The 72089-nt window shown below is 37.9% G+C and overlaps 1 protein-coding gene across 1 annotated transcript; it reads left to right on the top strand.

The window, feature by feature from the left end:
* Window positions 1–5155: 5155 nt before the first annotated feature.
* On the top strand, window positions 5156–29883 carry LOC116753598. Its single transcript, XM_032631497.1, has 7 exons — window positions 5156–5181; window positions 12796–12940; window positions 16428–16521; window positions 21866–21981; window positions 24432–24574; window positions 27775–27972; window positions 29838–29883. The coding sequence occupies exons 1-7, from the start codon at window positions 5156–5158 to the stop codon at window positions 29881–29883; spliced, it is 768 nt and encodes a 255-aa protein (XP_032487388.1).
* Window positions 29884–72089: the final 42206 nt, after the last annotated feature.

Raw genomic sequence — 72089 nt, forward strand, 5'->3', positions numbered from 1 at the left:
TTTGCATATTTATAAAAGACTCAAAATTGAAACTACTATTTTACAATATGACTCTGTAGTATTAGATACTTTTAAGTAAATTAAATTTTTGATTAAAAATTTATATTGTATATAAACATACATATGCAAATATATATATGCTTGTATAACTGTGAAAGAAGTTTCCTCATGAAGCAAGGATATTTAAAAAGATCTAAAATGACAGAAACCTGACCTATCTCATGCTTTCTCTTAATCATTATTGCCTAATAACAATTTCTCTCAGTTTAAGTTTAGAACTCTCTTAGTCTGCTTTTTATTTTTTATTTATTTATTTTTAAACATATTTATTGGGGTATAATTGCTTTACAATGGTGTGTTAGTTTCTGCTTTATCTTAGTCTGCTTTTTAATGGGTGCTGCTGAAGTCCTTGTTCTGCCTATTTCTCTTTGGAGGTAAGATCTTGTTCTCAGCTAATTAGAAAAGTACTCTCTCAAAGAACTCCCAATTCCCTGGTTTCACCTCACCCGTGAGTACCTATTATGTGCCAGACCCTGGCCAGGTCCTCAAAATTTTGTTACACTAAGCACATAACTGTTCACACCACAGGAAAAAGAAAGGGCAAAACCTTAATTTGTCTCCAATTTAACCTTACAGGAAGGAAGTGAAGGCTTTTTCCATGATTATTTTCTCCCCAAAGAATAGAATGTGAGACAGGATCCATACATCTGTGTTAGAAATGCCATGGAATTTTTCTCAGTTTTTCTCTTGCTTTCCGATCAGTTATTCTTCACATTCCTATAGGAAAATATGCACTTCCTACACAGTTTTTGTGTAGATATATTTTCGCTTCTTTTTGTTTTGTGTCATTTTTGGAGGACATATTAGGGATGTGGTAACTAGCCTGCTGCCACTGTCTTAAGCTACACACAAATTTTATCTTTTGCTTTGATTTCACAATACTGAGAAAATACTCCATCAGACAGAGAAGTACTTGTAAACAGTAGCCTTTTTTAAGTAGCTCACAGTCCAAATTTGAGATACTTCTTTTAACTGGTCCTGAAGCTTAAGAGAAGGGTAGAAGGATTTTTTAAAAGTTAGTTGTCTAACATCATGTACCAACTGTTTAACTGTCCTTAACTGATATTAGTCAACTTGGAAGTTATCAAAGGATTTTACTCAGTTTTGAAGACATTTCAAAAGTACTTTTAATTTTGAGATATTACTTTTTAAAAAGCATCAGAAACATCAGTGCCTTGTAGTTCCTTGTAAGGATGCTGATCCTTTCTTTGTAAGACAGCTAACCACTGAAGCGTTTGATCAGAAGAATGACTGCATACTAACAGTATCACGCTGGGTGCTGTGTTTGAGGAGAGAATGTGGGTAGTATGGTCTGAAGCAGGAGACCGGTGAAGTGTCTGTTGTAATAATACTATTAAGAAATATGGGATCTCACACCAGTGTTTATAACAGCACTATTTACAATAGCCAAGACATGAAAGTAACCTAAGTGCCAGTGAATGGATAAAGAATATGTGGTGTGTATACACACACACACACACACACACACACACACACACACACACACACACACTGGAATATTACTCAGCCATAAAAAATGGAACATTGCCATTTGCAGCAACCTTCTCAATGGATGGACCTAGAGATGATCATACTAAGTGAAGAAAGAGAAAGACAAATATTATATGGTATCATTTATACGTGAAAACTAAAAACATGATACAAATGAAGTTATTTACAAAACAGAAACAGACTCACAGACTTCAGAAACAAACTTATGGTTATCAAGGGGGAAAGTGGGGGAGGGATAAGTTAGGAGTATGCGATTAACAGATACACAACACTATATATAAAACAGATAACAACAAGGATTCACTGTATACCACAGGGAACTATATTCAATATCTTGTAATAACCTATAATGGAAAAGAATCTGAATATATATATGTGTAAATAAAACTGAATCACTTTGCTGTACACCTGAAACTAACACAATATTATAAATCAACTATAGTTCAATAAATAAATAAATAAATAAATAAGATATATGGGGTCTCATAGTAGCCATGGAGGGCATGAGAGGTGGTCAGATTCTAACTATATTTTGAAGGTAGAGCTTACAGGATTTCATCCGGGATTGGGTGTGGTATTTGAAAGAAAGAGAGTAGTTAAGGATGATTCCATGATTTGGGGTTTGAATAGATGGAGGGTATGAAAGGGGCTGATCCGGATAGGAGATTTAGAAGTTTATTTTGGGAATATTAAGATTGAGGTGACTATAAAACATCCAGAGGAATTTCAAGTAGGCAAGTAAATATATAGGTCTGGGGGCTTCCCAAGTGGCGCAGTGGTTGAGAGTCTGCCTGCCGATGCGGGGGGCACAGGTTCGTGCCCCTGGTCCGGGAGGACCCCGCATGCTGCGGAGCAGCTGGGCCCGTGGGCCGTGGCCGCTGAGCCTGCGCGTCCGGAGCCTGTGCTCCGTGGCGGGAGGGGCCACAGCAGTGAGAGGCCCGCGTACCGGAAAAAAAAAAAAAAAAAAAATATATATATATATATATATATATATACATATATATATATATATACAGGTCTGGGATTCAAGAGACAGAGAAGGGTCTCGGATGGAGTTATAAGTACTGGAATCATTAGCATATACATTGTTTTTAAAGCTATGAGACTGGATAAGTCACTACTAGAGTGAGTTAAGAGAGAAAGAAATCTAAAGACTGAGCTCTGGGCACACCAGTATTAAGAGATTGGTAGGATGAGTAGGAAATAGCAAAAGAGATTACAAAGTAGAAAGAAAACCAGTGGAGTGTGGGGTCCCAGAAGCCCAATGAAGAGAGTGCTTTAGGGAAGACAGAGTAACTCGACATTTCAAATGCAGTGGATAGATCAAAGAAATGAGAACTAGTGAATTCAGTGGCTTGAAGGTCATTAGTGGCCTTGCTAAATGTAGGTTCAGTGGAGTAGTGGAGTGAAAACAATACTTGAGTGAGTTAAGACAAATGGAAAGAGAATTGGATGCAGCAAGCATAGACAATACTTGCAAAGCTTTTCCCCCATGTTGTAATGGATGTAAAGCAACGGGATAAAGCTGGATGGAGAAGTGGACCAAAGGGCATTTTCGTTTTGTTTCTGCTTTAAATGGGAAAAATTACAGCATGTTTATATATTTGTGGGAATGAGGCAGCAGAGCAGAGAAATTGATGATGCAGAAGAATTTCTGGATCAATTGTCTTGAGTAGAGATGAAGTGATAAGATCTAGTCCACAAATGAAGATAGAAGCATTGATGGCATACCTGTTAATGAGAAGAAAGCAGAGTAAATGGGCAGGTAGATGAGAGTAGGTGGATAAATGGATGATGGGACCCTCTGGAAATTCTTTTCTGATTGCTAAGTGAAAGTAAGGATGGAAGCAGAGATCTTGGAAGTTAGGAGAGAGAGAAGAAGGTGAGGATCAACTGGGAGACTGGGGTAGACACTGGATCTGAGGATTCTGGAAAAGTCAGAATCGAAACACTGGAGTATGAATAGGTTTTGCCCAAGGCAGTGGAGGTAGTTGTTTGGAGCTAGAAAGCTAAAAAGATAAACTAAGACCAGTTTTTGATTTATTTATCTTACCTAATTCATTTTGGGATAACATTAGCCTACAATTTTTGGACTTGGGGAAGTTCTGAGGTTGCTTAGAAAAGACAAGGATAAAAAAATGTCTGACATTTGGCATCTCTACCCCTATCATGGGAAAAATATCCAGAAAATTTGAGATGTAATGTTTTAGATATTTGATAGTTTTTAAAAAAAATTATACTAACTTGAATAGAAACAAATAAATTTGTAGATCATTATCAAATATGTTAAATTATATTTTTTAGCATAGAAAGTTTTTAGGCTAAGTTTCAGCCTAAAGCATTTTGTATGTAAAATTAAAGTTCTAACAGTAACATAATGTGGAGGAGAATGTGTTTTCACTCTTTTGATACGAAGCACATCTCTAAGGTTACTGAACAGTGCTAGTCTATGGATGGATTACCACTGCATGGAAAAAGGAATGAAAAGGAAACATAATGTTTTTTCTGACATGCCAAATATCTTGTTTTCAAATGAAGCTTTGAATAAAATGGTTTCCTAAATGTCTTGTTCTCTGAAGCAGTAAAGACTGTGAAAGTGTTTACTGTGCTTCTGGCAAACAACAAATTCCCAGTACCCAAAAGCAGAGCTAACATTTTTCTATTTGGGGGAAAGGAGGCATGCAAGTAACAGGTTTAGAGAACTTTTGTTTTATCAGCTCCTGAAGTTAAAAATTCACAGCGCTATCTATACACATAGCAGGCACTCTGAGCAGACTTCTTGGACCAGTAAACAAGACAGACAGACAAAATAAGACAGACAAAAGGAAATATCTATTAGTTAATATCCATGAATTATTAGTTAATATTAGTTTGTATCTATACACATAGCAGGCACTCTGAGCAGACTTCTTGGACCAGTAAACAAATATACAATATAATATAATATTCTCTCCCTTTTCTGTGACAGGTTGTAAAAATTTGCTTTGAAACGAAAATCTGCTATTTCTTTCCTTGTGCCGAACAAGGCAGAACTCCGTACCTTCAATTCAAAGGTGTTTTATTTAAGCAAGGTTCAAGCTGGAATTAGATAGCTTCCCTTTTGCCTCTTCTGCTTGTTCTGAAACTACAGGAGAGAAGCACGAAACCAAATACTGAGGGATACATTGCACTAGTACCACTTCAACTAAACTCAAGCCAGATGCAAACAATTCAAGAAACAATGGTGCTGAAGACAGCATACTTTTCAGGGATGCTAGGGCCATTTGTTCCCTCTGCTATAATTTATGTTCCTATAGTCAAGGTTCAGTTCTACCACAGTTTAGGCAACTCACTGGAAAAAATGATCACCGTTAGCTGCTCCAGGAGCACAGGAATTCCTTAGATGAGCACTGAGAGATTGGTAACAATACCTCCTAAAGGGCCAGGTTGCTAGGTAACAGGTTGTTTCCTTGGTCACAGTGAATACATGGAAGACCCCCAAAGGAGGCTGCAGATTCTTGGTGGACGGCTCTCATAGCCCCTCCTGGGAGGAGGATGAAAAATGTCTTCAGAAAAATAGCCTTCTGAAGGCCAGAGGAACTTTATGCACCAGCAAGACATGTCTGAAAGGTAAGCAAATGAAATGCTAAAAAGTAGCCTCAGTCATTCCTTAAGAGAAAACAAAAAAACAAACATAGGTAGTATTCCTGGATTAAATTTCATTTAAAAATGTAAAATCATGCAACCTGTGTTACTGATGATGGCTGCTTGGAGAAAGAAGCCACCGTCTCCTCTATAGCAGGCAACAGGCTACAAATGCAATTCAGGTGATCAATACTGTAACAGAGAGAGCTGGACCTCTGTCTAGTAGTGGTACATTTATAGCTACACAGGGCTCTTTAAGAGAACGAGTGTGAATTTCAGGGGGAAAAACAGATAAGACAGACAAAAGGAAATATCTATTAGTTAACATCCATGAATTATTAGTTAATATTAGTTTGTACCTATTAATTATATTTAAATGAAATTACTAGCACAAAACAGGACTTTTACTAGATCAATAAAGCCACAAATGAGATTAAATAAGAGGGCCAAAACCCAATCCTTTTTTCCTCACTCCTAAACGTTAGAGCTGTTACATAAATATTTCTCAAAGCATGCTGATAATTAGACAATATACAATTAGGGGGGTTGCAAATTTCTTGAATTTTTTTGTCCTTCTATTAGTGTTGAAGTTGGCTCTCATCTTTAATAAAAGTGAGATTTGCACCTTCAATTTTCAGGATGAAATACACTGTGGTTTCATGAGTGTATGAAACGTATTTATAGCTCCCTAAATTTACTGTTTATAGTTAAGATAGGAATGATGCTTAGGAAGAGGTTCAGAAGCTGAAGCAGTTCTATTACAGAAGTTTTGTTTTTGTTAGCAAACTGTGTACATCTCAAGCAGTGTCCAGATGTTATGTTGATTTTAATGTTAAAAACTGTGTCAAAATTAGAATTGGGCATGTGAAACAATAGTTTTTAAATGGGCAGAAGTTCTGTGAACAATTATAAACTTTATTTTTCCTACTTGCTAACACCCTTGAATACACTATACCAAGAGAAAGTTTACTTGTGAGCTCTGTGAAAAAGTGATCTTTATGATCAGTATTATTATTTTTAAACTAGTAAGTTTTATAAAATTATTTTAGAGACAGTGTAAAAAGTAATGCCCAGGCTACAACTTAAACTTTAACCTTCAACTTTTGAAGGAGGAAGGAAGGAAGGAAGGAAGGAAGGAAGGAAGGAAGAAAGGAAGGAAGAAAGGAAGGAAAGAAGGAAAGGAAGGGAAAGGAAAGGAAAGGAAAGGAAAGGGGGAGGGAGGGAGGGAAGGAAGGAAGGAGGGAGGTAGGAAAGAAAAAGGAAAAAAAAAAGAAAAGAAGTTTTCTTAGTGCCAGTATTTGTTCAATCACATTTCTGCACATGATGAAATGAATCTTAGTCATACTACTTTCCTAACATACTGTCACTTTCATTTGGAATTTTATTATAGTTTTTGTCTCCGTTCACAAGATCTACCTAATCACATGTTGTCCTTTAGTGTCTATATTCTTCTCCTTTGTAGTGTTGTATGTGGTTGAATTTTCAAAATTATAACAACATAGGGAGTAGTAAAACATTCTTTTTTTTAATGTTTGAATTTTATTTTATTGTTTTTTTATACAGCAGTTATTATCAGTCATCCATTTTATACACATCAGTGTATACATGTCAATCCCAATCTCCCAGTTCATCACACCACCACCACTATCCCCCTGCAGCTTTCCCCCCTTGGTGTCCGTATGTTTGTTCTCTACATCTGTGTCTCAATTTCTGCCCTGCAAACTGGTTCATCTGTACCATTTTTCTAGGCTCCACATATATGCACTAACATACGGTATTTGTTTTTCTCTTTCTGACTTGCTTCACTCTGACAGTCTCTAGATCCATCCACGTCTCTACAAATGACCCAATTTCGTTCCTTTTTATGGCTGAGTAATAGTCCATTGTATATATGTACCACATCTTCTTTATCCATTCGTCTGTCGATGGGCATTTAGGTTGCTTCCATGACCTGGCTATTGTAAATAGTGCTGCAATGAACATTGGGGTGCATGTGTCTTTTTGAATTATGGTTTTCTCTGGGTATATGCCCAGTAGTGGGATTGCTGGGTCATATGGTAATTCAGTTTTTAGTTTTTTAAGGAAACTCCATACTGTTCTCCATAGTGGCTGTATCAATTTACATTCCCACCAACAGTGCAAGAGGGATCCCTTTGCTCCACACCCTCTCCAGCATTTGCTGTTTGCAGATTTTCTGATGATGCCCATTCTAACTGGTGTGAGGTGATACCTCATTGTAGTTTTGATTTGCATTTCTCTAATAATTAGTGATGTTGAGCAGCTTTTCATGTGCCTCTTGGCCATCTGTATGTCTTCTTTGGAGAAATGTCTATTTTTGGATTGGGCTGTTTGTTTTTTTTAATATTGAGCTGCATGAGCTGTTTATATATTTTGGAGATTAATCCTTTGTCCATTGATTCGTTTGCAAATATTTTCTCCTATTTTGAGGGTTGTCTTTTCATCTTGTTTACGGTTTCCTTTGCTGTGCAAAAGCTTTGAAGTTTCATTAGGTCCCATTTGCTTATTTTTGTTTTTATTTCCATTACTCTAGGAGGTGGATCAAAAAAGATCTTGCTGTGATATCTGTCAAAGAGTGTTCTTCCTATGTTTTCCTCTAAGAGTTTTATAGTGTCTGGTCTTACATTTAGGTCTCTAATCCGTTTTGAGTTTATTTTTGTGTTTGGCGTTAGGGAGTGTTCTAATTTCATTCTTTTACATGTAGCTGTCCAGTTTTCCCAGCAACAATTATTGAAGAGACTGTCTTTTCTCCATTGTATATCTTTGCCTCCTTTGTCATAGATTAGTTGACCATAGGTGCGTGGGTTTATCTCTGGGTTTTCTATCTTGTTCCATTTATCTATGTTTCTATAGTAAAACATTCTTAAGTATTGGGAATCTTCTAAATAACAGCTATATATGTGGTTACAATAAAGTTCTAAAAATTTCTAAATATAATTTTGTTAATGGAACATAGAGGTATCTCAGTCTATCTTCATTGTCTTTGGTATTTTAATATAACTTCTTATTTCTATAAATATCAGTGAACCCACTAATAGGTACTGAAGTTTACAAGCTTTCCCTCTAGAGAAGTTTGATATATGTTTGTTCTTTTACTTTTGTTGTACCTTAATGTGGGGACCTATTTGTGTTTATAAGAATGCACATAGGGTTGGAACAACAGGGAAAAGCAAAATTCATAAGAATACAAGGTCGCATAAGATTAAAACCTGACCCACTCAGATAGAAATAGAGAAATGACAATTTTAGTTGTATATTTTTCAAAATTACAGGTAGTTGTGCTATGTTTTTAGAATCAACAATCTAAATAATTTCAGATATATCTGTTACAATCCTGGGCCTTGGATACTAAAATTTGAGGGATGTCTGTAAAACACACAGTTTTTTAGAACAGTTCATTGCTATATGATTATTTACTCAATTTATGGGTTTAGTTCTGGGAAATTAATTTAGAGCCATCCCAAATTTGAACATAATAACTTGGTATACCAAATTTGCCATTCCAGAAACTAACACATTATGATACCAAATTACTTCTTGATTTCATGAAACTTCCTTTCCCAGTACTTTATATTATCTCATCACCATCTCTAGCATGCAGATAGTAAAATCATTACCCGTTTTACAAATGAATACATTTAAATATAGACATAGAGAGGACAGGGATTCTGGATTTTAAAAGATAAGAAGAATGGTGAAAGAAATCAAAGAGGCTGGATTGATATCTCCTTTCACCCAAATTTAATGCTCTAGAGTCCACGGTAATTTTCCTCTAGCCAGTAACCTAAGAAGTGCCTGAGTTTAGCAAGATTCCACTAGATTTGAGAACCTAGCTCAATATTTTGGGAGGAGAAAGAGCATTTGAGGATTTGGGGAGTGTCCTTTGCTAACTGAAAAATACGATTGAGCTTTTTCTTCCTTTCGAAATACAAAGCTCTCATGATGCAGCACTGAATGTAAATGGAACATTTAGAAATGGAATCACAAGCAATGCAACTTAGACAATGCTGGGTGTCTGTAAGGTGCCCTCTGGCCTTCTGGTTGGTGTGTGTCCAATATAGCCTCCGTCACCTCAAGAGCTCGGCTTCACCTCAGAAACTAGGCCATCTCATCTGCCACTTTCTCCTTCACTCTCCTTACAAAGCTACATAATCACCAACTTGACATGTGAATTAAACAGATAGCACCCTGTTGCAGCCGACAATTTATGAGGCTTATAAATTCCTGATTGTAAAGGACATTGCAATCTTCCAATGAAAGGGGCTCATGAATTAATACATTATATTATTATTGTTTTTCATCCTGCAGTATCAGCTCACCCGATTCCTTCTTGTTGGCCATTCTACACTTTTTAAAACCAAGAATAGACGGCCAATTCAGATAATACCACCTAATTTAAAGACACTATAAGTTACTCCTGACAAATGTACAGTTTTAGCCATGGCACCTCCTCTGTGGCAGCTTTATACTACAGCATTAATAAAATTAATTTCTCTTTCATAAGGATTTAGAGTTGTAATTTATGATAACTGTTTGTTCACTGCAGGCAGAAAGATTAAAAATGAGTAAACCAATATACCAACTAAACTGCAAGTCTAGCTTTATTTTCTTTTGGGGAGGGGCAATAGGAGAGGTTTTTAAAAACAGCTTGATGTTATCTGGAATGGTGTTCTCAGAGGTTCTACTACTAAAGGCTTACCTCAGGAAACAGTCAGTGCTAAGATTTACATGTTCTATTAACTAGTAAATTATTTATCTGTAGTTAAGTGGAGCAATCAGAATAAGAAAGATCAATATTAATGATTTTCCTTACTAACAACTGCACTCTAATAAATGATACAGATTTACAGTTATTTAAAGAATTACAGTAGCTTATCTGAATCTTATTTGAACCCTAGTAATTAAGAACACTTGGTCATTTACTTGTGTGACTTGGGCAAGTTATGCCACCTCTCTGGGCCTCAATCTCCTCATCTCTAAAATCAAAATAATAATGTTACCCACTTTGTTTGGTGACTGTAATGATTAAATGAGTTAATCTATGTAAAGTTCTTAGTACAATGCCTAGCACACAGCAAGTGCTCAAGAAATGTTAACTGTAAAATTATTATATTAGTAATAGTCGTCATCATGGCAATAATGTTGCAAAACAAAACAGAAAACCTTTTCACTCAGGCAGAGTCCACATCGTCTTCTGAATATTAAAGGTAAGGAACCACCAGAGGTGCTAAGTGACCTGAGGTCACAGCAGTAGCTGTTTGTAGATTCCTAAGACTCACAGGTCTTGCAGTTTTGACATCAGTGATGTGTGCATTAAAGCAGATGGAGTAGAAGTTTGAGGGTGATCTACCTTTTCTCTTTTTTAAACTAAAGGATCAGAAATTATATTTCTTTGCTGATATTTCTCCCCAAAAAGCAGACCAAAGAGAACTTCCGTATGGAATTTAAGATAGAAGTAACGGAACAAAGAAGATTTTCAGAATGTCCCAAAGGTTTTACTGCAAGATTCCAGAATACTGCCCTTCACCACTGCCCTCTGGTGTGGCGCCCAGGAAGCGTATATGAATGTGAGAGAAGGAATCCAGCCTTTGGGACCCACAAAAAGATATCACACTGAAAGAGAGTCAGACTAGTCATCTACTGGTTAGAATCTTCTCAGATCATCTGTCCTTAGCTGAAACTCTACACCAATTCAATTCATTCCATTCTGGCAGGAAAAAAAAAAAGAGAGAAGAAGAAATAGTGGGGATGTTATTTGCATATGTACTTGTGTTACTGAAGTTTTAATTACCTTCTATTATTCATAAATGTCTAGTAGTAGTCAGGGTAATGGCGCAAGTACTAAGTTAAACTCTCAAATCTACTAATGTAAACTAAGATGATGAGATAATTTTCAGTTACCTGTAAACGTGATTTTACCTTGAAGCTGTTGGGCTTGGTCTTGTACCACTACACAAGAAAAGTGTACTGAAAACCCAATCAGCCGGATCTCTCTCATCAGATATTTTGGTTATGTGAACTTATTTTTCCCCCTGTTCTCTGCTTTAAGCAAAATAAGACCATTTCTCACACTTACAAGTCAGCCTCTCATCACTGTGTAACCACCACTGAAGTTTAGAATCACAGAACACCAGTCACTGAAGAAAGATTCAGTCACGTTCATTACCCTTATTTTCCTGATTTCATTTTGGCAGAAAATGGCTAGCATAGTTTCATAAAGACAAGCGAACCCAAAAAAGTCAGTTCAACTTTTATCCTCTGTTCATCCCCCTGAAATACTGTTCCATTTTGCCCCATTTTTTTCTCCCTGATTGTTGGTCAAAACTCTGGTCATAGATAGTAGGATTTACCTGCCTCAGGAATAATAAATTTTGCACAATGTAATGTTGTTCTTCTAATGTTTGTTAATTTGTTGCTATGGTAAGACATTCCTTGGTAATGTCAAGAAACAGTATCCAAATTATTAAAGAATTGCTCAAGTGTAAAAGAACTGAAAGGCATATATTTTCTGACTTTTTCACATAATTGAGACCAAGTCTTTGATTTGTTATTTAGTAGCAGATGGAGGAATAATTTTCTCCTTGATAATAGGACACAGTTTTATTTTCTTAATGGCACAGTAGTGCTATTTTTTGAAATGATGTAATGGCTATGCTCTTCTACTATAGCACATCAGTTAATGAATGAAAAATGAAAAACATTTTTACATTGTACTTCATGAAGGCAACTTCAATATACAAGAAGTGTCAGTTTCTTGTAAGTAAAATTGCTGTAGAGCTACATAATAACTGTGTCATAAATATAGAATGCTGTCTCTTAAGATTCTTGGAGTCTGAAAAATGATCCCCAAAGAGTAAAAAGAGGTCAGAAATAGATACAATTTTTAGTTTTACTTAACATGAAAAAGCATATTTAGATATTTTTTAATTGGCTTAAAATACTAGATAGCACCAATGACAGAAAGAGAAACATATAACCATTGCTAAGGAGAAAGGGAAAAATGCAAGAATAACAGTGAATAATAAATATAGGAGAGCGAAAAAGACATTTTATATCCCAGTGGCATAACAACGGGAATACAGAGAGAACTGGACTGTTGTTAAGTGAAATGTTTGAGTATTATTTCAAAGTGAGTAAAATTGATTAAAGAACTTGAATTTTTAATATGTTTGCCACCAATTTCAGGGAAATTTCAGGGAAAATGGAAGGTCCAGATCAATGGAAAAACCAGTATGGAGTTTAAGGCTTGTTTGTGCCAAATCTGCAATGATAGCTCTACTAGGAATGATATTCCAAAATTGGGGCTGACTTTCTCGTTCATATCCCATAAGCATGTATTCACGTGTACCATTAGATTTACTTTTTCTAAGATCTGCAATCTATGTAGAAACCCTTACCTTGGGAGAGAATTTGTCTTAAATGACTGTTAGCCATAAAAAAATGTGTGTAGGACTATGACAGAATTCCTAGGGTATTATTTATCTCTCCTCTAATTGGAAAAGTTGGTGTTTATAATTTGTTATTGTTGTTTTATACAAAGATATTCACATTTAAAGACTTTAAGCATTTTCTTTCATTCAGCTCTTCAGGTCAAAACACAAGCAGTCAGGAGATTCATCCATCTAATTCATCCTACACCTCCGATCTGAGTGAGTCATACAATGGCTCGGCTCTCTTGAGGAACAGAACTTTTTATTCACGTTCGGATTCTGGAATATCATCCCTGGTAAATATTTTTGATTAGCCCTTTACCTAATGATAAGTTTAAAAATGTGTTTTACCTTGGATTTCACACTTTTTAATAAGTGTATAATTATAATACACTTTTAATAAGTGTATAAACTTTATACACTTATTAGATAAGTATTTTAATAAGTGTATAAACTTTTAATAAGTGTATTACACCTATCCTTGTAATTGGGGGGAAAATAAAAGATTGGTACTCTCAGTCCCAACTCAAAGAGGCAAGGGAAATAATCTGAGGTAGAGGAAGGAAGACAAAAGAGACCAAGATGAGTAGAAAAGATAAATGACCAGAGAAACAAAAATGGCGTCCCTTCCTTTCCCCCACTGAGTTTAAATTCTGTCCCTAGTCTAAGATTTATCTCCTTTCTTTCTGGAATGTCCTTTGGCCAAATTTTCTCCTCGTAAACTCACCACTTCTAAGACTTCTCTCTAACACATCTAAGTGGAATCAACTAGGCCTTTTCTCTTTTCCTTCTTTCAAAATTGTTCCACTCATCCCACTGGATCAAAATGAGTTATTTATATGTCTGCCTCCCAAATTACAGAAAATGAGTTTTTCAAGCACAAATGCCATAGTTTATTTAACTTCGTATCCTCAGTGTCTGACAGAGTGCCTGACACATAGCAAGGGTACAATATATATTTGTGAATAAATGAATGGATTGAAATTCAAAATATTCAAAAATATTTATTGAACAAATGGATTAATCAATTGGTCCATCAGAATTAAAAAAGAAAAAAGAACAGGGTAAGACACAAATATTCACTATTCCTTTAAGAAGAAACAACGGTCACAGAACTGCAACACACTGACAGCCTTACATAGATATAAACAAAGAAATGCAAAGGCTCATTTTTCTACAATGTCAGAAATCCCAAAATCAACCTCATAACTCCTTTCAAAAACAGACAGGGACTGGTGGTGCAGTGGTTAAGAATCCGCCTGCCAATGCAGGGGACACGGGTTCGAGCTCTGGTCCGGGAAGATCCCACATGCCTTGGAGCAACTAAGCCCGTGCACCACAACTACTGAGCCTGCATGCCACAACTACTGAAGCCCGTGTGCCTAGAGCCCGTGCTCCACAACAAGAGAAGCCACCACAATGAGAAGCCCACGCACTGCAACGAAGAGTAGCCCCGGCTTGCCGCAACTAGAGAAAAGCCCGAGCACAGCAATGAAGACCCAATGCAGCCAAAAATAAATAAATAAAATAAATAAATTTTAAAAATGGAGGAGGCAGTATTTGCAATGAATAGTAAAGGATGGATGCAATTTTAAAAATAAGATGAAAGAGTTTAAAAAAAAGACACGTTTTTGTATAAAATTAGATGTCAATTGAAAAATGGAAACTTTATTCTTAAATACAGCTTTAGCTTAGATTCTTTCTCAGCAAGAGTCTCATGAAATAGCACCGAAAGGTAAATAGGGTGTGGCAACTACAGGAAATTTAACTTCTAAGAAATTTTTATTCTATGATAGGAGCAAGCAAAAAATTCCAAAAGCACATAACAGGTTGGGAAAGAAGCTTCCATAAACATGTAAACTGAACAACCAAGAATGGGCCAGAGACTACATTTTTCAATAATCTGAAATGTATTTGTGCTTCTTGTTTTTTTATTTTATTTATTATTATTATTATTTTTTTTTATGTGGTACGCGGGCCTCTCACTGTTGTGGCCTCTCCCGTTGCGGAGCACAGGCTCTGCACGCGCAGGCTCAGCAGCCATGGCTCACCGGCCCAGCCGCTCTGCGGCACTTGGGATCTTCCCGGACCGGGGCACGAACCCGTGTCCCCTGCATCGGCAGGCGGACTCTCAATCACTGCACCACCAGGGAAGCCCTAATTAACTTTTTTTTTTTTTTTTTTTTTTTTTTTTTTTTGGTATGTGGGCCTCTCACTGTTGTGGCCTCTCCCGTTGTGGAGCACAGGCTCCAGACGCGCAGGCTCAACAGCCATGGCTCACGGGCCCAGCCGCTCCGCGGCACGTGGGATCCTCCCGGACCGGGGCACGAACCCCCATCCCCTTCAGCGGCAGGCGGACTCTCAACCACTGCGCCACCAGGGAAGCCCCCTTAATTAACTTTTTAATGTTGCTCTTAATGAGGGAGAGAGCTTTTGTTATTTTTAAAATGAAGATATTGAAATATTTATGGAACAACTGAGGTCATTCAGTGATGAAGTAAAAGATCAAAGCTAATTGATTATTAAAAAGCCACCTCTTCCCAATTTATTTTGAGGCAGCTTTTCCCAAATTCTGCTTTACAGGATGCACTAGTCCCATGTGCTGCTCTCAGAATAAAAGGTTCTATGGTTTAAAAGTCCAGGGAAACACTTTGTAGTACAGACTCACAATATATGCTAAGATACTAAAGGCTCAGAGAAGTCCTGTGGTAAGAGAAATGCTTAGTTCGGTGTAATCCAGAGCCTCATAAGCTTATTTAATGGTGGAAATGTTTTTCATGTTAGTATCAGTCAAACAAATGTGCAGCTCAAGCAAAGCATAAACTATGCAAAATGCTGCTCTGTGAAACGAATGCAGTTGTTCCGAATATTGTAATGACATTTCTTCAAATCAAATATTCCGGTTTCATTTATATATGTGCATAACACTGGCTAACAGAAGAATGAATCTATGGCGTATGTATTTAACATAATATTCCGTTCTGAGTAATATGCCTTTTTGTTTGTGTTAACCTTGAAACTATCATAAGCTATGTAAAATACAGGAATTTTGATTGATTACAACCTCAGTAATAGTAAACAACATAAAATTGCCCTAGATGTGATCTTGGCACATATTCTGGTCAGTAATATACTGTCCAGAAAAGGAAGATGACCAGACCTGAAATATTTCATTCAATACTGGCTACACATTTCAAGAGCAATGTCAATAAAATGGAACTCTTCCCAAGGAGAACCATGTTTTCCCTGGATATTTAATAATTTGTAAACCATGATCTGTGAGTAATAACTAAATGACAAAGAAGATGACAACTATTACCAAACACTTAAAATAGTAGTCACATGTGGAGGGATTCTTCTGTGTAGCCTCAAAAGGCAGAACTTGTACAACTGGACTAACTTAGAGGGATTACTTGGGGTCCATATAATGAAGAGCCATTAACAATTACAACTCTTCTAAAATGGAATGAGATTCTTTATGAGCTATTCAATAAATATTAAAGGACAGTTTATCAGAGGTGGTGTAAAATGGGTTCATGAATGGGTAATATATTTATTTCTGCTGTCATTTGTCATCAAACATAAATCAGTTGCAGGTGTTGGAGATGCAAAGTTGAATAATACATAATTTAGATTGGACTAAGATAACGTTTATGAGCACACCGTTAGGTAATTGGAGTTAATGTGGCTGAATGTTTGGGATGGGTTCGCATTACTTGCACCCATAAAAGTAAGTGAACTATATATCGCCAGATGATATTTCTCTTCTCTCTTATTTTAAAGCTTCCATCAGATTCTTTTAAGTACCTTACTTGGCACAAGGTAGAACAAAATGACATCCAAGGAAGTCAACTGCGTTGCCCAAGAGTAAGAGAAGGTAAAGGAACAGAAGTGTGTGGTCTTTGCGTACATGCTCCTAGTGGATGTTTTTTGAGGATCACAAGACATTACTTGGGGATTAAAAACCTGCATTACTTGCAGGTAGAAAAATTTCCCATTTCAAGACCATAGAGTTGTTAATATAGTGAAGCCACCTTTAAAAGTATATTCTTATAGCTGATTATATAAATAATAAATGTTCAGTATTAAATATTGGAAAATAGAGAAAGAAGAACCTGTAATTCAATCATCCAGAAATAGTCACTGTGACTTTTATTTCCAGTTAGTCTTTTTTTGTATTTCTTTATTTTACATAAATACTTTATGTAAAGTATTTCTTTACAAAATTATGTGAACAATTGTGTTTCTTGAGTTTCTTCACTTTATACTGTGAGCCTTTCTTTCCGCCATGTTATTAAACATTACCCCAAACAAGTTTTTTAAAAGTTGCAGATCTTTCCATCATAAGGATATTATTAACTTTACTTAACCAATGATCTTTGTTGGAATTTTATGGTCATGAATAACACTGTCACTTCAGTGGACGCCTTTAAGCTGATTAATCCTACATCGGTTTTTTAAAAAGCGTAAAAAATAATCTAAATAAACCAGGTAGTCTCATTAGTATGTTCACTAAGCATTTTAAATTTGGTAAAATAACCAATGTTTTACTATTCCTTTTTCATCCTATCAGATTTTACAAGTGTACTGGTGTGACAGTATGAAGAATTTTTTGTCTGCAGCCCCAATATACATAACGTTTGATTTCTATAAGTAGCTTCAATAGATAAGTTGTGTAAGGGCAGAGAGTGTGCATTTCTCTTGTCTCTTTTGCATCCCCCATAAGCTGATGAAATAATATTAGACATAATTCCTGCTGCAGTGAGTATTTATGCTTTACAAAACATCAAGAATCTTGGCTACCTTATATCTGTATTTGCAAACTTGCAGATACATTGTCTATCGTACAATTGTAATATTGATTTAAGAAAAGTTGCTTTAGATATACTCATCTGCCCATTTCCCCACTCCATTGCATTACTTTACCCACCAATGTCTTTCTTCTTTCACTCAAACTCAATTGACAAAGAGTGATTAAAATAATATCATTTTCTTTCTTATGTTTTAACTCTGCCATATCTATTTGCAGCTAAGCACTGGCTTATATAAGAAAACATTATTTTATATTATAATGATTTATATTATATTAATTTATTTTATAATAATAAAATATTATTAGATAGTACTATTAGAGGTAAATTAGAACCTCCGTTTGGAGAACTTAGAATATTTTTCAAAGAGCAAGAAATTATGGGGAATTAGTGACATGTACACACTTCTATTTTTAAAATAGATAACAAGGGCCTACTGTAAAATATTTTTTTAAATGAATAAATAAATAAGTAATAAAAAAGAAATTATGGGGAATTAGGAAGGAAGGAGACCAGAGGCCGTGGAGGCCATGTGTGTCACAGGCATAGAGTTCATCAGCAAAAGAAAGAGAAAGGGTTACATCAGAGGCTAACGAAGGCAGGGTTTAATTGGCTCTTAAACTTCAGTGTACGGACAAATTACCTGGAAGTGTGTGGTAAACACAGATTCCCAGGCAGCATGCCCAAATAATCTGATATAGTTAGTCTGGAGCGGGGCCCTGGAATCTGCATTTGTTAAAATTATCACAGGCAATTCTGTTGCAGATGATCTGAGGGCCATGCTATGGGAAACACTGGTTTAGGGGGCTTGGGGAGAGTCAGGAAAGGAAGAAATTTGAATAGGAAGTGAAAACTTGAGAAAGTAAGGGTGTTGGCATTTATGTGCGCGCGCATGCACGTGCATGTGTGTGTGTGTGTGTGTGTGTGTGTGTGTGTGTGAGGGGAGTGGTTGATAATTGTGCAAGCACGACGAGGCTTTGGAGCACAGGTGAAGAGCTGAGGTTTAGAGAGAACTGTAGAACTGAAGAAACTGGAAGAGATGACAGAAGAATAAAATCTAGGTGTAAACTGAAAATGAGCACGTGTAAAGAGTCCTGTGGTCTCCCTCCTTCCCTGATTTAAGCAGCCAAGTCATGCCCTGAGGTCGTCACTCAGCAAACCGAGCCTTCGTGATGACCATGCTGGCCATTTATGCAGAGGCTATCATTGCTCTGCAGAGATAAGGCACATTTTCCTTCTACAAATCATTAACAACACCCATTCTCTCGCAAGTGGTAAAAAGAATGGAGCATGATCTAGGGGATGGGAAACAGTGGAAAATCCCATCACCTCAAACCGTGAAGAAAATAGATGTCCTTTGTTTGTTGCCCTAAATTTTGTTGAAGTGTTTGGTTTTTTTGCTTTGTTTTTTGGGGTTTTTTTTGTGAGATGGAGAACAAGTGCATTTCAGAAGCATTCTGATAAGAATGACCCTCTTTCTAGATTAGATCCTGAAACACCCATAAGACTACTTCAGTTGATCTCAGTTGCTCAAACTGTACATCCAGGAAGAGTCCCTAAGAAAAGAAAGGTTAGCTGGTGTGTGATAAACAGCAATTTCCCAAGGCTTTGACTACCAGATAGAGACAGACTTAACTCCTCCCAGTTAAACGAAGCAAAAGAGCAAACTGTTGGCAGAATTCTTTTAGAGAATAGATTCTTTCTGTTTGAAAAGCTCCCAGCAAGTTAATTCAGTCACTGCTGTTAGGAGTTACTAATCCAGGGAGGGGACAAAGAACAAGCTCAGAGATGGCAGGTGAAAGCCAACATCCCTGGGCTGTCAGATATTCCAGACTTCAGTTCTCAGCTGCTAAGATATATCTTCAATTATCAACCAGGTCTGAGTTTAAAAAAAAGAATCCCATTTAATAGAACTCCTCACAGTGGAAGAGACCTTTGGCTTCCGACTTCAAAGAAATCTTTGGAAGCTGCTTTAGAAAGAAATAATTGAAAGAACAGAAGATCGATAGAACTCGAACAAACAATACAGGGCAGAGTTTAATAACTCTGGGGCATCTATTGCACGAAGAAAGTCACCAAATTTGGGCAGGGGGTATTCAAGACAATAAATCCTGAGGTCTCCCCAGTCAATTAGGTGATGGTTCCAGTTTTTCCAGTTCTACAACTTTTAACTCCAATCATCCTAATCAATGAACAAGACCATTTCCTAGCACAAGGATATTTTATTTGTAAAGTGATTGGGATACTACCACCTTCAGGGGTAAGTGATTCCCTGGGTGGCAACATTACAGTTTGTTATGAGAGAAATGTCTAAAAGGACAGGTTAGATTCTTGGCTTCCACCTGTGCCTGATGAAAAAACTGATGTTTTTGTCAATAATGGAATATTGGACTGTTGCTCTTATCGCCTTCCATAAATCCTTCACAAACGGACTCATTGTCCCATCACAGTCCAGATGAACTTGCCACAAAAGCAAAGTTTGTTCCTGATACCTTCAATATCTTTTCTATGCTCCTTTCACCTTTGAAATTAGGGGAATCATGAATTCCAGAAAAATGGAGTTGGGGGGAAAGGGGTACAAATGGTGCCAGGTCTGACTCAAGAAATACAATATATTAGAGTTGGAAGGGAATTGAAATCATTTAGTTTAGGATTGCTGTCAGGGGCTTGGTTGGCATCAGAGCCGAATGAAGTTTGCCTGGGGTAGCATGATAAGAGTGTAGGGGTCTATGGCAATAAGAAGCCTATGTTGGTGTAAAAGTATTAGAAATCAGTATTTTTTATAAAACATTATCAACTTCAAACATAATTTCTCACCAAATTCAGCCCTTGATGGGCCCTTGATGCTAGTCTTCCCCATATTTTTGCAAACTTGGAAAACCGAGGCTCAGAAAATTAAAATTAATCATCTGGAGTCACACAAGTGCCTGCTACTTAATTCCAGACTGGAAACAAGATATCCTTTCCCTAACCCTGGAAGTTATGTGCAAACCCGATTTGGAACACAATACGGTTGGAAAATAGTAGGAAATGAGTTTGGAAATGGAGATTGGGATAAGATTGTAGAAAACCTTGCTTGATGAACTAGGCTTTTTCATCTTTATTTGGTAAGCAATAAGAAATCTGAAATGTTTTGAATATGTCAGTCCTGTGGTAAAAGCTGTGTTTTACGAGAGCTGGGTGGCAATTTGTGTCATTTATGTTGAAGGAGAGAAGATTGCAAACCAGGAGATCCAAGAGAAAGTAGTTACGGTTCAGGTAGGAAGGTATGAGGGTCTGGACATTGAAAGGGAAGGGATAGGTTCTCAAGGGGAAAACTGGTAGGACTAGGTGGCTAATTGCATTGAGAGACAAAAGACAAAGAAAGTCAGGAGTGATTTCATAATCCCTAAAGAGAAAATTACATGAAAATTAAAACCATTATACTGATGATTTTTCTCACTTGCCTGGGCTAGAAGTAATTTATGTAAGATTAAAAGTTAACTCTACATGTTGGCTTTTCCGAACAGTTAATAGAGGTCATTCCTCCCCTTTAATCACTCTAGAAAATCATCAAGTTATCTCTGAACCTCAAAATATTTGCCCAGAATTAAAGAGTCTAATAAAGAATACAGATATTATATATTTTAGCTAGGACATTTTTCCTAGCAATGTGCTAAATTGCATTTAAAAAGAAATCTATAGGTGAGAATTTAAGCTAAAGGTGACATTTGATCCTCTGTGGAAACCTAGACCATAGATAGCAAACTTGTGAACAATTTAAATTAAAATAATCTGCAACCCTATTTTTTTTCTGATAACTGTATTCACCCTACTGTAAACTTAAAAAAAGTAAAACAGATGGAAAAGAATAAACTTGCTGATTTGTTTGCTATTTCCTCTCTCTTGTATAACTCATCCTGTGATGGGAGGGCCTAGGAAGTCAGCCCATCAGAAATGCCACAAGGCTTCCTGCAGCAGGAAGAGAAACAAAGGAACTGGGTGGCTTAAATATTTAACAATCATCTCGTGATTAATTTACTCTTGTCATACCTGCACATCTGATTTAGTGTCCTCAAATCAGAGGTTTCACTTTGTTTTGTTTGGAAGACATGAGAGGAAAGTTATTCAGCAAATTTCAGGAAAAATGATTTTCAAAAATTAGAAAGTGTACAAAGTGATCAAGTCCTGGCATCTTTTCTGTCCCCATCTCTTCCCCAACCCAGTTAAGGCAGGCAAGCAAGAGTGTGTTAAGTCGCATAAGTACATTTTGTTACTGCTCACACTATGTGGGCCTAAGAGTCCAATCCTGTCTCCCTCAGTCCAAATATCTAGTGGAAGTTTAAAACAACCGGCCAAGTATCCAGTGAGGCTGTCAATCCTGTCTTCCTAAACCTACTTCCAAGATCTTACCTTGTGATTTCTGCTCAGGACCCTCTGCGGAAGAGTTGTTCTTCAGACAGGAGTGTACCTTGCCTCCACGGAAAAGAGTCCTTGAAAAAAACAAATGGGAAACATGGCTGCAAGAAAACTGGGAGGACTGCAGGGTGAGAACATAAAAACAGAAGAAAAAAAAGCCTATTTCCCTCATTGATTAAATTACGACACTTTTTTTTTTTAAGGGTATTTGCCAGTATAAACATCAAAACTTTAAGCACATCTTTAGAACTTTCTCTGAAAATAGTGGTGTTTGGGCTCTCCATCTCTTTTTCCATCCCTTCTCTTCATCAAGATTTGCTACTTATTTTCTAATCTTTATTTTATCTTGATATTGCTGAACTTTGGAAAAAGTTTAAAAGAATTGAGAATGAAATTGGGTTTTTTTGATAATAAAAAAGTCAAATATTGAACAATAATCCTTATGAGAGAATTTATGATGCAATCTTGAATCCTTTGGACAATGCAGTAAGCCAAAATTTTTGAAGATTCAGGGCAGCCAGTTGGGTCTGAACAGAGCTATCCTGGAACAAATCAAACTTTCACCAGTGAAGGATATGAGCTGTGGTTTCTTGGTGCTGAAAATGACTCCGCTGGCTGAGCCACTGGCATTGAAACAGTCCCTGTAGTTAGCCCGACCACTACCAATCTATGGGGCTGCCATCACTCAAGCTTCTAATTCCAATTGGAGCAAGTCATGTTTAAGCAGAGGACTGAAGATTTAACTGGGAAGACTAAGCCACTGGTAGCAATAAAAGAATAAATCAACTTCTTTATAGCAGAGTAAGATGTCAATATTTTTTCTTCGAAGTGATCAAATTGTACGTGAGGATTTTAGGAAATCTTCCCCAAATGAGACTTACTGGGATCTCCTGTTGCCTTTTTTGTTTTACAGATTGATCTTGTATGTTGTAGGATTATAGAATTAGGGCGTGGGAAGGAGCTTCAGGGAGGGTCTGGTCCCAACTCCTTCCTTTCGAAAAGGAAAGGAAAGTTTAGAAAGAGAAATGATTTGCCCAAGGTCACACAGCTAATTAGCAGAAGACAGGAAAATAGAATATTGTTTCCCAGTACAGTGTTTTCTTTCTAAAATTAATTTTAATTATTCTTATATAATGGATGGATACATTCTACTCTTTAAAAATTTAAACAATGCTCCTATTTATTTATTTGAAAAATTTAAACAATACACTTAAAACTTTGACCTCTACTCCTAGGATTCTTTTTAGAGGTAATCATTCCAGTGTATACATGCATTCGTTCTTTATAGCTGTCATTTAAACCATGGATATATTGTAAAGGCCAATGGAACCTTGCTAATAAACTATCATAGAAAGTTTAACTGGCCTTTAGATAACTATACTGTCAGAGAATGGCTAAATAAACTTTAAACTATCACAGAAAACCTTACTGGGAAATAGTGGTCAAAAAATTCTATTTGAGAAGGTGATATTTAATGTAGAAATGATAAATATAATATCTTAGTATTTCTTTGGTTTTATTTTAAATTAAGACCTTTTATATTTTGGGAAAATAAAATTTAAAGTAACAAATTTTATAATGTTTAATGTCTAAAAATATCAAGACCGTATCTTTTTAGATAGATATCGATATTTCCCTAAAATAGTAAATTATTTTGCTTCAAATTTTTAAAAAAAAGTCATTTTATGCAATAATTTCTATTCACAGAAATTGATGGTAAAACTTTGGAAACAAAAAGTTAAGTTGACTTTTAGCAATAGAGTTTACAAGAGCAATGCTACCACTGAGAGTGGTTTTAATTTCCTTGGGATCAAAGTTGGGGCTTCCCTGGTGGCGCAGCGGTTGAGAGTCTGCCTGCTGATGTGGGGGGCGCGGGTTCGTGCCCCAGTCCGGGAGGATCCCGCGTGCCGCGGAGCGGCTGGGCCTGTGAGCCGTGGCCGCGGAGCCTGCGCGTCTGGAGCCTGTGCTCTGTGGCGGGAGAGGCCACAGCGGTGAGAGGCTCGTGTAAAAAGAGATCAAAGTTGACTGATGTTAAAAGTAAAAATAAAATACCCACTATCTCTGAAATATGCCAAGTCATCCTTATGTATGTATCCCAGGTTATTTTTAAATAAATTCATATTTTCCATCTTTTGAATGATGGTATCTTACTCTGAAATGTATATAAATGTGATTTCTGAGTATTTCCAAGGAGGCTAAAGATAACTAATCATTTAAAGCCAAACAGAACTTTACCTCCTCTACTTTTTACCCCTAGAAGTAATTTACCCCTAGAAGTTTTACCCCTAGAAGTTTCAGAATCTGTTTGAGGGTCTTTCCCTCTCTCCCTGATACACCCCCCCCCCCCCACCAACCTTGTGTGTAATTCTAATCAGGATCCAGTCAGGATCTTCACCTTCCCTCCCTACCTTGAGAAGCTCTGCAATAATTTTGTGTTTGGATGTGTGAATGTTTTAGAAGACCAAAAAACAAAATAGTAAAAACTGCTGGTTTAAATATGCAACACATATTAATTTAATAACTATTTTTTAAAGTTGATAAAGCACTTGCTTTTTCTTTTTATTTGTTTTTCCTTCAGAAGTTGAACCTTTCATTTCAGGATTTGGGGGACCCTTATCAAGTTGCAAATTTTAACAGGATTCTTAGAAGACTAATTCGAGTTGAAACCCTCTGGTTAGTGGATAATTCACTGGTGGATTTAAGTGCCGCAAGATTGCCAAGGTATCTGCTCCCTAGCATGTCCAATTACTAAGTTAAAGTGAAGTCTTTGCTCTATGGGTGCGTGACCATTGTCTGTTCATACTGTGGCCCCTCTCACGTGGTCAGGTCTTAGTGAGAGTGCTAAGCGATGCCTGGGCAAGGCAAAAAGGGAAATTTATAAATCAAAATGTCACACTTTAGAGGGAAAAATCTATTCTTTTTCAAATTAATACTGTTATTATCAATTATTAAGGGAGTAATTTGTAATCATAGAACATACTGGCAGAAAAGCCTGCTGTGTTCCTTGCATTGTCAACTGGAAATACAATTACATTATATATACATTATCATTCTAAGTTAGTGATTTTTTGTCATATTGTCTGAACACTTGTGGGGAAAGACTCTACAGGTAGTTGACAAGAGTCTTGGCTTCAGGGTCACATTCTAATGGAGGGGTAGGGGTTGCCAATCAGAACAGTGACAAAAACAAACTAAAAATTTTTAAATTTATATGGCCTCCTTGATATTCCAAGGACCCTAAGCTACTGAAGTTAAAAGATAATCTGTCTCTTTGCTCAGGATTGCTTGAGAACTCTGTGGAGAGCTGCCCTTTGCTTCACCAGGCAGATGGGTAGCTGGAGTGAGCTCTGGTAGCCATCAGAGGGGCAGACAGAGGTTCTCAGAAGAGAATTAGGAGATGAAGGAAATCAAGCAGCCACAAGAAGGAAGGGTAAATCCCAGAGCAGGTTAAGATACACTGAGGTAGGGCAACAAAAAGAGATCATCAGGGGTGGGATAGGGAGGGTGGGAGGGAGACGCAAGAGGGAGGGGATATGGGGATATACGTATACATATAGCTGATTCACTTTGCTATACAGCAGAAACTAACACAGCAATGTAAAGCAATTATACTCCAATAAAGATGTTTAAAAAAAAACCAAACAGATCATCATAGTTGCACGGGAGAGGGAAACAGTCAGGCAGACAGAGGAAGTGTCAGAATATGCAATGGTCCCTGGGTATCTTCGGTCATATTCAAAGCCCCTTCCCAACTTTAGACAGACTTGGATAGCATTTGATTTTACTTATGTTCTTTTCAAATGACAAATTTAAAAACACCTGAATAAAAAATTTCAGAGGAATCTTAACATCACTGCCACCTTAACTTATTCAGTTACTTGATGTTAATTTGTTCAGTTTTTTTTCCCCCAGACTCTCTTCTAGGGATAAAATAGTGATGCATTAGTTATATTTTTCTAATACACATTTAAATAAACAGACAACAACGACGAATTTTAACAGTAACATAGCCTACTTTGGAAACACTGAACTAGAAGACCATTAATTTGGAGTATGTGAACTTGACTTGATCCAGATCAGTAAACTTCCAAATCTTTGCTATCATATAAAAAAGAAGAGAGAGAGAGAAACTCCAGTGACTGAAGAAAAGACTTGACTGAGTTTTAGTATTCTCTAGATGTATTCTTTTGGCCTTTCTTTCTTTAGAAATAGGATGTGTCATATAAAATTATATAATTGCAATTCAAACTTTACAACTGTCAAATCAGTGTATCAAGAGAAAAGAAAATTGATGCATGTATATTCATAGCCTCCTTCCCTTCTGCCCCAGGTGAAAAACCACACTTGGTTTGCCACTCGTCTCCCCTAACATTATCCGACTAAGGATCTGTGGTAGGGTGAATCTGAGAGGCTGAGAAAGTGGCAGGGTATACACTGAAAATGAGAGAATGACTAGCAGATGAGAAAACAACAGATTTCAAGGAGGACAGAGAGACAGGATCTGCTTGGGCTGGGTTTTCAATTAGAAATTGCAATAGTACTAACGTGCATCTAAAGATTATGTATAGGGACTTCCCTGGTGGCACAGTGGTTAAGAATCTGCCTGCCGATGCAGGGGACATGGGTTTGAGCCCTGGTCCAGGAAGATCCCACATATCGTGGAGCAACTAAGCCCGTGTGCCACAAACACTGAGCCTGTGCTCTAGTACCCGTGAGCAACAACTACTGAGCCTGCATGCCACAACTACTGAAGCCTGCGTGCCTAGAGCCCGTGCTCCGCAACAAGAGAAGCCACCGCAATGAGAAGCCCGCGCACTGCAATGAAGAGTAGCCCCCGCTCGCCGCAACTAGAGAAAGCCCGCATGCAGCAACGAAGACCCAACGCAGCCAAAAATAAAAATAAATAAAAAATAAATTTATAAAAAAATAAATAAAGATTATGTATAACCTAGGAAAGAGTGGAAACCTAAAGTTATCAAAGATATGATTAAAAGACTGTAAAGTATCCATATGGAGAGGGAATGGAAGAAAACAAGAAAAATGACAATAATGGATGTGAAAAATTACAATGAAATCTGGGTGGGTTCAAACTGAATTTGTGTTTTTCATGCTGCTTTGTGGCTGTCCTTTCTCTGTTTAGCACCATATTTACCATTAGCAATAATTATTTACTAAATGTCTTTGGGGGGTATGAGGTTCATAAATAAGTACCCTGTCTCAGGGAATTAAACCTCAGCTTATAAAGGAACTTTTCCTTTAGGTAAGGTGTCAGTGATAGATTTGGAATTATTGTCTCTACTTGCATGGTTTTATACAATTACAGTTTTAAGGCAAAAATATGAAGAAGCATTATCTGTCAGGAAAATGTATTCAACCTAAATGCCTAACGCACATTTCTTTTCCTAAGGATAGCTTTTAGTTTTCTCTGGTATAAAAAGGCCTTTTTTTTTCTGATTTAAAATGCTATTTCTCAATATAGAATTTAACTACAGAAAAGTAGAAAGAAAGGAAAATAATTAGAATCTCACTACTTAGGGGCAATACTCTTCAGAAGTTATTATGTTTCTTTGGGTGAACTTTTATATTGCTGAGATTACATGCTGCTCTTCACTCTTGCATTCAGGACTTATTGAGAATCCACCATGGACCAAATACAATGCCAGGTACTGAGTGTATACATTGGGGAAAAAAACAGATTCCTGCCCTACACAAGCTTACAGTCTTATATATCCTGCTTATTTTCTCTTAATATTTTAATATACATATTTCTCTTTTCTTCCCAACCACATCTGTAGAAAATATCACTGTCACACCTTTGAGGGGCTATGGTCTAGGTGAGGCATGCTGGTGTTTTGCAAGATTTAGTAGTTTACCATCCTCTTTAGGAGACAAATGACAAGATGTTTATATTTTGTATCCAGCTGCAGAGTTTTAAATATGAACAAAAACCATCTCACATCTTTCAAACAATTGCCAAAGATACCCCAGATACAGCATTTATCCTTGGCTGAAAACCATATTGAGACTCTGGCTGGGCTCTCCAGTTTGCGGTGCACGCCATTGGAATCCCTTACGCTCAAGAGGAACCCTTGTGAGTTTCACCAAAACTACCGGAAACGGTGAGGCCCCAAATGCCTTGTCACCTTTTGTACTTCATTGAATATTATACTTTTAACAGCTGTTCCCCTCTTGATTAAATTTGCTCAGCAAGTATTTATCTTATTTACTATGTGTTGAACTCTTCATGCTTCTAATCTCACCTAAAGAACTTTGAACTGATTTGTGTGTGTGAGTTTAATCTTTAATACACTCTTCTCTCAGTTAATTTATGACTGCTGTACAAACTTTAGGCTCCTCCTGTAATGTGACTTTACATACACTAAGATGTTTCCTTTTAGACTTTCAAATCCTATGCATTTTCTCTCATAATGTTTAATAGATACTATATCTTTTTAAAAATTTCTAAATATAGGTTCCTATCAAGGTCCATATGACCATCTTATAAATTGTTTATTCTCTGGCTTTGTTTTCATCCCTTTGGGCCACAAGGGCACCGTTAATTAAGTGAATACAGAAAAGTAATTGATTTGATCTACTCTCGTGGTAGAAAGAGCTGGAAAACCTGCCAAGAATAAACCATTTTTATTTCTTTGTCACTACTGGGAACATTCTTCATGATAATAATGGAATCTAAACAACCTTGGAGTGTGCACCAAGTAATATGGTAATATTTATCTCCAGCTAATTCCCAGCACCACTATTAGTGTACTTACAGGAATTAAAAGGGTGAAAACAAGCCACTGAATTCTAGAACCTATATTTGCCCCCAGATGACCACAAGTCATCTCATCTCTCAGTGTGAATCTGTCATACAGAGCCTTAGGTCACCTCTAGACTCCATTTCCAGTCTATGATTATAGTGCTTCCTCCACATCCAATTTCAACAAAAGACAGTTCTCATTACCTTCCTTTCTCACACTGCCATTTTCCCAAGACAGCAACTGTATTCCAGAGGCCTGTATCATATTAGACTCCTCAACCCATGATGAACAATGAAAATGGTCAAAGTAAAAATTCTCATCTCTGTTGGTACTACATAAACCTCATTACTGCCGTTGTCTTCCCTCTGATGTAGTCTGAAAGCAAAATTTCATATTCTGTGACAATAAATTCTCAAATTGCTTTTACATAAGTGAAAACTAGCAGCACAGTTGCTTTAATATTGAACTAATATTTAACCATAATAATGTTTTGAAGTCTAAAATTCTATTTCCCACAGTCAGAGGAGATTTAGCTGGACTTTTCAACATTATTCATAAAAAAGCACACTTCTAGTCATAGAGATAATTTATTAGTATTATATTTCAGTTTGGTTAATTTATATGTGGGATTTTAGAAAACACCTTGGTCCCAACTCAGTCACTTGCCTCCCTTCAAAGAATTCCTTGTAACAGTAATGTTAGATTAATTATCTGAAATCTGATATGCCCTGAGGTCTTACTATAAATCTGTCTTCAGAATTCATGATGTGGTATAGAATTATGTGAGAATGAGGGATATAATGAGGTTGTCCATTTTCCTAGTATTCACTCTATTGGATTGAGTCCAAAGTGGATATATACTGACACTCATGCTATAAAAAGCCAGGTTGTATTGACTGAGGTAGTGCAGGGTTGCTTTAAACAGAAAGACGTGGTCATTTTAAAGTATGAGGGAAGGATTTAAGTATCCACTCCTGCTAAGGAACTAAGCTGAAGTCCCAAGTTCATCCAAATTTGGGTTTAGTTATCCAAAATTCCACAAGAGGATTATAACAGCATTCATTTTGTCACTGTCATTCATTTTGTCATTTTGTCTCTGTCGAGGATTTAGGCCAAACTTTCAATGGCCCTTTACATCACGATCAGAATTATTTAAGTACAAGCTTTTCTTGATCACTGACACCTAGAATTGTGACTGTCTTTCCCTTCCTCCTTTGTTTCAGATCCTCCAATAAGAAGACAGCACAGTTCAAAAGAGAAAGGACTTAACGATAGAGCTAATAGTATAAGTCCCAGTAGGTAGAGGGCAGTCCACTTTCTGGGACACCCACAGGCAAACTCTTCTACCATTCTTCAGAAGTCAGTGTTATCTTAGTTCACCATAGTTTGACTCTTTTAAAAGAAAGTGACTAGGAGTTCCCGCCAGCTAAGTCTGAACGTTGGAGCCAGAAGACTTAGCTTTTAATCTTTGCTCAGTCACCTACAGGCTTTATGATCTTGGATAAGTTACTTAAAATGGGGGATAAAAACTAACTTGACAGAATTGTTGTGAGGATGAGATAATGTGCAGAAAGCATTTAGAGCTAAGAAAGTCATGCAGCCAATGGGAGCATTCGAGGAGGTTGGCACCATCATTAGTTGACTCAGCACATCACCTGAGAGGTTTCAGCATCTTTCAGCCTGGGCCAATGCCAGAGCCACGCATTTCCTCTGGCCTGAGCCCCCAGAACTCCCCAACCAGGAAAGCTGTCCACTTGAAAGAAAATGCTGCTTTGTAACACTGCTAGGCATACAACTACTGTTTAACTGGGTTGACATGAAAGACTGCTTCCTGAACCTGGAAGTGACTGTCTAAATTGGAAATGTGAGCTTCAGAAATGCTCTCTGTCGGGGCTTCCCTGGTGGCGCAGTGGTTGAGAGTCTGCCTGCCGATGCAGAGGACACGGGTTTGTGCCCTGGTTCGGGAGGATCCCACATGCCGCGGAGCGGCTGGGCCCGTGAGCTATGGCCACTGAACCTGTGCGTCCGGAGCCTGTGCTCCGCAACAGGAGAGGCCACAACAGTGAGAGGCCTGCGTACCGCAAAAAAAAAAAAATGCTCTCTGTCAAGGCAAAATCACTCAGCACAAAATTATTTCCCACGCCTTCTTATAACTCTCAGCCAGAATTCTTCCTTAACTATTACTAAACAACTTGGACTTGCTTTACTCTAAAAAAGAAGCCAAAAAACTTTTAACTTCATAATGTGTACATATATTGTGACCTCATTCTTTCTCTTATGGTTAGTTGGCTAAATCCACTCATTGATTTTTTTTTTTCTTTATAGGACTTTGTAAAAACTGGAATGACATTCTTTTATAAAAACAGACTATGCAGTTCCACTCCTCTGCTCAATACTTAGAATCTGCTGAACTATCTAGTAGCTCACTGAGAGGGCAAGCTATGGGAGGGTCATCACCTCAGTGAACGTGAATAGTACTTTACTGTAACCTCATTGCAGAGACAAGGAAAACAGAATAAAGTGATAGCCACTCATCTTTCTTGTAACAATAGACAAAGTCTACTCATTTATAAAGAGAGTAAGTGAAATACAATGCTTTTGTTCAGTATAGTTACTTTTATTTTTTCTTTAACTTTTGCTTTAGAGTGTTCTCCTGTTTGCCAAACTTAAAAATGCTGGATGGGATCCTGAAGCTACCACAAGACACTTCACCACCAGAAACCAATATTTTTTCCAAAGTATGTATTGTGTCCTAATGCTGTCTGTAGAGAAAGAAAGCAATCACTATTGTCTTTAAAAATTAATAAACAAGAAATGCATGACTAAATATTGCAACATATATATATACATTATGTATCTATGTATATTGATTTCCTTTAAACCAATTATCTCATTTTTTTAATTCTATAACTTATCAATCAATAAATTTTGAGCACACACATTTTAAATGATTTATTTTATTTTATTAGTTAATTTAGTATTTAATAATTTTTATGTAGAAATTATATACATAAAATACTATATAAATATATAATATATATTTTAAAATATAAAATTAGAGATTTTTAAATGATGGGATAAAAATTTAACATGAATAAGGGCTCTAAGATTTTCCCACGCTCCAGGGACGCATCTGGTCCACTCTCAGGACTATAAGCCTGAGTGTGCTTGGAGTGTACTGCTTTAAATATCTGAACGTATCAAAAGGAAAAGGGACAATTGGAAGTACCTTGTACAATTTTCAGCCACATTCACTGAATTCTTCATTTTAAACATTCTGTCACTTATTAGGGATTTTCTCACACAACAGAAATTTAAGCCTTATGTTATTCATTAAATACTCAGAAAGTAAACAATAATGATAAAGCTTCTTTTTGATCAGAGAATTTCACAAGTGTGATTTTAAAATTGCCTTCCCTACATGCTAATAAAGAACACAATTCAATTTAATTGCTTTCAAAATTTAGAGAAAGGTCAACACCCAGATCAACTTATGACCTTATATTTGTCCTTATTTATAAAGACCAACTTAGTTGCAGAACTAAGGTTTTCCCAAGATGGTTTATCGATTAACTAGGGATCCTAGCATGAAATAAATAAAATATTTTCTGGATCCTTCTGCCAAGAGTGAATGCTGCTTGTAAAATTATATAACAAAGATTCTAACAAGACCAAGACACAGTTCCTTTCCTCAAGAATCTTATGAATGATTGAAGACAACACACACATAAGACCTAAAATTCAATGAAATGTGTTATGAATATCTATTATATGAATAAGTGGAAGAGATTTAATTGTAAATTATGGAAAGCTATCTGAGATGGATATTGAAGAAGGGTAGACTTTTCACAGGTAGCAGGTAATAGCAGACTCTTCCAGACAGGTGACACACATGAAAAGGGGCACAAAGACCAGAAATTGTATGTGAGTTAGGAATGGGCTGGCTGCAAAAGTCAGAGAAGCATATTGACAATGGCTTAAAGAGTAATATTAATAAAAATAGCTATAATTTTTGAACATCTACTATGTATCAAGCATAGGACAGATACTATGTATCCATTATTTAAATCCTCAAAAAACTATGAAGTTCTAGTTATTCTTATTTCCTAGGCAGGAATATCTGAGGCTCAGAGAGGTTAAGTAATTTGCTCAAGGTCGGTGACACAAAAGGTATGTCACACAACTATCACATGACAAAGCCAAGATCCAAGATTCAAACCCTGAACACCTTTCAACACTCTTGCTGCCTCTTCTAATAATTTGGTTCTAATTTTAAAATTCAAGATGGTATTTTTGTGTTTCCAGGGACAGCTTCATCTTCCACAATCCATCACAAATCCTAGCATTTAATCAGAATCAAGGATTCACTATTCCTTGAACATACCTTAAACTTCCCTTGTTCAAGTTTTTGCTTCTTTCTGCAATACTTTTCCCTTGAAGGCACGCCTGAGAACATATTTTCTCCTTTCAGTGCTTGCTTTGGACTGTATTTCCTCCAAAACTCTTCCCCCATCTTTTCAATCAGACCTGTTTCCTCTGCAGTTCCAAAGTACTTTTTAAAAATATTGGTCTTATGGTATGTTTTCTCATTAATGCCTCAACTTGATTAAAAAACAAATTTTAGACGTTGCTTGCTTCCAGAAAAACAGGGGCTTTAATCATGAAGCAAATAAGAAAGTGGGACACATTTCATTTTAGATGTTTACACATGTAACCTTCTGCCTCTCTAACTCAGGCTGGGAAGACGTTTTCAGTAAAGGCCCAGAGAATAAACACTGTAGGTTTTCTTGGCCATATGGTCTCTGTCCTAACCACTCAACTCTGCCATTTTTAGTGCAAAAGCAGCCATAAACCACATGTAAATGAATGGTGTGACTGTGTCCCGATAAAACTTTTGTTTACGAAAGTATGTGGCAGGCTCTAGTTTGCTGACCCCTGCTCTAAATTTTAAGGTCATGTGCTTGATTGCTTTACTCGTTATCAGTATTCACCGTCCTCCCTGGAAGAAGTGTATACTTCCGCTACTCCTTGAAGTCAGATATGTCAAGCAACTTGATTTGGCTAGTGAAATATAAGTGAGTCTGACATATGTCACTTATAGGCAGAAACTCTGAGAACCAGTTTGTGCTTTGTCACACTTTCTTTCCTTGGGCCACACCAGCAGGCAAATTTCCATTTAAAAGCTGCTCCATCAGTCTAGGTCCTGGGGTGAATATGATGTGGGGCAGAGCTACAGTCATCTTACATAGAATTCCATTTGATGCTGTACCATAGCCTAGCCTTTCCCAGCTAATATAGCTCCTTAAGTTTAGGGACTGCAATTTAACTTATTCAATGATGTGTTTTCCCCCCCCAAATAGCAGGGTAGGCATGCAAAATGTTGAATAAATGGATAAATGCCTATTATAGGAAACCATGAATGGAGTAGTAGAATTACCAGGTAGGACACAATTATATTACTTTAGGTGAAATGTATTAAAACATTTTTAATTAGAGCAATAGTATTAGAAATAGACACAAGTTATGAGAGCATGAAAAACTGGGGAGTTATGACAGCGAACAAAGTGTTTTATTGTTTAAACTAGTTTGAATTATTACCTGCAGGCGAAAACATTCTAACTGCAAGGAAAAGCATGGGTTTCATAAGAGGTGCTGGGTGGATAGCTATGAAGAATAATGGCCAAATGCACTGCAAGCAAGGGTCTCAAGATATATATCACACTATTTCTAAGAGATAGCTTGTGTTGAGTTGCAATCTGATTTTCTGATCTTAAGAGGTACAGATTCTATGGGAAGTGTGGCCAGAGGGGGTTGACTTAAGTTGGTGATGCTTACCTACGCCAGAGGGAACCGATTGGACCGAGGCCAATGGACTGAATAAAAGTGAAACCCAAAATTGAGTCTACCTATTCATTGTGGTGCCAGCAGCTCTAAGAGTTATCAACAATGACAGGTCCAGTAGTGGTACTGCTATTATTTCAAATAAATCTGTTCACTTGACCTGTGTAAAATACTTCCTTGCATCTTCTATAATCCCCAGAGATATGAGCCACTCACTCCCACAGCCTAAACATACTAGCAGACATACTTTGTTAGGAAATATGCAAGGATTTTTTTTTTTTTTTTAAGCAGCAGTAGAGCTATGTTTGTGGGAATTTTGTGCATAGGTGCCAACGATGGGTAACTTCTGGCCATATTCTATTTAACTCAATAGAACCATACCAAGCTCCCATTCTAAAAAATTTTAGGTACATCCATCCTTCTGAAATATTCAGTTCCTCTTCAATACACGGGGCGATTGGCATAAAAAGATTTCCTAATGCCACTTAATTTCACATCTAAGTTTGTGTCCCAATTTCATTCTTACCCTGAATGGCGCATGTATATAGGTTCATGATTATCTGAATGGCTTAGTTCAAAACAGTGGCAGGAGTTAATTGTGTAGATCCTACACCTACAACTTTCTGAGAGAGGGCACAGTGCAAATAACTCCTTTGTTAGAAAATAATTTCAGGGAGAGAAGCTCGTTCAGTATATGAAGAAACCTTACATATCAACTACATGTCCAGCTCCTCACCAATATCCAATGAATGCTTGGATCAACTCTACATTAACCTGTAAAAGACTTTCCAGTTCACATTTGAACAAATTGAGGGATTAGAAATATTTGAGAAAACTACTTTTGATCCATTCTAATCTTTAGGCAGTTCTTCCTTGTATTGAACTGCTATCTGCCTTCCGCAGTTTCCAACTAATTGTTCAAATCTTTCAAATAAGTATAATTAATTCCATCTTGTAGGGAATTTTTCTCAGCTTCCAGGTTCTTAAAAGTACCCTGATATTTTCTCTTACATTACAAGGGAAATGTAAATGGTTAAATGAAGATTCTGTGGGGTGAGGATGGTGAAAGAAAGGTAAAAAACCTAACTAGAAAGCCCAGAGTAAGAAAATAATTTTATCTTCTTCAAGTTCTATATACATCTGAAGAGGAAGATTCCTCAAATGAATTCCCTGTATCAAATTTTAAGAATTAAGTTAGCAGGGGCTTCCCTGGTGGTGCAGTGGTTGAGAATCTGCCTGCTGATGCAGGGGACATGGGTTCGAGTCCTGGTCTAGGAAGATCCCACATGCCGCGGAGCAACTGGACCCATGAGCCACAACTACTGAGCCTGCACGTCTGGAGCCTGTGCTCCACAACAAGAGAGGCCGCGATAGTGAGAGGCCCGCGCACTGCGATGAAGAGCGGCCCCTGCTTGCCGCAACTAGAGAAAGCCCTCGCACAGAAACGAAGACCCAACATAGCCAAAAATAATAAATAAATAAAAATTAAAAAAAAAAAGAATTAAGTTAGCAAGCTTATTTTTCAATTCCTTTAGAAGTCATCTGCTTCCAGTTATTCTTTCTTTCCAGAACAATTATAACTAATTGCTTGTCATTATATTTCCAAACTGTGTTAATAGATGCTTATCTTTTTAAAGGCTAAATGCAGTCATGAAACAAAACTTCTAATTAGTTTTAGAGCTTTAGAGAGATGCATCAGTATTTGAATTGTGCAGGTGTATATTTGTTTATCTGCTTCTTTTCTCTTCAAAAGAAGTATTCTATGAGATCTGTTCAGAATTTCTAAAAGGTTATTCCAAAACTTATTATAATACTCTACAAATGTCATAGTGAAATCTACTGTTGCTAAATTTTTAAAATTTTGTCTCCAAACTCTCAGTGTCCTTGAGCTATAAATATTTTAAGGTACTTTTCATTCTATAGCTTATAGTCTAGTTATTTTTGACAATGTCTAAAATGCAAGTTTCTCCAAGAGCAGGATTCATCTTCATTCTTCTTTACACCCCTCAAAAACAAAACTTTGTTCTCAATGAGTATTAAGTGGACGAGTGTGAAATTCGAGTATATCCTCCTTGAGGTTAAATCTCTAGGGCTGGAAAAGACTTATATCTAAAGAAACATTATAGGGCTGAAAAAATATTTTATGAATACCAAAAATCTCACTGAGACAAGAATTCTTCAGTGGGAGAGAGGTTAGCCTTGAGATTGCTCCAGCTTCTTTTCTGCCCATTTCCTCACTCCTTCCCTTGACCAAATCAAGCTAGAAGTTCTGTCCTCCCTCTTCCTCCAGGCCAAGAGGGCTGAACTGCTTGGACACTGATTACTGATTCCACTGCATTTTTTAGGGGTGGAGCTTTCAAAGGGGCTTTGATTTTCCTTTTCCTAATTTTCCTCCTTCTGCACTTGGAAAGTGGTAAGGGCTCCAGCTTTCTCTCCTCCCTTCCCTCCCCTCCCCATTCTCTCTCTTTCTCTCTGTCTCTATCTCTCTCTGTCTCTGTCTCTCTGTCTCTCTCTCTCTCTCTCTCACACACACACACACACACACACACACACACACTTTGCCTCTGTCACTCTCCTGCTCAGCAGGAGACTCTGTCCTGGTCTGGGAGGGGTGCCTGCCTGGTGGTCTAGGCCTACTAAGTGCTACACAAATACAGCAAATGCTCTTTTCTGCTTCTTGTCTCCACGCTTTCCTGGGCTGGCAGGTGTAGCTTTTTGTTCTGTAAAGATGGTCATTGCCTAATATTAAATCTGGGCTCAGTAGGATGGCACCCACTCACATATCTAACTGGGGTGAAAGTTCTACTAAATCCCAGTGCAATTTACTAGACTTTTCCAATGGCTTTTGGGGCAGAGACTTAATTTATAATAAAGTGTTATTTTGTTTAACTAGTCATTGATCTCTTCATTTATCACCTTCCAGAAAACTGTCGGAGTTATTTTTCTGGGGAAGGATTCTGGCATTCTTGAGTCCCACGGCCAAAATACAAATTTTTTTAAAAGATTTAATCTTATTTATTTTTGGCTGCGTTGGGTCTTTGTCACTGCACGCGGGCTTTCTTTAGTCGTGACGAGTGGGGGCTACTCTTCGTTGTGGTGCGCAAGCTACTCCTTGCGTTGGCTTCTCTTGTTGCAGAGCACGAGGTGTAGGAGCGTGGGCTTCAGCAGTTGTGGTGCGTGGGCTCAATAGTTGTGGCATGCTGGCTCTAGAGTGTAGGCTCAGTAGTTGTGGCTCACAGGCTTAGTTGCTCCTTGGCATATGGGATCTTCCTAAACCAGGGATGGAATCTGTGTCCCCTGCATTGGCAGGCAGATTCTTATCCACTGTGCCACCAGGGGAGTCTCCAAAATACCATTTTAATAGCATGCCAATCTTACTCTACTCTCAATATTAGAGTACGTGTTTGCATATATACATACAAATATGCGGATAGATTTCGTATTAAACATTAAATTGAATTTTACCTAAGTAGAAATCTATTAACAATCAAAACAATATCTTGATTAAGTTCTATAGATCCCACTATTACAGATTCTCAATCTATTGCCAATCTGGTCAGAGACAGTTAATGATATTCTCTCTGCCTATTGTATAACACAGAAAGCTAATAACACAGCAAAGCTTTGTCGTGCAAATTAAGGACTAAAATAAGGAACCAATATGAATGTACGTTTATCTCACACAGAGCTGTGAAATTCAAGCAAATATCTGAATATTGGTCTGTATTATTCAGAAGAATTATGGCTTCTCTCTTTAGCTTTTTAAAATAAAAATAAAGACAAAGCAATTGATCACTGGGTAAAAAGATCTAGGATGCCTTTCAAATGAATTTATATTAAGTATCCACAGGATATATCACCATCCATTTTTAGAAGTAAAACTCATTTTGATGAAAAACTGTGTTTTAAAAGGGTCATTTATTTTGCTTTTGCAAGCACACACCTGTTCAATGACTAGATATATTTCCCTTGCTTTTAAAACCATTATCTGTCTAAAACACATTTTTTAAAAGCTGTGTGTTTTTTCTCTCAGTAAATTATCATGGATAAACATAGAAAATGGCCCTCTGGTGAGAGGAAATAAAGTTATAAAAAGCAAATGAATTTTATCATGCATTATTGTTCTAAGTTTTGGGTGAAGGTTTATCCATACCCCACACTTAAATCTCCACAGCTCTTTAACCTACACAAAAGAGCACATGTAATCTACCTCTGATTTAAAAGCTGTAACACTGGGCGCTTCACTAGATAATAATCCAATATTTTATAATATTCTTAGGGCAGCTAACATTTATTTAGCAGCCACAATATACAAGACTCTATGCCAGGATTTTTAGCTCCCATGCTACCACGTGTGTAACTTCTACCCCATCATATTTTTAAAATGTAATTCTAGCAGTAGATAAGATTTTGGGATTTGAGGATCCTCATATTGGCGCTTCAGTCTACAAATTGTCTCTTAAGTTTTTTTTTTTGCATTTGGACCTTCAGGTCCAACTGGGAGCAGATATTCTTCTCCCCTGAATCTTGACTGGGGCAGAGCGGAAAGGAGAGAGAAGGAAGTAGGTGTGGTATAAGCACAATTGGACATATACTGGGTGTGATGGTTAATTCTGTGTCAACTTGACTGGGTCATGCTGCCCAGATACTAGGCCAATCATTATTTTAGATGTTTCTGTGAAGGTTTCTTTTTTTTTTTCTGGATGAAATTAATATTAAAATCAGTGGACTCTGAGTAAAGCAGATTACTGGCTACAATGTGGGTGGGCCTCATCCAATCAGTTGAAGGCTTGAATGGAACAAAAGACCACCTCCTCTACTCTCCCCCTCCCACCCCCACGCCACCTACCCACCTCCCAAAATTCTGCCAGCAGGTGGGCTTCAGACTGGAGCTGCAACATTGGCTGTTCCCTGGGTCTACAGCCTGCCAGCTCACCCTGCAGATTTTGGACTTGCCAGCCTCCACAACTACATGAGCCAATTCCTTAATAATAAATACATAAATACATTATCAATAAGTAAGTAAATAAATAAATACACACACACACCCTATTGGTTCTGTTTCTCTGAAGAACCCTAATATACCAGGTAACCAGCCTATGATGTGTATCCCTTGTTTGCTTCCAATTCTCTCTGAGCCCTCTACCCACCAGCCCAGAAAAGTGGTCATCATTTTTACTCTAATTTCTTTGTGGTTGGAAATGACTCCTTCAACATATCCTTAATCCTTTCTCTCCTGTGGTTCCCTTATACGCCATGCCTGAGTCCATCGACATCTGACTTTTGATACTTACAGGATTCTGGAATTCAGAAAACTCTTTTGCCTAGTTCTTGTCATTGAAAGTCTAGTTTGTAAAACTATTACTTTTCTATATACTTTTTAAAGTTTATCTTGAAAATCAAGGCTGAACACTGATTTCTTTTGTCCTTGGTTTTTTTTTTTTTTTTTTTTTTTGCGGTACGCGGGCCTCTTACTGTTGTGGCCTCTCCCATTGCAGAGCACAGGCTCCGGACGCGCAGGCTCAGCGGCCATGGCTCACGGGCTCAGCCGCTCCGCGGCATGTGGGATCCTCCCGGACCGGGGCACGAACCCGCGTCCCCTGCATCGGCAGGCGGACTCCCAACCACTGCACCACCAGGGAAGCCCTGTCCTTGGTTTTTATCTGCCTACCCTAAAGCAATGGATGCTTCATCATTTATGCTAAGAGAGCAAAAGCAAAATAACTCATGAAAAACTTTTTGGTCCATGAGCTAATATTTGTAAATATTTTCACTCTGCAAGAGAATGGCATAAATGTGATTTTCAGTCCTGGCTTTACTTTGGAATGATCTGGGGACCTTCAAAACTATTAATGCCCTAGTTCCATCCCCCAGAGATTTCAAACAGGTCTATGTGAAGTTCAGGTGTCACTATTTTTGCTAAGCTCCTTGGGTGATTCTAATGCACAACCGGGGTGGGAACTGCTGGTGTCAAGGTAAGGCTATGGGACTGGGCTCCAATGCCTGTTTTGCCATGGACTAGCTCTGAGACCTGGAGAGATGCACTTCATCTATCTGGGTCCAGTTTACTCATACGCACAATGTGGAGTGGAGTTTCAAGGTCTTCAATGAACTGTCCAACACTAACATTCTATAAATCCATCATTGTGAGAACTAAAAGGGTGACCTTGTTCAGTGAGTGATTACAATATCACAAAAAGGGTTAGTGTAGTCACACAAATAAGGTTTCTACTTTGCTTTGAAGTAACATATTATGATTAAAAGAACTCAGTGCTCCTTTCAATACAATGGTCTTTCCCTCTTGTAGACTGTCAGATTGTTTAGGGACCAACATCAATTCAGAAGCACTGCCTTATGCAGCTCCACACCCTCTGTTGCTCAGCTAAATTCAATGGCATAAGCCTCAAATATTTTCTATGTTGAAAGTATGTGCCTCAAAAAAAGTGGAGAAATTGTCCCACTCTCACGTATTTTGAAAACGTGGACTGTGTACAAGGAATTTCAAGTGGTGCCTTAAATAACACTGAACTGCATGGTAGATTCTCTTTTTAATTCCGTTTTATTCTTCTTGGTTAGTCAAGAAAAAAATCTTAGTTTATGCTGGGATATCATTTTTTGTATTCAAACTTATAATTAATATTCAATCGGTGTCTTTTACTTTCTCAGTTTGAAAGAGGAATATAATTTCTCTTTTGTCTTTCACTTTACCTTTCCTCCCCTTTCCATCTCCCAACAGCTGTTTCCTGTTAGGATATCTTTATTACATAGCTAATATTTGCTAATATATTTTAAGAGAGAGGTGGTAAATTTCAGATTCAAAGTTTCATGCAGGGAAGAGTATTTAGCTAATATGTAATAAATGTAGTTTCACTCTAAAATATGTTATATATATTCAGGGGATTTCTATTTAAATAGATATCAAGCTCCCTTTTAAAGTTCTTTTATACAAGTAAAGAAGAATTTACTTCACTGTTATGCAAAGATTCAGATGAAATTATTGAGAAAACGTTTATTTGGGAAAAGATGCATGAAAGTCAGATTTCAATTGGACCGTCTGATCAAATAAAAATTACAAAGAAGATTACCAAGGTTATGCTATTTGGGAACTGAAATATTTTATTTTTTCATTGGCTGGGTCTTCACGTAAAGGTGGAGATGATAGCGTCTTTTTTTCAATTGGTTGAATAATAGATGTTGATTGGCCATGTCTTACTACTCTACCTTATCAGTAATTACATTAATTATGAATGAATTAAATACCCAATCAAAAGGCAGATAATCTTTTTAAAGGGTCCAACTGTATGTGTCTATATGAGATACTCTTTAGATTCAAAGATACAAGTAGATGGAAAGTAAAAGGACAGTAATAGGTGTAATATGCAAGCAGTAACCCAAAGAGAACTGGAATGGCTACACTAATACCAGAAAAAATAGACTTTAAGACAAAAATTGCTCCCAGAGACAAAGAATAGAATGACTTTTTATAATAACAATAAAGTCAATTCATCAGGACCTCTATTAATACTAAAGGAGCTTTTTTCTTTTTTGAGGCGTTACATATTCTGATACCGTCTATCTAGTTATATGTAATGTTTACTCTCCAAACAAGTCCATTATTTTCATTCAAATTATTTTTAGAGAATGGCGGTCTTAGGTAAGGTTCTGGTACTTTGGCCTAAGGAGTTCATTGGCATACCCACCAGTATCTAGCCACATAATCTGATTTACATAGAACCCAGAAGGCTTATAGAAGACAACGTGAACCTAGTTTCTTCTGAGGGACAAGAGACCCTAGACTGGAGAGAACCCCAGTGGAATCCCTGAAAGAATAATCCGCCGGCCTGGTAGATCGGATTTGGCAGTGTAGTCTGTACCAGGGAAAACTGCAGCAGACGGAAAGTAAGGGTGGAGTAGCCTGGAGGTGGGTCTGTGTGGAAAGTCTGTAAGAAGGCTCTCAGTAGAGACCTAAACGTCTCCACCAGGCAATGTTATCCCTCTTCTCTGAAAGAAGAAAGTGAACAGTGTAGTATTATCTAACCAACTGGAAAGAAAGGTAAGTTAGACTCTGAGACTGGGTGGGAAAAGGGAGGAGAGAACAGGTTATCCAGAGGCACCGGAGGTCAAGTAGGAGAAGGGCCATGATGAGAGGCCTGAGTAAAGCCTGAGCCAGCCAGCTGGGAGCTCACAGCAAGAGCAGATGCCTGAGCAGAGGAAAGGCGGGTACACCGGAAGGCATTCAAATTGGATTTGAAAAGAGTCTTTTGGGGGAACCCAAAAGAAAGATTCAAAAGGACTAGAAATGCCAAGAAAAGTCTAGAAAATTACACAATGTTTAAGGAAGGCCATTTCTCACTGAAAGCTACTGATTGACATAGCAGCCTTAGGCGTAAACTGCAAAATGAACTCATGAGAGAAACTGAGTACCCATTACTATGAAGCAATGTATCTGTGTATACTGTGTAAACATTTCTTCATAACTCATTGTAGGCAATCTTCATAACTTGTCCATGAGGTGATATTATTCCCATTACATGGCTCAGGAAGCTGATACTCAGGGTCACTTCAAGTGACTTTCTCGGGAACACCCAGCTGGTAAGTGTGGGTGCTGGCTCAATCCCAGGTCTTAGGACCCCCAAACCAATGCTCTTGCTACATCACCTCCAGTCTTCATAGCTTTCACTATAAATCTACCAGGACCCCATTTTATAGACATTTTCCAGGAGCCCAGTGTGTGTTTTCATCAATCACAAAGGACTTCACAACAGGCCTAGTAAAAAACTGATCACATGCTGCCTAGAAGGCAAGATTGCTTTCACCTGTGTTCTACACCTAAATTTCATCCTCCTCAACCTGATATATGTAAAGCCTGGACGCTGCCATTCCCTACTGGCATATCATCTCAGTAGCAGACGTCTTTCAAACCTACAAAAGTGCAGTATCTGGAGAGATGCATTTCACATTAGGGTGACCAGAGGGAGGCAGGAGACAAAGGTGGATGTATGTGTGGTTGGTGTTGACTCAAGATGAAATGTGGGGGAATAGGGCTTGTTATTCTCTCATCTACAGAACAGAACAAAAAATTAGAACTAGGATTTGTTTCAGAATCTCTAAATACCAGTATTTCTGCTTAATGGATCATTAAGCTAGAACCTGGCACCCTATACCTGCACTAATCATCAGGACATCATGAGTATTCCTTTTTTCATGAGCATAAGGGTTAGAGAGAACCACATCTCTTGGCAGAATAAACCTTCACAGGATTCAAGAGTCTGTTAAATGAACCAGACTTTTTTTTTTTTAACTACAGAGAAACTTACTGTTGGAGAACAAAAAAGTAAAAAAGGGCAGTAATTTGTACATAGCTATAGTTCTTGATAGAATATTCTTCTCCACTAAAATGCCATTTTTAAAGTTGCTGTGCCACTATACCAAGATATCTCAGAAGACAAAATGCGTCACTTTCGGTGACAGAGTCAAATGGTGCCCTGGAATGTAAAATTTGCTATTCCAGGAAGAGAACAAAAGAGACACATATTTCAGATTTTTAAATTATAGTCATCTACAGCAGTATCATCAATACCACCACCATCATCATCACCATCACCATCATCATCATCATCAACAAGGACTATCTAGGCACATACAACAGAGAGGGAAAAAAAACTGGATTTACCAAAAAAAAAGAATGACAAAAGGGGAATGCTCTTGGCAAAGAAAAGTAATCAATACTAAATGACATTCTTTATATATGCTATTTTAATCTTTCTAGAAATTAAACAGAGGGGAGCCAAGCAAGATAGAACAAAAGGCAAAGGTGAACAGAACAAGAGTAATTTCTTATGTGACAGACGTATATCCATACTCTACAAACATGCCCCATTCCTCATTTTCCACCTCTAAAAATAACCTATGGAAATTTCACTTAGCTGATGTGCTTCATCAAGGTCATCACCTACTTCATGGAAAATTGTTCAGTTACATGACTTGCTGTCACAATCTATAGAGACTGTCGTTCTAAGCTCCTAGTTTCCATTTTGGGCTTTGGTCTCATCTTCCACTGGAAGACATGTTGCATTTGATTCCTTGCATGGAAAAATTAAATATCATTTAAAATATCTCAGATCTCAGACAAAGAAACAAGCCTGGCATCTTGTTGAAGATCTGTAAAAAGCTGAGACCAAACTGGTTTCTTACGCTGTAGAAACGTTAAGAGTTTGTTCCATAACTCAAGCATTCTTGGTAGAACTTTCCCCCTGGATAACCACGGAGCATGTATAGTTGTTGTTTACAATAAGCTTCCTTATTGTCATATAATAAAGGAAATAGTCCAGAATTTAGCATACCTTTAGCTTATTCACATTTTTTACTAATTAGCTTGCTGTTTAGTTCAGCTGACTTTTTTTTTCCCTTGAGGTAAGATTTCATTAATGTTGGAAACAGTGAGTTGATTTACATTCTGGCACAAACTCCTTAATCTGGGCAAGTACTCTGATTATTTTCCTGTCGTTGCAGCTATGTCATCAGAATTTATTCCCAAACTAAAATTAAATTCTGAACCACATTTGCTGGCAGAATAGTCACCATTATGTTCAAATCACACACACACACACACACACACGTGTGTGTGTGTGTGTGTGTATATATATATATATATATATAAAGAATTGTCACGTGGCAATATCTGTTCATTTATCAACTTGTAGTCAAAAATACTTTGCTAGCTCTATTTGTTCTGACTTGGTTTTCTATCTTTCACCCATTCCTGAATAGGCTGTGGGGTCATTAGAAAGTACTTCAGCTACTTTCTTTGTGGCAGAGACACCCGAAATTTCCAAGCAAAAATCTTTACCACAGTCTTTTGCCTAAGCCTCAGCAGTTGTATGTAGTGCTACATTATAGGTAACCCATACACCACTGATATTCATATGTGAAATAGAATGTTTATGTGTGAAATAGTGAACATATACTTCTGTCAGCTTTTCATTTCAATATTTTTTCTTTCAAACAGTTAAGCATATTTCTTTATGCCACGAATGCAAATCTTGCTTAAATGTTTATGATTTCATTACTTCTTAGCCAGTATGTCTTCATAAGTAACACATCGAGGTTTTAGTACTTCTTCATCAACAGTGGCCACAAAATTAAACACCATACATAAAACATCATTTTTCTAATTAAAACAAGTGTAAGTTTTTTGGTCTTCTTTTGTTAGTAATCACGTATTTTATTGCCACATTCAGAAAAAAGTGTCTTTTTTCTTGACAAAAAAAGAGAAAATTCAGTGAACTAGGCTCAGAAAAAGGTAATCTGTAAATTAGGGTTAAGTGTAAATAATATAAATTTTAATTATCAAATTTTGCTAACAACATTAAACTGTAAATTTTAAAATTCTGAATTAAAATGTAAAAAAACTAAAAAATAACAAGTTGTAAATATCTAATACCTGTTCTCAGATTTCTATACACTTTTGGGTTATAGCTGACAAAATATCTTTAAAATGTTACACATGACTAGTATGCAGCTGAACCACAAGCAAATCACCACCCAACTTCAACAACATCTATATTGGTCTACATCCTATTAAACAAGAAGAGTTTGCTGATCATGAACTTGGATATCATGGCATGCCAACTGCTATAATGTTTTCTACATACTTACTCTCATTTTCTGTACTTCCTTTGTATTATATTGTTTACAAACCAGTAATTAACAGTTTGCACACTGGCACTGAATGCAGAACCCGCTTTGACACTTAATTATCTATCTATCTATCTATCTATGGAGAAAGAGAGATTGAAACTTATTTTAAATCTCTAATTTGTATTATCACCTTTCATTATATGTTTTCTTAAAAATCTTTGTATGAATCAGATTTCTTTAGCCATTCAATCCTAATGTTCTCTTTTATTTCAGGAAGTGTGTCCTTGTGTGATTTTCAGCTAACCCTTAGCAAAGCCCCTAACCTCACCTTAGAACTTTTTTTTAGTAAAACTAAGGAAATCATGTATTACAAAATGGTTTTTTAAATAGAAAATCTGACTGTTTCAGCATCTCCTTTTCTCATCTTACATTAGAGAAACCAACATTACCTTCTTAAAGGCTTTTGAAGAAAGATCACACAGGACTCCTACAGAGGGGAGAGGAAAAGGTGCTGGCAGCCCTGGATTTCAAAGGGGAAGGTATTTGGAGGTTTTGTGAAAATTAGCATACACCTCACTCACTCACAATAACCATGGAAGGTAGCAAAACTGCAGGAGGCGTGATACAACAGTGAACCCAGGGAGCCTAGATCCAAGACATCAAGGCTCTAAATTTGGCAGTCTCTGCTGTCAGAGCTTGGCACAGACCCAGCCCAGCAGATTGTCTCCAAGGCAGCATGCAGGTGTATCAGGAGAAGAAACCAGAGATCCCTTGCCAAATTTTCTGGACCTCATTAGATTCCCAGGACCTTTACACATCCTGGCAGAGGAGACGGAAGGCCAGTGATGAATGATATTTCCTACTATTTTGGCCAGGTAGGGGCTCAGAGCAGAATTGTGACTTAGAGAAACGAAGAGCTACAGAATTTGCAAATTAATACACACCACGCATTTGGATTTCTATAGAATGGCAGCTAGCAAACAAATTTCATATTCAGGAGATTTATAAAAGCTTTTTAATGTTGTTGGCTTTGTGAGAAGCAATTTCAACACATTCAACTCCTAGACAGATCTTCATGGTATTCATTCAATTATTTGTTCATTCATCAAAGTATATTGAATCTCTTTTATGTATTAGGAACTGTTTTAGGTGCCATGGGTATAGCTGGGAACACAAGAGACAACAGCTGCTGTGCCCCATGGAACTTCCCTTTACCATTTAGACAATAAACTAAATAAGCATAATCTGTAGTACCTTAGAGAGTCATAAGCCCTAAGGAGAAAAATAAAGCACTAAAGGGGTACCTGAATTGTTAAGCATAGGTTTCAATTTTAAAGGGGTAATCAGGGAAGGAGTCTCTTAGAAGGAGACATTTGAACAAAGCCCTGAAGGAGGTAAGAAGGCAAGCAATATGGATATGTGGAGGGAAAGTAATCCAGGCACAGGGAACAGCACGTAGAAATCCTGTATTTGGGGGGATGCTTGCCATGGTGGAGGAAATGCGAAGAGGCCACTGGGATGGGAGCAGAGTGAATAAGGCAAGAGAAACCAAAGGTGAAACCCAAGAGGCAGTGGAAGGCCAGATCATGCAGGGTCTTGTAAGCCAGTGGAAAGATTCTGGCTTTCACTCTGAGTGTGATGGGAGTGACTGGAGGGAGTTGCGTGGAGGAGTGACGTGATTTGACATATATTTTAAAGGCTCGTTCTGGTGACTGCAAAAAGGATTTTTTTCCAGCAGAATCCAGCTGCCTGGATTAGTATTCAAGGTGAAGTAATCACATGATGAAAGGAAGTTTCACTATTTAATTCCTATTCTTCCTTTGTGTTGTATTAAATTTGTTCTTCTAGCCTGATCCACCAATACTGTCATTATTAGCAGACACAAAAGCCATAATCTGTATTGTTGACAGGAGTGAACGAGGGAAGGCTTCCTAAAAAGCAACTATATTTACACTCTTTAATTGTTTTTTCAAGGACTTGGCTCTGAAAGAACTGCTACTATAGGACAATGACAACTCCGGCAATGCCCTGGCAGGAAACGTACCTCTAGGTTGCAGTGCTATTAGTATATCCACTGATGTATGAGAGTACTGCTCACTAATTTCTCCTCTCTTAGTTGAACAGTAAAGTTACTAACCAAACAGAGCAAGTTATTCAAATAAATTTGGCATTTTTCTTCCCCCCTTTTCTCTCTTTTGGTAAATAGGAACACAACTGTAGGTATTTAATTTCATTAATTGTATTTCTCAATAAGATTTCTCAAATTGTGTGTCGGAGGCAGCTAAAGGAGTGCTAAAGGGAAGTTTATTGCATTAAGTGCATTTATTAAAGAGGAAGAAAGATCTAAAATCAGTAACCTAAGCATCTCAAGAAGCTAGAAAAATGAGGGTAAATTAAACGCAAGGCAGATAGAACAAAGGAAATAATCAAGATCAAAGCAGAAATCAATGATATAGAAAATAGAAAAACAAGAGAAACAAAGAAACCAAAAAGTTGGTTCTTTGAAATGTTCAACAAAATTGATAAAGCTTTAGCTATATTTACCAAGAATAAAAGTGAGAAGACATAAATTACCAAGATCAGGAATGAAAGAAAGAACATCACTGCAGACCTACAAAAATTAAAAATAGTATAAGGAAACATTATGAACTGTATGCACTAAATTAGACAATTTAGATGAAATGGGCAAATTCCTTAAAGAGACACGAATTACCAAAACATATTCAAGAAGAAATAGAGTATCAGAACAGGTCTATAACAAGTAAGAAATTAAAATAGTAATTTAAAATTTTTCTCACAAAGAAAATCCCAGGCCCAGATGGCTTCACTGGTGAACTCTATCAAATATTAAGGAGCTGGGGCTTCCCTGGTGGCGCAGTGGTTGGGAGTCTGCCTGCTGATGCAGGGGACACGGGTTCGTGCCCCGGTCTGGGAAGATCCCACATGCCGCGGAGCGGCTGGGCCCATGAGCCCGCGTACCCCAAAAAAAAAAAAAAAAAAAAAAAAAAAAAAAAATATTAAGGAGAAATAATGCCAATCCATCCCAAACTCTTTCTGAAAATAGAGGAAGAAAAAACACTTTACTCAATGTGGGGACTGCTCAGTCAAGATACATCTCAATTTTGACCCAGGGACTACATCACTACTTAAGAGGTAAATGCCTCTCCCTTTTGATCTCATCAGTGTCATGAAAGAAAATACACTTCCACAGAGTGAAGTGCTCCCAAATTTCAGCGATATTAATGTATCATCTGGGTGGGTATAATTTCTGACCACTTAATGGTTCCTTCTTGAAACAGAGTGATGCTCAATACAACTTGTACCCTAGAACAGCTATCGTATCTCAAAGGCTAGTTCATAGTCCTCAAAATCTGTGAATCTCTTCTGAAAATGTTTATTTCTGTGAAATTGCACTGTAAGTTTTTGGATTCTGTTCCCTTTGACTTCACAGAATTCTACAATAGGAAGTGAGATGTGTCCAGTATTTTTGCAGTAAAGATCTTTGCCACGGGCAGTTTTGCTGCAGAACAAATTGGCTGAAAGGCAATTCTCTCATTAAAGATAAAATAATGGTTGACAGTTTGGTTTCAAATGGCTGACAGTCTAGTTTCATTTCTCCATTGATGCAGTACTCCCATTTTTATGTTACATAAATCTTGGGCCTCATAATGGTCTATACAGTGACAAGGGAGACGTGGCAGTCTTAAAATAGTGGATAACTTGAAAAAAAATACGGTGATAAACATACTGGAAGTGTGAAATAAGAGTGTAAACCCAGACTGCACACTATACTAGAAAATGATAACACATCAGTTTGCAGATCCTTCGTTGAGCACAGTCATCCTTCTCACCCCTGAAAACCAAAGTTTACCAAGCTATGGAAAATATAAAAGATGCCACTAATAATTCACAACAGTCTTCAAACGCGTTACTTATCCATTCTTTAGCTACAACATTCAACAACAGCTTGCTCTCTAACGCTGTCTGTACCAAATTTATCACACAATATTATAAGTTGGAGGCAAACGAAGACTCAGACTCTATCTAGATTCTTTTTTTTTTTTTTTTTTTTTGCGGTACGCGGGCCTCTCACTGTTGTGGCCTCTCCCATTGCGGAGCACAGGCTCCGGACGCGCAGGCTCAGCGACCATGGCTCACGGGCCTAGCCGCTCCGCGGCATGTGGGATCTTCCCGGACCGGGGCACGAACCCGTGTCCCCTGCCTCGGCAGGCGGACTCTCAACCACTGCGCCACCAGGGAAGCCCTCTACCTAGATTCTGATGTAGACAGAATTTAGGTATTTGGCACAGATTCTGGCTTAGATGATTTGGTGAAATATAAGGACTGGGCTTGTGACAGAACATTTAAATGTAGTCCAGATATGTACTGCCAGTTATATATATTACATGTATTAATAAGAAATAGCAGCGTCTTCCTCTGTTTGTTTTACTTCAGATTTACAGGTAAATCTGAAGACTCTTACAGCAGATTTTTAAATATTATAAAAAATTTATTCTGATTTTAGATACTGAATCCTTAATGATTGACTATGAGAAAGTATCATTGTTTTCTCTAAGATGTACCTGAATACAGCTGTAACTATGAGTCTACACACTTTTTAAATAAATCGAAATATTTTTGCATTTTTCACAGTAAAGTCTTTTAAAAATTTTTATTATTTTTTATATTTCATTATGTCCTTTTTAATGTCCCTCTTTTATTTTATTTTTGTTAATGTATATTTTATGGCAAAATTGTCTTATGGCCAATTAGTTGTGCAGAGAAACTGTTTGCAGGAAACTGCAGCAGAGATTCTTACTGTGTAAATACCTAGAACCAAAATGGGGTTTCTCTACAGTAGCTATTTGCATAATCTACATATAATCCAAGCCTATTAGTGTGGTTTCTCCAAAGAAACTGAACCAATTTTTTTATATATACAAAGAGCTTTATTGTAAGGAATTGGCTCATGTAATTATGGAGGTGAGAATTCCATCACCTGCAGTTGGCAAACTGGAGTCCCAGGAGAGCCCATGGCATAGTTCCAGTTTGAGTCCAAGTCCAAAGGCGGGGGAAGACCAATATCCCAGCCTGCAGCCCATCAGGCAGAGAGAGTAAATTCTCTCCCACTCAGTCCTTTTTATTATATTCAGGCCTCCACCAAATTGGACAAGGCCAGCCCTTGTTGAGGAGGGTTATATTGAGGAGGGCGATCTGCTTTACTCAGTCTACTGATTCAAGTGTTATTCTTATTGAGATACAGGGACACACCCAGAAAAATGTTTCATCAGATATCTGGGCACTCCAGTGGCTCAGTCAAGTTGACACACAAAATTAACAATTACACCATGTATTATCAAACAATCTGCCTAGGATAGTAAATGAGATATTAGTAATTCAACAAATTTGACAAATATTTGTTAGTTCTTATTATGTATCTGTTCCCAGTGCAGGGTCTGGGGATACAGGAGTAATTAAAACAGACAAGACCCCTGCCTCCTGGAGTTGACATGAAGAAATATATTCCCTAGTTCATAGGCACTGACTTTCCACTGCCTACTGAAGGACCTCCAGGCTCTTGTGAAGTTGTCCCACCCTATACTGTCCAGCTGTTCCGGGAATTTTGTCAGTTAGTCAACAATTACTTGTTAAATAATGAATATGAGCCATTTTCTTCCTCTCTCGCTTCTGGGGCCTGTGCTGTATCTGTGTAGTCAGGTGAAAGTGACTCACATCTGAGAACATCCAAGGCTCACAGCTGACTCAGCTCAATGGTCACTGCTATCACCCTCACAGGGATGCCACCACTGCCTAGAACCCTGAAAAGGCCAAAGGGATCATGGTTCCCTGGAGTCCTCACTCAGTGAAGACAGTCCATGTTTCATGCAGAAGTAGAGGTGGTGGATGGGGTTTGAGCCCCCTCTTCTCACTTGTTGGTGTTATTATGCTTTGACACATGGGTGAACAAAAAAGACTGCTTGGGGGGCTTCCCTGGTGGCGCAGTGGTTGAGAGTCCGCCTGCCGATGCAGGAGACGCGGGTTCGTGCCCTGGTCCGGGAAGATCCCACATGCCATGGAGGGGCTGCGCCCGTGAGCCATGGCCGCTGAGCCTGCGCGTCCGGAGCCTGTGCTCCACAACGGGAGAGGCCACAACAGTGAGAGGCCCGCGTACCGAAAAAAAAAAAAAAAAAAAAAAGATTTATAGTTCTTTAAACTTATATGAATTCCAGGAAATTGGAGGAAGGTTGGGAAGGAGGCTGAGAGCCTAAGTAACATAAACCATGCTATACACAAAACTGTCTGTCGGGTGATAAGTCTTTGCCATTGGACCAGCCCCACGCCTCCAACTTCTCTTCCCTTTAGGATGATTTATCTCCTATGAGGCACTTCATTCCTAATATAAATAGACTCCTGGTGAAGTTGTGCCACTTGTCCTGCAGACATGTCTAGCCATGTTTTAGCTCCAGCAGTACACACAGCTGCAGATCAAACTGGCAGCCCAACTGCACACATAATCAGTTTGAATCTGAATTATCACCTCCTTGAACAAATCAATAACAGACTTGTTTGCCCTCCCTGAGGTTTTAAGACAAGTGTGGTCGGGGTCTTGCCATCTCAGTAACAAAATTCTATTTTGTGAGTCATGAAGGATCTGACAAGTTGGTTCCATTCAAGGATTTTAATTCCACAAAGTTCTTGATTTGAAAAAGTTTTTCTGTACGAAGTTTCTGCTATGTGTCCTATGTGACTAAAATTTTAAAATTACATTTCTAGAATTTGCTTTATCTTGTTTCAACGAGCCATTCAAATATTTATATGGTAATATTTAAAGATCAAAATAGAAAGAAAAGTTTCAAACTTGATATCTTCTTTTCTGTTACACAATACAAAATCTGACAGAGTTCCCAGCACAGAGTCTCCTAATGAATGATGCAAGACATGTGAGACAGGCCAGCCTCTTCTCTGGCTTGAGCAAGCTGCTAAAATCTTGCTTTTTGCCTTTTCATTACAGATGCTCCCTTTGTGATAAGTTAACTCAGCTCTTCCAGGTTTAAAACACATTTCTCAAATTCTTCACTGGCAAATGTGTTACCCCTTCTAGTCTTGTGTGCCTATATATTGAATTTTATTTTGCTTCATTTTTGTATTGAATAGATTATCAACGACTACCATTTATTGAGAGCTAGGCATTGCTGTAAGACATTTTCTCTAATCTTCATAACAACCAGATATTATTCTTCACATATAGCAGCTGAGGTAACTGTGGCTGAAAAAATGACTTTACTTGTTTGCCCAAGGTCACCCAACCAGAGAGTGTAAATTGAGGTTTAAAAAAGTTTTTTGCTAAACATCTCCTGGTCCCTGCGTGTCAGTGATACTTAATGCAGTAACGTATGATGCTATTACAACACAGCTCTGGTTAGAAAGAAAGAGTGAAATTTCGTGGTTTAGTTAATTCTTTGGAAAGATGTTTTAAAAACCAACCTCCACTCAGTTTCCTGTGTTCTTCTTACTGATAATGGCCTACATGAAGGGGAAACAATACTATTAGCTCTCTGTGATGGATGTGCTCAAGAACAACTTGCACGTGAAATTTTGCCCATTTTAACTCCAGCTGAAGCCAACCCTATTTGTTCTCGTTTGGCATCAGATTTTGATATATGGTCATGAATATGCTTCTATGTTTAGTAAAAATAAAGATGATGTTATAATGGTGGCAGTGACGCAATACTGAACGTTGTATTCAGTGTTGCAGTAGGAGTATTGGAATATGAAAAAAACAAAAAGGGCCACCATCAAAATTTTTAAATTGCAGAGACTTTACCCTTTACTAATATTTACCAAGTGGGAAGTCAATGATTAGGAGGAATAGAAAAATACACCAGGAAAAAATGTACTCAAAAATTATTTAAAAGGGAAATTAGACAAAACTGGCAGTAGTAGCAATGCTCTTGATTACTATTGTTTTTTAACTACTGATACTAATGCTATACAAATTCTCATGGGTGATTCTTTAATTATCAACTCTGTCCAATTGTTATTTTTATGACTATTTGACCTACATTTCAACTAAAAAGATGATTAACATTTTGAGTAGACTTGACTATTGTCTGATGTTTAGGTTTAGACAAATGTATTTCTCTTCAGGATATAATTTCTCACCAATGAATCTTTTCCATAAGTTTTTCTTTTAAAAGTTTTTAAAAGAAAAACTTTTCTTTAAAAAGTTTTTCTTTTAAAAAAGTTATGTTTTTTGCTTTGCAAATATCAACCACGTATAACTTCTCAGGGAAGAAAATAGTAATAAAATATGGAAATTTGAAACAGGAGAAATATCAGAAATCATAGCTCTCAATGTCAGCTGTTGACTTTCAAGGAGACCCCCAGAAGAACCAATTGCTAAAGCAAAGCTTATTTTATCAGATTTACTGCAATGAGGGAGAATATCACCTTGATAGAAACTTAATAGTGTCCTTAGAAAAGAGAAGCCAGTAGAAAATATTTGAAAGGTTTTGTGGCTTAGGCTGGGAGAGTTTAGGTGGATATTGTCAAGGAGGAGGACTGATTGGGTTTGGGCAAAGTTTATGACATGAAAGCCTTGGATTGGAAGGCATAGTGATGTGAGGATGTAAAAGTATTGATGAGTAAAATATTAGTCTTCATAAGCAAGTTTTTAGTTGGTTCACCATCTCAGCTTGCAGTAACAGTAATTTCCTGGAGCAAATGGCTAAGTTATTTTTGCTTGATCGCACAATTACTTTGCACAGGGAAAGAAAGTATGTTGGCTTCTGGTGGATTTGATTCTTTAACTCTGATGCCGTCATTGCCAACAAACAGATGGACACTTAGCTGTAGCACTACTTTTGAGGATGTCTTCCCAGGCCCTGTTCTACCTACTCCGAGAACCGTATATAAAAATGGTCCCAGGGTCTTCTCTGGTGGCGCAGTGGTTGAGAGTCTGCCTGCCGATGCAGGGGACACAGGTTCGTGCCCCAGTCTGGGAAGATCCCACATGCCGTGGAGCGGCTGGGCCCGTGAGCCATGGCCGCTGAGCCTGCGTGTCCAGAGCCTGTGCTCCGCAATGGCAGAGGCCACAATGGTGAGAGGCCTGCGTACCGCAAACAAACAAACAAAAAAGTCCCAGAGTAATATTTCTATTTCACGCCCCTGCACTTGCCCTCTCTCCTCATCCTCCCACCCCACCTAATTGAATTATGGGTAGATATCTGGCCTAAGCCAGTCTATTCCTGACCCAACTATTTTGTCTCAAGTATTTGAAACTGGAATTTAGAGCACTTTGAAAATCTATTCTCTTTTCTTGATCTGAGTACATGTAAACTCCAGAGTATATATATAAACTGTTTATTAGTCTCAATTTATTTGTATATAAACATAATATTTAAAAAATAATTGCCTCCACTGGAGCCATGTGGGAATCCCTTTCTGGCTGGATAGTGGCTCTCTTGAATATATTTTGTCCAGAGTCCATAATCTTTTAGTCCCGTTTTATTGTTTAAATAGTCTCATTTTCACATTTAAAGAGTCAGTACCAATTATTCTTAAAATTCAGCCTCATTATCTAATTTAATGCCTTTTTCCTTTTCCCCTTTGCAGGCTATTTCTCTTGGAGCTTAAAGAAGAGGTAGAGTCTGCTCTTCCCACATTTCTCCCTTCACCTTCTCTGAGTTTTTTTCTCTGCTGTTGAGGAGGAGGAAAGTTAGGGGAGGGCATATATGATATCTCAGAGCCAGACGGCTGCCCTCTTTTGTTCTTTATCACTGTTGCTTAGCGCTCTCTGGCCAATTAATTCCTGTAAGATGTCAGTGTCTAAATATAAGCTTTATCATGGGACACAGGCTTCCTCCTTCCCTTCCCTGGAGTAGAAGTTCTGACCTGGATTTGACCTCTTTCTCCAGTTCCTGCAAACTGTTCATCCTCATGCTGTTCAGTCCCAGTAAATGGCTCTGTAGGATTGGGGAACTGGTAACATTGATCAAGCCCATGATCTTCTGGTGTCCAGTCCCTACAAGGGACTCCATTAAATGATTGTTAGAAAATGACAATTAGAAAACAACAATTAGAAAATTTAAAAAGGCATACATTTCCAAGAAAAAGGGAGCAAGACAGGAAACAGCAGTAGAAAGAGACAGCAAAAAATTTTCTCTAGAAATGAGATAATTCAAGCTGCAAAACCTCAGATAAGCATAAACTGGAGTTGTCACTCTGATGGGAAGGTTGCAGGGTGGGGATGAAAACAGGAGAATTTGTTGAAAGTATTTAGATGTGGCACTTAACTCTCCGCATCCATTCCCACACCCTGCGCAGCCAGGCATGGTACCCCTTCCTTTCCTTAGCAGAAAACTCAAGGTGTAGTCTTGCAGAGGTAAGACAGTAAATTCAAGAGCACCAGATATAGCCAAGGCAACATATGAGGCATGAAAGCATCATATTAAAAACAGGTATTAAGAGAAAGAGAGACACTCTGTATTAGTCTGCTTGGGCTGCCATAACAAAATACCACAGACTGGGTAGCTTAGACAACAGAAATGTATTATCTTACAGTGCTGTAGTGTAGAAGTCCAAGATCAAGGTCTGGCAGGGTCAGTTTCTGGTGAGAGTTCTCTTCCTGCCTTACAGATAATCGCCTTCTCACTACATTCTCATATGGCAGAGAGAGAGAGAGAGAACAAGCTCTCTGATGTCTCTTCTTATAAGTAGGACACTAATCCTACAGTATCGGGGCCCCACACTTATGGCCTCATTTAACCTCAGTTACCTCCATAAAGGCCTTATCTCTAAGTATAGTCACATTGAGGATTGGTGCTTCAACATTAATTTTGGAGAGACACAAATGGTTAGTCTATAATACCCTCTAGCCCCTTTCATAGCATGTCTCTCAAAATATTGGCAGTAGACCCCATCCTCAAGGGGAAAGCAAGGTCGATTTTCTTCTGGGTAAACTGAGAAGCCTAATAAGAAATAGCGATAGATAAATACTTACATTTGGAGAACCCCTAAAGATCACCTTATAGTAACCTCACCAGTAGATAAGTTTCACCTATGCATGCCGAATCAGTATTCTAGTGATTTTTTTTCTTAAATATGAACAGATAGGAAAGAATTTTCAGGCATTTGGGCTTCTGATAAAAAACAAAGAAGCCCAAAGAAAACAATGAAACTCTAGGAAAGAGGGACAAATTAGGGAACAAAAGGAAATGTGAGGGCTTCCCTGGTGGCGCAGCAGTCGAGAGTCTGCCTGCTGATGCAGGGGAAACGGGTTTGTGCCCTGGTCCGGGAAGATCCTGCATGCCGCGGAGCGGCTGGGCCCATGAGCCATGGCCGCTGAGCCTGCGCGTCCGGAGCCTGTGCTCCGCAACGGGAGAGGCCACAACAGTGAGAGGCCCGCGTACCGCAAAAAAAAAAAAAAAAAGAAAGAAAGAAAAAAAAAGGAACTAATTCTCCAGAGATATAAAGTAAAACATAATGTTTATAAAACAAGAACAAGAAGTTATTTAAAAGAGATATTGAGAGAATAATAAAAGAGCTTTAGAAATTTAATAAATTTGTATTAGTCAACGTTATCCAGAGAAATAGAACCAATAGAGTAAATATAAATATAAATAATTGTATATATGTTTACCATAAGGAATTGGCTCATGTGATTATGGAGGCTAAGAAGTCTCAAGATCGGCACTGAGCACCATTTAGCAACTATCATAGCAATGATTGATTCGGGAATGAATCATTAATGGATGTTAAGTCAAGTGGATGAAAGTTTGTTGAATGACAGGATGTATATACTTATTTATTAACTTTACAGTGAAGAAATTGAGTGGATATCATTCTACCCAAATGTTCAAAGTTAACACCATTTTGCCCATGGGGCAAAGCAACGTGATGTGCCTCACTGAGAACACAGAACAATTTCTGTGGATTTCCTACCTAAAGTAATTACCTGGATCTGATAAAATATCAAGGCAACAAAAGAAAAGAAAACATTGAGGAAAACAACGAGACTGGAGGTGAACAAATGAATTGTTAGTAAATACAGCACATAATCCTGGATTGAATCTTGGACTAGAGAAAAAAAATGTTTAATATAAAAGCATTACTGGAAGTTTCTAGCCAGGTAAATTAGGCTTTTCCAGATGGAAACTAAGACGTTAAACTAGCTCTATTTGCATATGAAATAATCTTTTACGTAAAAAATCCTAAGAAATTCACCAAAACCCATTAGAGCTAATAAATGAATTCAGCAATATTACAGTATACAAGGTTAATGTACAAAAATCAGTTGCATTTCTATACACTAACAATGAACAATCTGAAAATGAAGTTAAGAAAACAATTTCATTTATAATAGTATCAAAAAAGAATAAAAAACTTAGGAGTAAAGATAACGAAATGTAAGACATACATTGAAAACTACAAAACATTATTGAAAAGAATCAAAGAGCACCTAAATAAATGGAAGGACATCCATGTTCGTGAATTGAAAGGCAATGTTAAAATGTCAAAACTCTCCAAATTGATCTGTGGGTTCAATACAAGCCCTTTCAAAATCCCAGCCGGCAGCTTTTTTTGTAGAAATTGACAAGCTGATCTTAAAATTCATGTGGAAATACAAGGGACTCAGATAGACAGCACAATCTTGAAAAAGAAGAATAAAGTTGGAGGATTCACACTTCCCAATTTGAAAACGTACTACAAACCTACAGTAATCAAGAATGTGTGGAGGGGCTTCCCTGGTGGCGCAGTGGTTGGGAGTCCGTCTGCCGATGCAGGGGACATGGGTTCGTGCCCCGGTCCGGGAAGATCCCACATGCCGCGGCAGCGGCTGGGCCCGTGAGCCATGGCCGCTGGGCCTGCGCGTCCGGAGCCTGTGCTCCGCAACGGGAGAGGCCACAGCAGTGAGAGGCCCGCGTATCGCAAAAAAAAAAAAAAAAAAAGAATGTGTGGTAATGACATAAAGAGAGATATATAGATCAATGGAATAGAATTTAGAGTCCAGTTATAAATCCTAACATTTATGGACAATTGATTTTCAACAGAATACCAAGCAATTAATTGGGGAAAAAACAATCTTTTTCAACATATAGTGCTGGGACAACTAAATATCCACATGCAAAAGAATGAAGTTGGACTTCTATGTCACGTGATGAAAATTAAATCAAAATAGATCAAAGACCTAAATGTAAGAACTAAACTGTAATACTCCTTGAAGGTGTAAATCTTTATGACCTTGAGTTAGGTAATGTTTTCCTAGATATGACACCTAAAGCACAAGGCACCAAGAAAAAATATACAGATAAATTGGACTTCATCCAAACTTTCAAATGTTATGCTTCAAAGACACTATTGGTACATAAAGAACGCTTGGATGTATTAAGAACTTACAGCTCAAAGACAACTTGAATTAAAAATGGGCAAAGTACTTGAATAGACAATTCTACAAAGGTATACAAATTGTCAATAAGAACATGAAAAGATGCTGAACATCATTAGTCGTTAGGGAAGTGCAAATCAAATCACAATGAAATACCACTGCACACACTCTAGGAAAACTATAATTAAAGAGATAGACAATACCAAGTGTTGACCAGGATGTGGAGAAATTGGAACCCTCACACATTGCTTGGTGGAAATGTAAAATTGTACAGCTGCTTTGGAAAACAGATTGTCAGCTCCTCAAAAAGTTAAACATAGAGTTACCATATGACCCAGAAATTCTACTTCTAGGGATCTACCCCCCTCAAATGAAAACATATGTCTATATAAAACTTATATACAAATGTTCATAGCAGCATTATTCATAATAACCAAAAGTAGAAACAACCCAACTGTCCATCAACTAAGGGATGGATAAACAAAATGTAAACATAGAATATTATTTGGCCATAAAAAGGAATTAAGTATGGGTAGGTACTACAATATGGATGAACCTCAAAAACATTATGCTAAATGAAAGAAGCCAGTCACTAAAGACCACATTTTTTTTTGAACTTGTATTTTGATAATATATTTAAAGAATTGTTAACATGGTATATAAAGAGAAAATAAGAAAGAAAACTGTCATCAATTCAAATTACATCTAAGAACACTAAAGCCTATTGAATCATAATATATAAAGACATTAAAACTGAAGATATTTAAAAATTTATTGAAGTCAGAGAAATAGGTAAATTCTGAATTTAATTCTAGAAACCCCGAAGTCCTAGGAATTATGTATCGAAAGATTTAGAAACAAATCTTTGTAAAAGATTTTAAAATTACATTCTTTGTTAAACTGGGACTTGGACCACTTTGGGTTTAGTTTTGCCCCTGAACGAATGCCATGATAAATTAGTCAGCAGCGGCATATTCCATCTATATGAAACGGCCAGAATCAGCAACTCTGTAGAGACAGAAAGATCATTATTGGTTGGTTGGGGCTAAGTGGGAAAGAAATCTTACATCCTTATATAATGGATATAAGGTTTCTCTGGGGGATGACAGAAGTATTCTAAAATTACGCCACTCCGTAAATAGACTAAAATTTATCGAATTGTAGACTTTCAACAGGTGAACTTTATGACATGAGAATTATATCTCAATAAAGCTGTTAATAAATAATATGCATGCATAGAGAGAGACTGATAAGATATATGTAGTAAAACGTTAGCAATTAGGGAATCTTGGTGACAGGTATATGGGATTTCTAAATTTTGCAGCTTTTCTGTAAGTTAGATTTGTTTTAAAAGAAAAAAATTAACTTTATGGTACCCTCTTACTTTATCATGGTGATCAAATTTAAAATTATGAAATAGATATGCGTTTAGAATGAGGCAAGAGATAATACTGTCTGGTCAGGACCACTCACTCCAGAACTCCAAGGAGTACCATTCAATAGCAATATAATGGTCAGACATTCCCCACTAATCTGTAGCTTTAAATTAAAAAATCAGGGCCAATATGGAAAAATGGGCAAAGCTCTGGAGTTGGTCAGCCATGAGTTCAAATCCTGGTGCCGCCAGTTTTTAGCTGGTTACCTAGGAAAGTTATTTATGCTATCAGGGTGTAGTAGGCACCTACTGTTGTGATGACTCAACCCTTGTATAACGCCCTTCCCCTTGAGTGTGGGTGTGAACTGTGAACATGACAGGAGGATCACTCGCATGATTAGATTATGGCACATGTTAGTAAACTTTAAGGAGGGATAGACCTGACGTGACCACCTGAGCCTTTGAAATGTGGGTCTTGGAGTCAGAGAGAAAGAAGTCTGAGATTTGACATGAGACATTCCCATTGCCTGCTTTAAAGATGGAGAAGCCACATGGCAAGGAGTGTGGGCAGCCTCTGGGAGCTGAGAGTGACCCCAGCTGACAGCCAGCAAGGAAACTGGGAGCTCAGTTAGTTCTACATTCTCAAGGAACTGGATTCTGCCAACAGTCTGAATGAGATTCTTCCCCTGAGGCTCTGGATGAGAAAAGCAGTCCAGCCAACACCTTGGCTTTAGCATTGTGAGATCCTGAGCAGAGAACCAAGTCATGCCATGCCTGGACTTCTGTTCTACAGACTGTGAGCTAATAAATGGGTGTTGTTGTAAGCTACTAAACTTGTGGTGATGTTATGCGACAGAAAACTAATACACAGAGTATCCATTTCCTCACATATAAAATGAAAATATCAACACTATCTACCTCCTAACATGGTGTGTTTTTGTCAACTAAATAATCATAGAAAACATTTAGCAGCTTCTCGTATAGTACATGCTTACTTTAAGTTAGCTCTCATTATCATTACTATTACTATCATTGAGATCAGGTAAAGCGAAACCTCAAAAAGAAATCAGAATCTTTTCCAGTAAACCTGTAATAAACTTAATTTATTCATTAATGTGTCAACCAAGATATTTTGCCATACCCAGGATATGAATAGTATTCCTAATATCATCCATAATTAAAGCTCTGGCTTTTATTCAAAATCTGATTCATTTCATTGATGGCATTTCCTAGTGAAAGATAACCTTACCGGTCCTTTAAAGTATTCATCATAAGGCTACCTGTCAAGTTTCGATGATGGGTGGGAAATGACAGAGACAGCAAAGAACACTCTTATAATTGTCCTCTGAATATGGCATTTAAATTTTTGTGTTAACTGTAAAATTGAAATCCTTCTGCAAACTAACAGCCCTAAGGTGGTATTCATGAAACACACAAGCTGAACTACCTGAATGAAGTCACGCTCGTAAAATGGCTTGAATAGTTTTGTGTCACTTAATTCTAGCTATGGGTTAAGACTCAATGTGGCTGATTTCTCATATTCTAAAATCGACTGATTGTAAATGGGCACTTGAACACTTGTGAAGCAAAATAGCACTTATTCCCAGGGGGTATTTGTCTTTAGCAATGAAGCACAGCTGCCCTATACTATTAGGCTACGCTAACCGTACCTCAAACACTCCATAATTTCCATTTATGTTTCATAATATTACCAAGATTGCCATGGAATAATCCTTATAACTGAGTAGGGGCTGCGTGCACTCCTTGATCCTCACTTTCTATCAAGTTTAAAACTATACTAGTATTTATTTTTTAACATATTAATTGGAGTATAATTGCTTTACAATGGTGTGTTAGTTTCTGCTGTATAACAAAATGAATCAACTATACACGTATACGTACATCCTCATATCTCCTCCCTCTTGCGTCTCCCACCCACCCTCCTTATCCCACCCCTCTAGGTGGTCACAAAGCACCGAGCTGATCTCCCTGTGCTATGTGGCTGTTACCCACTAGCTATCTATTTTACATTTGGTAGTGTATATATGTCCATGCAACTTTCTCACTTCATCCTGGCTTACCCTTCCCCCTCCCCGTGTCCTCAAGTCCATTCTCTACATCTGCGTCTTTATTCCTGTCCTGCAACTAGGTTCATCAGTACCATTTTTTTTTTTCAGAATCCGTATATATGCGTTAGCATACGGTATTTGTTTTTCTTTTTCTGACTTACTTCACTCTGTATGACAGACTCTAGGTCCATCCACCTCACTACAAATAACTCAATTTCATTTATTTTTATGGCAGAGTAATATTCCATTGTATATATGTGCCACATCTTCTTTATCCATTCATCTGTCGATGGACACTTAGGTTGGTTCCAAGTCCTGGCTATTGTAAATAGAGCTGCAATGAACATTGTGATACATGTCTCTTTCTGAATTATGGTTTTCTCAGGGTATATGCCCAGTAGTGAGATTGCTGAGTCATATGGTAGTACTACTTATAGTTTTTTAAGAAACCTCCATAATGTTTTCCATAGTGGTTGTATGAATTTACATTCCCATCAACAGTGCAGGAGGGTTCCCTTTACACCACACCCTTTCCAGCATTTATTGTTTCTAGATTTTTTGATAATGGCCATTCTGACCAGCGTGAGGTGATACCTCATTGCAGTTTTGATTTGCATTTCTCCAATAATTAGTGATGTTGAGCACCTTTTCATGTGCCACTTGGCCATCTATATGTCTTCCCTGGTGAAATGTCTATTTAGGTCTGTTGCCCATTTTTTAATTGGATTGTTTGGATTTTTGATATTGCGCTCCATGCGCTGTTTGTATATTTTGGAGATTAATCCTTTGTTGTTTATTTACAAATATTTTCTCCCATTTTGAGGGTTGTCTTTTTGTCTTATTTATGGTTTCCTCTGCTGTGCAAAAAGCTTTTAAGTTTAATTAAGTCCCATTTTATTTTTATTTCCGTTACTCTAGGAGGTGGATCAAAAAAGATCTTGCTGTGGTTTATGCCAGAGTGTTTTTCCTATGTTTTCCTCTAAGAGTTTTATAGTGTCTCACCTGACATTTAAGTCTTTAATCCATTTGGAGTTTATTTTTGTGTATGGTGTTAGGTAGTGTTCTAATTTCATTCTTTTACATGTAGCTGTCCGGTTTTCCCAGCACCACTTATTGAAGAGGCTGTCTTTTCTCCATTGTATGTTCTTGCCTCCTTCGTCGTAAATTAGGTGCCCATATGTGTGTGGGTTTATTTCTGGGCATTCTATCCTGTACCATTGATCTATATTTCTATTTTTGTGCCACTACCATGCTGTCTTGATTACTGTGGCTTTGTGGTATAGTTTGAAGTGGGGGAGCCTGATTCCTCCAACTCCATTTTTCTTTCTCAAGATTGCTTTGGCTATTCAGGGTCTTTTGTGTTTCCATAGGAATTGAATTGTATAATTTTTTGTTCTAATTCTGTGAAGAATGCCAATTTGTAGTTTGATAGGGATTGCTTTGAATCTGTAGATTGTTTTGGGTAGTATAGTCATTTTCACAGTATTGATTCTTCCAATCCAAGAACATAGTATATCTCTCCATCTATTTATGTCATTTTTGAGTTCTTTCATCAGAGTTTTATAGTTTTCTAAGTACAAGTCTTTTGCCTCCTTATGCAGGTTTATTCCTAGGTATTTTATTCTTTCTGTTGCAATGGTAAATGGGAGTGTTTCCTTAATTTCTCTTTCTGTTTTTTCATTGTTGGTGTATAGGAATGCCAGAGATTTCTGTGCATTAATTATGTATCCTGCAACCTTACCAAATTCATTGATTAATTCTAGTAGTTTTCTGGTGGCATCTTTAGGATTTTCTATGTATAGTATCATGTCATCTGCAAACAGTGACAGTTTTACTTCTTCTTTTCCAACTTGTATTCCTTTTATTTCTTTTTCTTCTCTGATTGCTGTGGCTAAAACTTCCAAAACTATGTTGAATAAAAGTGGTGAGAGTGGACGTCCTTGTCTTGTTCCTGATCTTAGTGGAAATGCTTTCAGTTTTTCACCACTGAGTATGATGCTTGCTGTGAGTTTGTCATGTATGGCCTTTACTATGTTGAGGTAGGTTCCCTCTATGCCCATTTTCTGGAGAGTTTTTATCATAAATGGGTGTTGAATTTTGTCAAAAGCTTTTTCTGCATCTACTGAGATGACATATGGTTTTTATTCCTTAATTTGTTAATGTGGTGTATCACATTGATTGATTTGCATATATTAAAGAATCCTCGCATCCCTGGGATAAAGCCCACCTGATCATAGTGTATGATCCTTTTAATGTGCTGTTGGATTCTGTTTGCTAGTATTTTTGCATCTATGTTCATCAGTGATATTGGTCTATAATTTTCTTTTTTTGTGATATCTTTTTCTGGTTTGCGTATCAGGGAGATGGTGGCTTTGCAGAATGAATTTGGGAGTGTTTCTCCCTCTGCAATTTTTTGGAAGAGTTTGAGAAGGATTGGCATTAGTTCTTCTCTAAATATTTGACATAATTAGCCTGTGAAGCCATCTGGTCCTGGACTTTTGTTTCTTGGAAGATTTTTTTTTTTTTTTTTTTTTTTTTTTTTTGCTGTACACGAGCCTCTCACTGTTGTGGCCTCTCCCGTTGCGGAGCACAGGCTCCGGATGCGCAGGCTCAGTGACCATGGCTCACGGGCCCAGCCGCTCTGCGGCATGTGGGATCCTCCCGGACCGGGGCACGAACCCGTGTCCCCTGCATCGGCAGGCAGACTCTCAACCACTGCGCCACCAGGGAAGCCCTCTTGGAAGATTTTTAATTACGGTTTCAATTTGATTACTTGGGATAGGTCTGTTTATATTTTCGAATTCTTCCTGGTTCAGTCTTGGAAAATTGTACCTTTCCACGAATTTGTCCATTTCTTCATGGTTGTCCATTTTATTGGCATATAGTTGTTTGTAGTAGTCTCTTAAAATCCTTTGTATTTCTGCAGTGTCGGTTGTGATTTCTCCTTTTTCATTTCTAATTTTATTGATATGAGACCTTTCCCTTTTATTCCTGTTGAGTCTGGCTAATGGTTTTCAATTTTGTTTATTTTCTCAAAGAACCAGCTTAGAGTTTTACTGATCTTTGCTATTGTTTTCTTCATTTCTATTTCATTTATTTCTGCTCTGATCTTTATGATTTCTTTCCTTTTACTGACTTTGGGTTTTCTTTGTTCTTCTTTCTCTAATAGGGTTAGATTGTTTATGTGATATTTTTCATGTTTCTTGAGGTGAGATTGAATTGCTATAAATTTCTCTCTTAGAACAGCTTTTGTTGCATCCCATATAGGTTTTGGGTCATCATGTTTTCCTTGTCATTTGTTTCTATGTATTCTTTTCATTTCTTCTTTGATTTCTTCAGTGATCTCTTGGTTATTTAGTAGCACACGGTTTAGCCTCCATGTATTTGTGTGTTTTTACAGTTTTTTTCCTGTAATTTCCAGTCTCAGAGTGCTGTGGACAGAAAAGATGCCTGATATGATTTCAATTTTCTTAAATTTTCCGAGGCTTGATTTGTGACCTAAGATGTGATGTATCCTGGAGAATGTTCCATGTGCACTTGAGAAGAAAGTGTATTCTGCCACTCTGTTCTATTTATGTTCACTTATTTTCTACAAATATCAATTAGAGCTATCTGGTCTATTCTGTCATTTAAAGCTTATGTTTCCTTATTTATTTTCTGTTTGGATGATCTGTCCATTGATGTAAGTGGGGTGTTAAAGTCCCCTACTATTATTGTGTTACTGTTGATTTCTCCTTTCATGGTTGTTAGAAGTTGCCTTATGTATTGAGGTGCTCTATGTTGGGTGCATAAACATTTATAATTGTTATATCTCCTTCTTGGATTGATCCTTTGATCATTACGTAGTGTCCCTCCTTATCTCTTGTAACAGTCTTTATTATAAAGTCTATTTTATCTGATACGAGTATTGCTACTCCAGCTTTCTTTTCATTTCCATTTGCATAGAATATCTTTTTCCATCCCTTCACTTTCAGTCTGTATGTGTCTCTAGGTCTGAAGTGGGTCTCTTGTAGACAGCATATATATGGTCTTTTTCTTGTATCTGGCCAGTCTGTGTCTTTTGGTTGGGGCATTTAACCCATTTACATTCAAGGTTATTATCATTATGTATGTTCCTATTCCCACTTTCTTAATTGTTTTGGGTTTGTTTTTGTGGGTCTTTTTCTTCTCTTGTGTTTCCCGCTTAGAGAAGTTTCTTTAGCGTTTGTTTTAAAGCTGGTTTGGTGGTGCTGAATTCTCTTAGCTTTTGCTTGTCTGAAAAGCTTTGACTTCTCCATCGAATCTGAATTAGATCCTTGTTGGGTAATCTTGGTTGTAGGTTTTTCCCTTTCATCACCTTAAGTATGTCCAGCCACTCCCTTCTGGCCTGCAGAGTTTCCACTGAAAAATCAGCTGATAACCTTATGGCGATTCCTTTGGATGTTACTTTGTGTTTTTCCCTTGCTGCTTTTAATATTTTTTCTTTGTAATTAATTTTTGTTAGTTTGATTAATATGTGTCTTGGTATGTTTTTCCTAGGGTTTATCCTGTATGGGACTCTCTGTGCTTCCTGGACTTGGGTGGCTATTTCCTTTCCCATGGTAGGGAAGTTTTCAACTATAATCTCTTCAAATATTTTCTCAGACCCTTTCTTTTTCTCTTTTTCTTCTGGGACCCCTATAATTCGAATGTTGGTGAATTTAGCTTTGTCCCGGAGGTCTCTGAGATTGTCTTCAATTCTTTTCATTCTTTTTCTTTATTCTGCTCCTCAGCAGTTATTTCCACTATTTTGTCTTCCAGCTCACTTATTCGTTCTTCTGCCTCAGTTATTGATTCCTTCTAGTGTATTTTTCATTTGTTATTGTCTTGTTCATCTCTGTTTGTTTGTTCTTTTGTTCTAGATCTCTGTTAAACATTTATTGTATTTTCTCAATCCGTGCCTACATTCTGTTTCCGAGATTCTGGATCATCTTTACTATCATTACTCTGAATTCTTTTTTAGGTAGATTGCCTATTTCCTCTTCATTTATTTGGTCTTGTAGGTTTCTAACTCGTTCCTTCACCTGTGACATATCTTTTTGCCATCTCATTTTTTTTCTTTTTTAATGAGTGGGATTGTGTTCCTGTCTTACTGGTTGTTTGGCCTGAGGCTTCCAAAACTGGAGTTTGTAGGCTATTGGGTAGAGCTGGGTCTTGGTGCTTAGATGAGGAACTCCATGAGACCTCACTCCAATGAATATTCCCTGGGGTCTGAGGTTCTCTGTTAGTCCAGTGGTTTGGACTCATAGCTCCCACCACAGGAGCTTCGGCTTGACCCAGGGCCTGTGAACCAAGATCCTGCAAGCTGCGTGGGGTGGCCAAAAAAAAAAAAGAACAATAACAAAGTAAAAAATAAAATTAGACCAGGAAACTAACAGATACGTTTTATAAAGAATATAAAAATTAAAATATAATGAATCAACAACTGGAAGGTACATCAGTACCACAGTAGTAAAAAAGAGGAGGGAAAAAAAAAAGGGGGGGGGAAGAAGGCCTTGGCTGTGGAGGGCAGGGCCTAAGCAAGGGCAAGCTTTGGGTGGTGGGTGAGGCCAATGCTCAGGACCCACAGGGCTGGAAAAGGCCCTGGGGGCTCTGGGGGGTGGGGCTTATGCTCAAGGAACAGAAGGGGCCCAGGCATGCCCCCCACCTCTGGTCTCAGAGGGCAGGACACCTCACCTGGGAGCCCAGCAGGCTTCCTGGGCTCAAGTGGGTGGGGCAAAGGCCCTCCTCTCCTTTCCTGCTCCTCCAGTCTGGGAGGACCCCTCCCACTTGCCTCTCCTGATCTCCTGTGCCTCCCTCCTATGCCCCCCAGGAACAATGTGGCTGGGAGAGGGTGGGGACAGGTCTGGGAGCTCAGCAGGCTCCCTGGGCCCGAGTGGGAGGGGCAATCACCCTCTGCTTCTCTCCCGCTCCTACCAGAGGGCCCCTTTCACCTGCCTCTCCTGTTTTCCCCTCAGCCTCCATCCTATGGCCCCCAGGACCCATGTCATCTGGAGGGGGGGCCTTGTAGGGCAGAGCACTGGCCTGGGAGCTCAGCAGGCTCCCCAGGCAGAGTGGGCAGGGCAATCACCCTCTGCTCCTCTCCCACTCCTCTTGTATGGCCCCTCCCACCTGTCTCTCCTCATCTCCCCTGCCTCCCTGCTATGCCCCCAGGACCCATGTGGCCTGCACGGGGCTTTGGAGGGCGGGGTTACTGGCTTGGGAGATCAGCAGGCTCCCTGGCCCAAGTGGGCCTGGTGATCGCCCTCCGCTCCTCTCCTGCTCCTCCCAGAGTCCCTTCCGCTGCCTCTCCTAATCTCCCTGGCCTCAGGGGCACTGACCTTGTGTGGCCCCCACTTCTCCTACCCCCTCAGTCCCCCTACGTCCTACCGTTCACTTTGGGTTTCCTCCCGTCTCCTTGGGCATCACAGTCCCCCACCAGCGGCCGGCAGGTGCCCTAGTTGTGGGGAGATGCTAACTCAGCATCTTCCCACACCGCCGTCTTGACTCCACCTCCTCCATCTATTTCATTCTTTTTATTGATTACATAACACTGCTCATCTCTTACCATGCTATATAATTTACTAATTTATTACATTTGTTGTCTGTTTTATCCCTAGAACATAAGCTTCACTGGCTAAAAAAATTTGTTTACTGCTATATGTAAGAGCATAGGACAGCCCTAACATAGGAATCTGTTGAATGACTCAAGTTCAAAATAATGTAAACGCATATCTTGTTTTGCCACATTCTTATTAATGAACTATTTTTGTTTGTGCCCTTTGCTATTAAGAGAAATGTTTCAAGGCTGTCTTTACAGATATTTCTTCACTTGCTGAGAGAGTTATTTCTTAAATTCCTAGAAGGTGATTGCTATATAGATTATATGCTTTTAAAAATAGTTATTTCCAAATTGCTCTCTAAAACTGTTTAAGTTACATTCTTATCACAGGATATGAGTAGCCCTTTTAGCTTTATTCTTCATAATTTTCTGCTTTTCTAATTTTTATACCCAACATTTATTTTCTTAATCAAAAGAAAGCATGATTAAAAAGAAAATTAGCTTTAATTTTCTTTATCATCCTAGAAAAATATTTTAACATTCTAAAACTTGAAAATGGCAGATACCATTTGAACTACAGTATTCTTCTTTTCATTCATTTAGATTATTCCAGTATACAGTTTTTAAAAATTGTTATTTCTATGTCTATCAATACTTCACTACCAAATAGGTACATTACAACATGCTTACTGGAGCAGAGAAATTAGATAGAAAGGCTTAACTAATTTCCAAAGTTGGTGTTGTCTTATAATTTGCACAGAGTAGCAGGAAATGCTTTTTACAATAAATAATTTTTGAGTAATGATGTCATTAATAAATAGACATACTTGCCTCTCAGTTAACTCTTTTAGTAAAAGTTCAGGAAGAAAAGAACCAAATTAAAATTTTAAGAGTACACAAAATATATTTGTTTCCAGTTCTGTAACGTTTATAAGCAACCAATAGACAAAGGAGGTGGTAATTTTTTATTCAGCTTTAAACTTGACCCTGTTGCTCAGTAAGTGTGACTATGGCTTTGGTAAAGTCTTGTCCTTCTACAAAAATTACACTATTAACCTAGAGTCATGAAACTGGAGCTGCTTATTCAGACTTGCAGTCAAATTGTTCTGAACCATTCACATATATTTGCATATCACCTACTTGGAAATAGGGTACAGTTTATATCAGGATACAAACTTTCCCTGTGTGAAGGGAAAACAAACCAGTAACTAATTGGATCGGACCCTTGGTCATAGCTTCTGTCCTTTAACTGAACTCATTGATCCAGGGACAACATTCAGTGTCTCCTAAACAGTTCAGAAGCTAACAAAATTCATAACCACTGAATTTCTGATGTATATAATAGCAACTTGTAAGTAATCAAATAGAACAGGAATTGAAAAAGGTCCCACTTTAATCAACATTGAAGACTACTTCTTTTTTTTTTTTAACATCTTTATTGGAGTATAATTGCTTTACAATGGTGTGTTAGTTTCTGCTTTATAACAAGGTGAATCAGGTATACATATACATATATCCCCATATCTCTTCCCTCTTGTGTCTCCCTCCCTCCCACACTCCCTATCCCGCCCCTCTAGGTGGTCACAGAGCACCGAGCTGATCTCCCTGTGCTATGCGGCTGCTTCCCACTAGCTATCTATTTTACATTTGGTAGTGTATATATGTCCATGCCACTCTCTCGCTTTGTCCTACCTTACCCTTCCCCCTCCCCATGTCCTCAAGTCTATTCTCTAGTAGGTCTGCATCTTTATTCCCGTCTTGCCCCTAGGTTCTTCATGACAATTTTTTGTTGTTGTTTTTTAGATTCCATATGTATGTGTTAGCATATGGTATTTGTTTTTCTCTTTCTGACTTACTTCACTCTGTATGACAGACTCTAGGTCCATCCACCTCACTACAATGACTCAACTTCATTTCTTTTTATGGCTGAACAATATTTCATTGTATATATGTGCCACATCTTCTTTATCCATTCATCTGTTGATGGACACTTAGGTTGGTTCCATGTCCTGACTATTGTAAATAGAGCTGCAACGAACACTGTGGTACATGACTCTTTTTGAATTATGGTTTTCTCAGGGTATATGCCCAGTAGTGGGATTGCTGGGTCGTATGGTAGTTCTATTTGTAGTTTTTTAAGGAACCTCCATACTGTTCTCCATAGTGGCTGTATCAATTTACATTCCCACCAACAGTGCAAGAGGATTCCCTTTTCTCCACACCCTCTCCAGCATTTATTGTTTGTAGATTTTTGATCATGGCTACTCTGACCGGTGTGAGATGATATCTCATTGTAGTTTTGATTTGCATTTCTCTAATGATTAATGATGTTGAGCATTCGTTCATGTGTTTGTTGGCAGTCTGTATATTTTCTTTGGAGAAATGTCTATTTAGGTCTTCTGCCCATTTTTGGATTGGGTTGTTTGTTTTTTTGATATTGAGCTGCATGAGCTGCTTGTAAATTTTGGAGATTAATCCTTTGTCATCAGTTGCTTCATTTGCAAATATTTTCTCCCATTCTGAGGGTTGCAAGACTAGTTCTTAATGCCCTACGTGCTTGGCATAATTTTAGGCTTCTGTAAAGTAAGCAAGCCCTGCCCTCAA

This window comes from Phocoena sinus, chromosome 4 (assembly GCF_008692025.1).
Source record: "Phocoena sinus isolate mPhoSin1 chromosome 4, mPhoSin1.pri, whole genome shotgun sequence".
NCBI classification, from domain to species: domain Eukaryota; kingdom Metazoa; phylum Chordata; class Mammalia; order Artiodactyla; family Phocoenidae; genus Phocoena; species Phocoena sinus.

Excerpts from the sequence above, each read along its gene's own strand:
- LOC116753598 (XM_032631497.1), top strand. The coding sequence starts at position 5,156 with ATGCACCAGCAAGACATGTCTGAAAG. Across the intron at positions 5,182-12,795 it reads CAGCAAGACATGTCTGAAAG|CTCTTCAGGTCAAAACACAA; the intron begins GTAAGCAAATGA and ends TCTTTCATTCAG. Across the intron at positions 16,522-21,865 it reads TTGCCCAAGAGTAAGAGAAG|GACCCTCTGCGGAAGAGTTG; the intron begins GTAAAGGAACAG and ends ATTTCTGCTCAG.